This window comes from Cheilinus undulatus, linkage group 13 (genome assembly GCF_018320785.1).
Source record: "Cheilinus undulatus linkage group 13, ASM1832078v1, whole genome shotgun sequence".
Classification (NCBI taxonomy): Eukaryota; Metazoa; Chordata; class Actinopteri; order Labriformes; family Labridae; genus Cheilinus; species Cheilinus undulatus.
The window spans coordinates 34,572,956-34,645,044 of NC_054877.1; the positions used below are offsets into that span (position 1 = coordinate 34,572,956).

The 72,089-nt window shown below is 39.6% G+C and overlaps 1 protein-coding gene across 1 annotated transcript; it reads left to right on the forward strand.

Moving 5' to 3' along the window:
* The first annotated feature begins 4,923 nt into the window (after positions 1-4,923).
* Positions 4,924-58,581, forward strand: LOC121520341 (BMP/retinoic acid-inducible neural-specific protein 3-like). The gene is made up of 8 exons (XM_041803736.1): positions 4,924-4,996; positions 5,178-5,487; positions 22,869-23,071; positions 34,814-35,022; positions 41,324-41,429; positions 49,018-49,254; positions 53,281-53,503; positions 57,351-58,581. The coding sequence occupies exons 2-8, from the start codon at positions 5,210-5,212 to the stop codon at positions 58,483-58,485; spliced, it is 2,391 nt and encodes a 796-aa protein (XP_041659670.1). The 5' UTR covers positions 4,924-4,996; positions 5,178-5,209; the 3' UTR covers positions 58,486-58,581.
* The last annotated feature ends 13,508 nt before the right edge of the window (positions 58,582-72,089 follow it).

A 72,089-nucleotide genomic window follows, 5' to 3' on the forward strand; every position in this document is an offset into this window, starting at 1 on the left:
ATTCTGTAACTAGTTATTAATCTACTTCTTACTTTAGGTAGCCTGTGAAAACATCGCTCTGTGGTAGTTGGATGTGTTCGTGAAATTTTGGACTGCAGCCTATTTTAAAACGTGATCAGTGCACCACGGATTTCTGACTTAATAGCTTGATTTTAACACCAGCTGGACTTTTACTGGATTTTTAATGTGGCGAATTCTCACAGTACAGCTCTAAGCTTTCATATTTGTGGTATAAACTGTTATAGACTAGATATAGTCACTTATTAACGCACAGTTACGACTCAAACTGTCTCTGTACATGTATTCCATCAGCTGAGGATCTTTACTGACAGCAGTTAACATCATTCAAATGTAGTTGTTTTTTTAAAAAGCCCTTTCAGCTGAAATAAAGCTGTTTAATGGTTATTCCCGAATGATTTCTGTCACTCATGCTTTCTATAGCTCTGCGGCTAGACCAGCTGACTCGCACTGTGACTTCACATGCATAGCCTTTACAGCCCGCCCACCAAGTGAGGGCACGGGTGTCTGTGGAAACGTAAACTATTTGAGGGTTTACCGTACCAAACCGTACCAAACCGAACTGAATCAAACCGGACCCCCTAATGGAACCAAGACTTATTGAAACAATCAAAATTGATTTTGATTTTTTTGACAGCAATCTATCATGTTTTTTTAAGTTGTATGGGTTTTGGGGTTGCTTTTCTAGATACAAGTACAGGGGAGCTCCAGGGAAAAAAGGTTGAAAACCCCTGCCCGTGGGGATACTTCATCATGTACTGTCCCCTGAAGGGCACCCTGGAGGGCCTTACCACCTTTTGCCCTCTGTCATGTTTTGCTCTGGGGAAGCCCTTTCACATTTTGTTATCTGGAAAGGCACCCTAGAAAGCACTTAAAGGGCACACAGGTTATGTTATTATGTACTGTCCACTGGGAGGGTACTCTACCATGTTTTGCCCTACCTGTGAGGGTACTCTGTCACGTTTTATCCACTGGAAATCATCCCAGAGGGCAGTTTGTCATGCATGTTTTGTCATCTGGTAGGACGCCCTAGAGAATATTTGGCTGATACTGTCCAGTGGGAGGGTACCCTCGGGCATTTCATTCCATTTTGTTTTATCTACCATAGGGCCGTCCAAGAGGGAACTTTTGCTCCCTTTTGAATATTAGATCACCAGATGGGGCAATCATCCCCTCTGAGTCCACCAGTGGTTCCACAAAGATTTGCTACATTTTTGTATCATTAACTAGGGGTATCTCAAATCTCACACCACAAGATCATAAAAAAAAAAAAAAAAAAAAAAAAGTCGTACAATATCAGTACAGAGACACAGAGCAGCAGCTTTCGTGATGGAGTCTGTGCTCTATCATTTTTTTTTACTCATTTATGACGCAGTGTTACATGCGACCCTGCTCTCTCCCCGTCTCTCTCTGGTCACCCTCCTTCCTCTGCATGCTGAACACCTGAGTGCAGTCTGTGGAGAGGGGAGGGGGAATTCAGAGGGGGGGAGAGAGAGGCGCAGAAGGCTAGCACATGCTCTCCAGGACACAGGCCAGATGAGGAGGCCATTCTTTGGTCTCCTTTTATTTCTTTTTACCTTTTTTAGTCAAGAAGTTTTGTCTCTCTCCTTTACTTTCTTCTCCACACGGGTCCAGATTGGTTTGGGCTGTAGGTTGCAAGTGGTCTCATTTTTTATATTTTGATTTTTCACTATTTTTTTGTGGTAATGTTTTAGGGGAAGGTGGGGTGTCTTATAGCTCATTGCTGGAATGGCTTTTACTACTCTCTGTCCTTTATTCTGTCTGGCTGGTGGCAACAGCACCTTTCAGCTGCCTGGGTTGTTTAATTTAAACAGGCTGTGACAAGAGGCTAAAGAGTGGTCACAGCTGATCCATAATCCATTGTGATCATTAGTCCTACAACACCTCTGGGAGGCCAGACAGAGAGCTTTGGTGTCCCCTTCACGGCCATTATTTTGCATGTAACTGCAGGTAGTGACAATGCTGATACCCTAACACGTGGCTTCTCATTGCCCCCAAAAATAAAATGCAAATTTCACATGAAGCACTAAATTAAAAAGAGCAGCAAAGACAAAACCACAGAGTCTAAAGAGTTAAGAGTGAGGTGCCCTGTTGGGGCTAGCAATCAACCCTGCTGGATCAGGCCTTGCTCTACCTCCCCTGACTCCCTCATTTCCATGAGAAAAAGACAAAGGAGATGAGAAGCTTTTTGCTACCTTTACTTTTGCCCCCAGCTGGCATTATTTTTCCTCATCTAGATGCACTGACTAAAAATCCATAACAGAGGCCTGTGTTTACTCCAGAAACTGAAGGCACAGTTCCTAACAAATGCTCTCCCTGTTTGTTTTTGACTCATACAGGCTGCAGACGCACACACATCCACTAAATGAACGGGGGTTTGTGTTTTGTGTTCAAAACTTTTAAAACTTTAAAACTCAAATGAAAGGAAAAAAGCATAAAAGATTTCAGCAGATTAGAGCAAACTTGTTATTCACAGAAAGGCAACTTTTTGTCTTTTTAAAGCTGATGTCCCTGATGGAGAATAATAAATACTGTTATTGAAATGATGTCCCTTTTATATTACAGTCTGTTGATCTCAGACTTTAAAGAGATGGAAAATTAAAGAAAGAAAGAAAAAATTGAGTTTGGTATATCTAACAGCTTGTATTATTATTATTATTATTTCAACTGTAGCGATGAATATTTAGTAAAGAAAACTAAGGTAGGGCAGACATCAACTGGGTGAGCGCATGTGGATTCCTGCAGAGCTCCAGAATATCCTCTAGGTCCAGTCCCCAGTTAATCAGTATTCCTGGCTACCATTACACCATGAAAACCAAAGAACACTGACCAGTACTGGTCAGTCATACAGTTGGCTCATATCCGCAGTCACATAAAGCACACTAGAAAAGGATAGTATGTGAATTTGCCACAATGCTAGCTCACTGGTGAATATATGTAGTGTTGTCAAATGGACACATTAGCGTAGAACATTAACAGTAAGCCCATAAATCACAGAGTCCATAAAACATAAACTGGCAAAGCTTTACTGCTGTCCATCGACTGTATACACTACACCTGAGGGGGGCGCCCTCGAGCCATAAATAACAAGGTAGCTTATACCTCACAATATGCAGGTGGAATTACATGCATTATAAACTCTGTTACACTATGTCTGGCAGACATCAAACCCTTCGTGCCCACTGTGAAGCATGGCGGTGGCAGCATCATGCTGTGGGGATGCAAAGGCTTGTAAATGTGGAGGGTAAAATGAATCTGCCAAAATAGTGGAAGCATAGGCTAACTGTTAGATGAGACCTCGACCTGAACAAATATCAACTTTAATTATCGTGGTTAAAACAAAAGTACAAAGTCAAGTTCATAACCTGTTTTATCCTTTTTTTAAGAATCAGTGAAATTTATTTTCTGTACGTGGCTGCTAGAAATACACAGACAACAAAGAATGTTTGAAAGTTGATATTCAAAGCCTATGTACAAGTGTGAGAAACAAATTGTTTGACGTGAATTGCTCTAGATCATTTCTGAGGTCGAAGTTTCCCTTTTTTTAGATTTTCTCAGAGAAATATTTTCTTAGTAAGACTTAAAAGACAACAGCATGGCACATCCCTGTTAAAGTGAGTGCTTCTGATTTTCAATACCATTTAGCATGGACTTTGCAAATAACCTGGATGGTCATTTTTCTCTTTTTGCAGTTTGACCACTTTCGGCTCCACCTTCAAAAGCCCCTGGTTCTTTCCCCCTTTGTGTGCACTCTGGGCACCTACTTTACATATATGTATACATTTTTTCGGTTATTCAACTAATTTTTGATGTGTACCTCACATTTGATGCACACTTTTGTCTATGCCTTGAGGCCCCTTGGAGCACGAGGCCCCAGGCAATAGCCTTCGACCAATGTAATAACACTCACGCATTTGAATATGGAGTGTCTGTCTGCATCTATAGGTGCCTTTCACTCTGTTGGATTGTTATCAAAATGAGGGACACATTTCTTTATGTAAGAATAAAAAAGAATCTGGGGGTAGGGGTTCTTTAAACTCTCTGAAACCCCCTGGCTATGGGTCTGCAGTATAAGTGCACTCCATGCATCCAATAAGAAACCTGTTCCTTGATAAAGGCCTCTATTTACTCTGTGATAAATGCAATTAGCATGTCATCATAGAGGCTGATGTTTAAGTTCCAGCATATGCATTAAGATAATTAAAGGAATTCAAAAGAAACGCAATGATAAGTCCATTATAAACTCCTTTTAACACTTTTACATTTGCTCAGAAGAAAGAGGCACGTTGCGATAAGAAATAATGAGGATGAATTATGTGGAGGTAATGGTGAATGAAAGCAGCCAGTGACGCACCATCATCATCCTGCTCCTCCTGCTGTCTTCAAAACTAGAATGCACCCAGACTGTGTTTATTACCCTCATCAGGATGCACTTGCTCGCCCTCTTGCTATCTCACTCATGAGAAGAAAAAAAAAAACAGGGAAGAAAAGCTCTCTGTGTAGAAGCACGCGCTCATTCATCCACCAGCTCCCACTGCTGCGGAGGGAAATAACGTTCACACGCGACATTAATTAGGAAAAAACGAAGAGGAAGTGGGACTTTAAGGACCGTGCGGTGAAATAAAAGGATTCCGCTCGTGCTGCAGAAGTCTACATTTTGCTTTTCATCTCTGGAGATATCTCTGAGCGCGCGGACATCCTCAGTATGAACTCCTCTGCGCTCGTGCATCCGCTGCTGCTGCTACTTCCCGCCGTGAGGAGGAGCGGGCGGATGTTTGGAGGTTGCAGGAAGATGGAGCTCCGAAATAAAAGTTGTTAGAGAGCAAAAAATCAAGCTGAAGTGGCGCTTGACACCGAGGACTGATTGCGTTTTAATGAATTTAACCGGACCACTGAAGCGGGAAGGATTTACTCACAGCTCGTGCAAGATCGGAAGACTTCAATTTTGGAGAATCAGGTAGGCTAAACGTCTTTTTAAAGTCAAACATTTGTCGTGCTCCAAGACCATTTAACACCTAAAATTGTTAGCTAGGGAATTTGCGCAACTATTACTCCTTATTCCGCTCCACGCACTACTTTCTCAACCCCAAAAAATGTGAGAACAACCCTCAAACTGCTCCTTTTCTCCTCCCATGCAGTCCAGAGAGAATGAGGTGTCGCTGGGTGAAGCATGAGCTGTCAGAGGATCAGTCATAAGCGGCTGTCTCTGCTATGGGAGGGGGCGGCTCTCAGCCTCTGGATCTGCTGCTGCTGCTCCTTTTGGACCTCCGGGCCCACCGCCTCCGCGTCCGCCGCGGCCGGTGGAGCTGCAGCAGGACACGGCGACGGCACCTCCGGATCCCTGGGCTGGCTGCTCTCCGATAAAGGACCCTTCCAGCAGTCCTTGGAGTTCACGGAGGCTGCGGAGAGATACCAGCAGGGTTACAGCACCAGATACAAGATCTACAGGTGAGACACATGCAGAGCTGTGCTGCTGCTGTGTGTTTGTTTTTAATGTGTGCTAAGTTTCAATCAGAAGTTTCAGTGCATGCAGGGTTTTATTTCCCCTAACACGCTTCTGGATCATTTCATTGATGAGCACTTTAAATCAGAGAGGTAATCAGAGAAAGCATCTGCTGTGGTGTTTGCAGAGAGAAGCTGCTCACTCACTTCTGGATTGCTCTCACAGGTATCACACCTGCACTAGATTAGTTGCGAGCTGATGAGCAAATGTGAAGAATCACTGTAGCGATGCAGAGTGTGCCCTTTGCTCAGACTGCCAGCCTGAATACTGATCAGTCAGGTGAAAAGCAGCACATATTGCTTTCTTGGGTTTTTGGTTCCTGCTTTGAAATAATTGTATTATTATTGATTCTTAAAATGACCCTTGCAGCAGGTGTTAATCAGTGTGTGACAAGGCTCAGCCTTCCGGTGACTTCAGGAGTGTCCCTGAGCTGCACTTTCCTGTATTGTCTAAACGCCATCACAAAGATCACACAGGCATCAGTCTGTTTCCCTGCTTTGTTACACACGATATTGATCAATACATTCCAGTCCATCAGCGTTCAGTGACTCAGTATCTCTTATTTTAGTGGTTGATAGTTCTGAAAATGTACCAAACCTTGAAAACTACATTTTTTTCATATAATAAGAGCATTTGAGAGGAAGGAATCTGTCAACTATTGTGTCTTAATAGCACAAAAGCATTGGTACCTAAAGGTTGCCAGTGTTTTTTATCTTATAGGCAGGAGTTGACCTGCAATTTTTGATCACTGAAAACAAGAAGTGATCCTAATATAACAGTGATTGAATGATTATTGTGCCCGTTCAGTTTTGTCCAAAGGACTTGTGATGTGGTAAAAGTTTCAGCATTTGTTGTTACACTTTGGACATAAAAGATATTCTTTTTTTTTTTTAATAATTGCTATTTTTATCATTATTTTGATATATTTATTTTTTCCCGCATTCATCTTTTTTTTCCAAAGCATTCAGAGTGTTAAAGTTCAACTCACTAACAAAGCTAGCCAGATTAAATCTTTTAATAAAGAGATAATTGTAATGGTTGAGAAATGAAGGGATGAAGGGAATGAATGAATTTATTTATGAGGAACCAAGCAAATGGATGCAGAGATGATGTTGGGCTGTCATGAGCTGAGGATTTGAGACTTGAGTTGGTGGCGTTGCTCGCAGTCAAAGACAGATGATTGGCTGGTTTGAGCCGGAATGAGTGCAGCTAGAGGAAGTTGACTTGAGACCTGGATGGAGGGGTCCAATGACTGAATGGTGTCTGCGGATGTAGGTGTGACATGCGAGAACCAGAGCGGTAGAGACTCTGGGTTGGGAGATGTCTCCTTGTCGCTCTCAGTAAGTAGCCCCCTGTGATTCCTGTATGAAGACAAAGAGAAGTTAGAGAAAAGGGGATAACGGGGAGAGTTTTCTGGGGCCAGGCCAAACTGGAGGCTCATGGAGGTCAGCAAAATATGGTTCATTGTAAAGTTAAGCTGTGGTAACTAGGGGTGTGACGAGATCAAAACGCCACAAGATTTCTCGTTGCGGAAAAATCAACCTCGCGAGATCAATGTTGTGCAGACACTTGGAGCAGCAGCTCTCCTAACAGAAAACAATACCAAACTGGAAGTTATAAACGATCACAAAAATGCCCTGGACACTATAAAACTGTTGGTGAGAGAGCAAATGAGGAAATGGAGCTGATCAGTATCCATTAAGATAACCGCTCCAACCACCCCCTCGCGTGCGCTTCTTGGGCTGCACATGATCCCCCTATGCATCATCAAAACGGTGTGAACTGATGAAATGCTGCTGGTGAAAGCCTCTGCAGTCTCCATGAGGAGAATACAGCGTTTGTTTAGTTTGTTTATGCGCGCAGACTCGCTCGTAGTGCCACCAATTTTAACTTTGAGTCGCGGCTTTGTCATGTCTCCTTCTCGTCTCACCGTCTGTCAGTCACACATCCATCAGCTGTTGGCTGTGCGTATGATCAGTCAGAAGCTTTACATGTGTAGCGCAACGGGTCTGCATACTGCAGCGGTAAACTTAGCAAAACAAACTCTGTTTGAGCGCCATAGTGTCCACTGTTAGCTCCAAAAAGCGAAGTTAGAGCTTCAGTTAAACGCGCCCTGTTTGTTGTATGACAGCAGACAGAGACACACACTCACTCACCAATGCACACACATTAACACACACGCTCATCTGTGCGTCGTGTCCAACACTATTAAAGCTCATATGAGAAAAAAGACCACAAAACGATACAATAATCTATTTCTTTATATTACAACGTGTTATTGACTTAAAGATGTAGCCTATTTTGAGTGTTTAAAATATGGATGTCCTTAGAGAGGATGAAAAATAGTTTGATTTTACTGATGCAGCTCTTTATATTTCAGTCTGTTGTAAACAGTGCTAAAAGTACTTTTAAAATAATCTAAATGCTTTTATTATACATAATTAAGTATAATATTAGAAATAGTTATTGTAATTGTAGCGATGAGTGCATAGTGTAGAAAATTTAAGATTTTGTAGACTGTTAAAATGAAAAGTTTGATTTGAAGAGCATTAAAATGTACAGTTTGAGTCAAAGTTAGACAAAACATACTCTTTGGAAGCATTAATAGCCTATTCAGTACTTAGTTCAAACATTTTTGAATAGACCTGAATGCATTGTAATTATGACTTTCAGTTGTTTAAATGACATGTATTTTTTTTCCCAAAATAAAAAAAAAGTGTAAAATCTTGTCTCATCTCGTGGGCCCAAATCTGAACAGGATGTCGAAAAAATGGAAAATAAGTGTAAAAAAAAAGGAAAAAATGTCCGAAAGGGGCAAAAAATGGGAGAAATGGGAGAGATAGGTGACAGTTGGCAAAAAAGTGATAAAAATGGATGGAAAGTGGAAAACAACAACAACAACCAATCATAGGTTAAAATAGAAAAATGGGTGAAAATGACATAAAGTTGGCAAAAATTGGACAAGAAGTGGTAAATATGGGTGAAAAGAGGCAAACATGGTTAAACAAACATGGAAAAAAAAGTGGAGAATATAGGTGGAAAAATTGGGAAAAATTGGCAAAAAAGAAGTAGTAAATAGAAAAGCAGCAAAAAGTGGGTTGAAGTGTCAAACAGGGGCAAAAAGCTCAAACAATACATTGGAACAGTGTTAATTTTGACAGCTATTTTTAATTTTAGTCTTAGTTTTAGTCTTTAAATAAAATGCATTTTAGTTTTATTCACATTTTAGTCACTTCTATCCTTTTTAGTTTTAGTCTAGTTTTAGTCCATAAAAAGTCCTCATATTTTAGTCTTTACTTCTAGTCCAAGCATTTATTCTCTTGCATAAATCTGGTACCAAATCATGGTAGTGAGTTCTGTGCTGAGAGGCAGAATAGCTACAGTTGTATTGTGTTTTGACAGATTTACCCACAGTGGAGAAATATCACAGATTTTGAATGTCTGACGAAAACTACATTTTAGTCTAGTTTTAGTCATCTTGACGAAAACTAAACTTAGTTTTTGTAGGCATAGGCAGTAGAAATAGGATCTGGTAGACGTGTACCAAATTTCCCAGTCAGGCACAGAGAGGGCAGCCCACAGTGCACCTGGGTCCTTGAGGGGTCCTTAGCTGAGCATGCTATAGCATCTCCATTAGCAGTTGAGTCATGGTATGCGTGCGTCTTTCACACACACATACCATGCGCCCTCTTTGTTTATATTGGCTGTTTAAGGTATTATCAGCAGCATTATATTTACCCAGTGCGACACATAATAATGGCTTATTTATGTTTGATATTTATGACTTTGTAGATTGATACACTGTATTGCAAAAGGAATCCACAGGCCACAGGTGTATAAAATCAAGCACCTAGGCATGCAGACTGTTTCTACAAACATTTGTGAAAGAACGGGTCCTCACTCCTAAATATTCCACAGTCAACTGTCAGTGGTATTATAACAAAGTGGAAGCGATTGGGAACAACAGCAACTCAGCCACGATGTGGTGGGCCACATAAAATGATGAAGCTGGGTCAGCTGATGCTGAGGCGCACAGTGTACAGAGGTCACCAACTTTCTGCAGAGTCAATTACTTAAGACCTCCAAACTTCATGTGGCCTTCAGATTAGCTCAAGAACAGTGTGTAGAGGGCTTCATGAATGGGTTTCCATGGCCGAGCAGCTGCATCCAAGCCATACATCACCAAGTGCAATGCAAAGTGTAAGATGCAGTAGAGTAAAGCACGCCGCCACTGGACTCTAGAGCAGTGGAGACGAGTTCTCTGGAGTGACGAATCGCACTTCTCCATCTGGCAATCTGAAGGACGAGTCTGGGTTTGGCGGTTGCCAGGAGAATGGTACTTGTCTGACTGCATTGTGCCAAGTGTAAAGTTTGGTGGAGGGGGGGGATTATGGTGTGGGGTTGTTTTTCAGAAGCTGGGCTTGGCCCCTTAGTTCCAATGAAAGGAACTCTGAATGCTTCAGCATACCAACAGATTTTGGACAATTCCATGCTCCCAACTTCGTGGGAACAGTTTGGGGATGGCCCCTTCCTGTTCCAACATGACTGTGCACCAGTGCAAAAAGCAAGGTCCATAAAGACATAGATGAGAGAGTTTGGTGTGGATGAACTTGACTGGCCTGCACAGAGTCCTGACCTCAACCTGACCTCAACCTCAAGAACACCTTTGGGATGAATCAGAGCAGAGACTGAGAGCCAGGCCTTCTCATCCAACATCAGTGTGTGACCCCACAAATGCACTTCTGGAAGAATGGTCAAAAATTCCCATAAACACACTCCTAAACCCTGTGGAAAGCCTTCCCAGAAGAGTTGAAGCTGTTATAACTGCAAAGGGTGGACCAGCGTCATATTAAACCCTATGGATTAAGAATACGATGTCACTTAAGTTCATCTGTTCATAGTCACATGTGTTCCTGAAGTAGTATTTCTCATGTTAGCACAAAGATATTTGCTGCCTTATTTTCATGTGTATATTAACTGATGTGTTGCAGATGTTGTAATATGGAGGAGTTATTGTCTTTGACAACTGTTGTATTCACAACATTAAAAATAATCATGATAATGATTTTTGCCATAATTGCCCCACCTGGGACTTAAATTTATTGATGCTGGGTCATCAAAGCTGGTGTCGATTAAAATTATTTGTGTACTTCCTTTCATAATTCTTGTTCTGTGACAGCATTAGTGAACAGGGGTGTTTCATTATGAAGCTGCATTCTGAATTTCTGGGGCCTGGTTGGTCCAAATGGCGTAATGACTACTTAAGGGGTGGCATTTATTTACCATTTCAGTCCCTACAGATCCTATCTTTTTGACCTACGTACATTATATAGAGGTCTGGGCAAAAAATCCAGTTAGACAAATCTGTATATTTTCAAACGAGATATAGCGTAAGACTGTTGTCAATGTTGACATAGTTGATGACGATAGAAAATGCTCTGTATAAAGATAGTTTACTTTGATCTAGAAAGGAAATTATCATTTTATTTCAGTTAGAGGACTTAATATCATTCGAAATGCTGTCAAAATAACACATTAATATTGATAAATTAATCACAGAAGTAGCAAAATAAAAATGTTTTTATGCAAATTCATTACACTGACATCATGTCCCTCATTTCTATAACCGTCCACTGTAACATTTTAAACTTGATTTTATTTTGATTGATTTTATGGGCTTTTATTTTTATTTTTTGTTTTTATAAATCCAAAGATACACATCATCCAAGATTTATTAAAAGGCCAGCTTCTCTCTCTCCCCCCTCTGCCTGTGTTAGTGTGTGTCTCTCCAGAGCACACAGACTAACAAACAGATAAAGGCACTCTCAGCCGCGTGCAAAGACGTGCTGGAGAACAACGTCCGGATTCATCTACTGATGTGCAGGCTTCCCTGTTTGAAAGTTTACTCCTGTGTCTGGGTTATAAAGCTTGTTAAAAGCTCCAGTGCTGCTCAGAGCACTCTCTCTCATTACATTTAGTGACATCACTAGCAAGAAGCTTCCTGAACCCACTCAAGTGTATAAAAAAGTTGTTAATGAGGGATAACAATGTAAGAAAACACCAATGAAGAGGCAGTGAGACAAAAAGAAGAGGCAGACAACCCTGTGCAGAGCAGAGCTACAGACTGTAAGTGTTTTGGAGGATAGGGAGGATGAAAAGTGTCCAAAAAATAACAGGCCAGATACAGTTATTTGAAAATTCACTCCCAATGTGAAGACCAGAGTGAATACAGCAAATTATCATATATACGTCAATCAAATTCATCTTCTCCACAATACACAATTTCTTCTTATTATCATTATTATTGTTATCACTCCTGTAATTATCTGTAATCTTAAAGTGAATTTAAACACGGTTCAACTTGCATTGCTATTATTACATTTATTTATTTTGTACAATTTTCTCGTCACTGCCATTATTGTTATTATTACAAATGATAGTATTACAGTGATCATTGCTTCATCTTTAGGCATCATAATCATTACAAGAATTGATTGAGGAGGTGCCAGGCTGTTGTGGCTGTGTATGGTTCTTCCACACACTACTTACATCATGGGCGCAACCCACATACTCAGCTCTGCTGCTCATCCCACAAATGTATATTCGTTACAAATGTGGCACCATTTAAACAGACAGGCATAATTGCTTATTGAATATGTTGCAGTTTGGAGCATGATGGGATCAAAACACCTGATATAAAAAAGAGAAGGGATAAAACTGACAAATTTAAAACCCTCTTTCACCATCATTATGTGTCAAATTTTGCCATTTTCCCAGAGAACTTGTAAAATGACTTCATTATCATGGGAGAAGTAGCCATTTATTGCAAGAAACTGGAAATAAATTAGTTGAAATTTTGCTCAAACATGTAAATTTAACCAATTTCACAGTAAAACAGGGTAAAATAAAAGGTATCGATGCATGTCTGGGAAAGACTCCAGGACTTTTGCCACGATTTCTTTTTCAGACCCACTGAAAACTGCTCTGTGACCTACCTTTGGGTCCCGACCCACCGGTTGAGAACCACTGGTGTAATTGATTAGATTATTTTTTTTAATCATCTGATAGATGTAATTATTAGTAATATTAAAGTGAAATTCATCTTGTTTAAAACCATGTCCTGATGCAGAACACTGTATATATCCTAGTTTTTATCAGAATTTGTAGGTGAATTCTCACACACAATCTGAATTGTACAAATGTGTGAAATTTTCCAAATAATGCCAACATAGTTGTGCAATTTAGACAATGCTTCCTCTCCATGAAAAAGTAAAGATCATTAAGTTTTTTGGCTTGTGGCACCACCAATCATGAAATAATCCAGGTTTGATCATTTTGAAACGCATGGTATTCCTCAGCTGAGGAAAGTATTGATAACGTTCTTAAAAGGGACATATTTTAGCCTTTAAAGACAAGTTTGTATTGGTCTCAGAGGTCCCTAAAACATGCCTGTGAAGTTTGTTGCTGAGAGAACACTCCAGTATAGGATTTTTGCATGCCTAAAAACCCCTCTGTTTCAGCCCTGTTTAGAATGACCTGTTTCCGTGTCTGTGGCTTTAAATGTTACTGAGCTGTCTGACTCCGCCTCTGACCACGCCCCTTTCAGGACATGGATGTGGCTCTCCTGATCCTCCTCTCAGCTGCCAGCTGAGCATAATATGTCCCCTTTAAACAGTTTGATATATTTTTGATAACCAAAAAAAAGGCCAATATTGAGAGTCAAAGACTTCTTATTTTGTTGCTGTGGTATCAAACTAGTTTCAATGTGGTTTGATTTTTAGAAAAATAACAGATATCTAGATGTTTTTGGTCTGTGTTGCCCAGCCCTATTATGACATCATTGCTATCAAAAGCTTGTCGATAGTTTTTTAATTTAAAAAAAATCAACAGGGGGAAATCAACATACAAGTGTTAGAGCATGCTTCAAGCTCCTTAGAGGGGATGTTTATGAAACAGAAAGACACGAATATTGATGCCTCTTTATGAGCTACAGAAGCAGACGAAACAGCAAGAAGACTTTCTGTTTTACTCATCTATTTCAATCAGAAGGGACTCGTAAAAGCAATAAAGATGAATTTTTGATTTAAATGCTGCATTGAGTTATTGTCAGAAGATCTTTAGTGCTGGAACTCTACAGGGAGACAGGGTGATCTTATGATGTCTGCCCTGAGTGGCAGCGAGATCCATCCCCCCTTGAGTCTGGATGATGGTGGTGGATGTGTTTGCTGATGATGTCGTCTGAGGCTGATGGGATGACAGAGCTGAACAAACTGGAAAAGTCTGGGGTTGAAGTGTGATGGGATGCAGGCAGCGATGAAACTGCCGAGAACTGGTGGTGATTGGGAGGTGGAAGAGGAAGGCATATTTGATTAAGACAGCTGCAGTAAAATAGGCTAATAATGAGGGAGTGAAGCGGTGCTATTCAATAGATGTGACCAAGTGATGTGAGCTGATGATTGTAGAGAGGGACTGAGGATGTGAAGAGGTGGCAGGCAACAGAGTATGAGAATGAGCAATAAAAGGAAAAAACATCTTCCTCACTGACTTTCACAGAGCATCACTTTTAAAGTCTGTTATTTATGGGTGTAATGGTTTATAGAGGTCACAATTCAGTTCATACCTCAGCTTTAGGGTCATAGTGCAGTATGATTCCCTTCTTTGGGGTAAAAAAGCAAAAAAAAAATCTAGATTTCTGTTATATATTGTTCTAAAGTGCTAGTAGTGACATTTACAGTGTTTTACATTTTGTGTTGTTCAGAACTACCTGTGATAGTTGGCGGTATGTGTTGTATTGAGTATTTAACAAAGAAATACTAAACGAAAGGATGCAAAATAAAAGGCAACCCAGTAATGAATAACATCTCCTAATTTGAAATGACAAAATGGAAAAAAGACAAAGCAAAGTCATGCATCCTGGAACAAGTATTTTTTTATGATTTAAGAAGTGTTAAGTTATTTCTAGTAAATAAAAATGAGCCATGGGATTTTTCTTTGGTCAGGGGACACTACTTACACATGCATGTTGTCTTGGCTGTGTGCTTAGAGTCATTGTCATGTGATGTTTCTCCATTCAGCTTTCCCTCAACCGTGACCAATCTCCCAGTCCATGCTGGTGAAAAACACCCCCACAGCATGATGCTGCCACCACCGTTCTCCACTGTTGGGATGGTGTTGGACAGGTGATGAGCTGTGCCTGGTTTCCCACAGACACAACGTTTATAATTGAGCCCAAACGGTTCAATCTTGTTTCATCACACTGGAGAATCTTCTTTTTTTCACAGTCTGAGAGCCCTTCAGCTTTTATGCAGATTCTAAATTGGCTTTCATGTGTGAGAAGACGCTTTGATTGTAGCATCAGACTGCAATTGCAGCATGTTTAAACATAAAGACTATAACAGAGGGTGACCGTTTAAGGGTCGTGGCCAATCAGATTTCGGAGAGAGGGCCATGCCACAACAGGCAATCCTCTGAAATTGGCCCTGGTTTTGTCAAAGTGTCTGCTTTCCTTAAATTTTCCTTCTTTAAGTCTTGTGTGTGGTTGTTGTGATACATTTTTGATGCCACCATTAGAGTCACTGTCATTTGAATGATTGATAGTATGAAACAAATACAAAAACTTCAACAAACACAGCTATTTTGTAAGACAGGTGCAGAAGGAAAGAATGAATCCATCAAAAGTTGCAGGCAAACCCCTGCACACTGTCTAAATTGCACTAAACTTTGTCTTTTGGTACTTAAATGCTGCTGATGTTGTGCAATTTAGATTGGGAGTATGCCTATGGGTTTTGGAAAATTAAAACAGGAAATTCACCAGTACAGGGCGCCTCGAATTTGGATGTTTCCCCCAAACACAGGTATCCATTTCTGTTGATTTTCATATTGAGGTTTAAAATTCCTATTGAACAGGCATTTTTCATTATGCAGGTAGAATATCAATGCCTGAGGCCAAATACTGTTCCTCTCCCTGCTTTACTAGAGTCTCCAGAGTTGCATCCGTAGGTGTAAGAATCAATCGCTCCATTGTCTCCTCTCTGGAATCTCATTGGCTCTTCTCTTTATCTCATTGTCACACATGCAGTTTCTCAGTGCACCTGCTGTCCCTGAAGCCACCTGACTTCAGGCTCCTTGTTTCCCAGAGCTCTTCCACAATCAGGGAAAATCACTGAAAGTGACAGAGGAGAGGACAGCTTGGACTGCCTCGTGCACCTGCCTCCAGTATCGGCTAGCTGACATCTCACCACTCGAGGGCCTTTCACCCTGCAGCAGTCGATCCTGCAACCTGTAAGCTGCGTGCTCACACTTTTTCACCCAGAGGCAGTTTAAAGGATTATGGATCGAGGGTGGCTCCAGAATGGGATCCAACCCCTGTTTAAAAAAACGCTGTACTTAGATGATAACTGACAGAAAAGTCAATTAGAACTAATTCAGTATCTTTGCCTGTTTTGCTATCATTTAATGCAGAGATTATATCAGGAAAATAATTCATTTTTAAAAACTAAACCTTCATTCCTAGAAACATGTCATGAGTAGACTTTAAACAGCCTCCACAGAGCTGCAGAGATATTTTTCAATGAACTCTTAAATACTCTGGGGGCCTGAACTCTTCTTCTACCGCCTGACTTCTGTAATCGCTGTCAGTATCTGCCAGTCATTCAGCAACATGTGATGCAGCTGCTTTCAGTATATGTCTATCTGTAGTTTCCTTCCTTCTATGGAACTGTTGTGTCATTATTGATTTCTTACAGTGCAAACAGACACGTTTAGATTTTTATTTCTTGACAGTAACCTCGCCTCTGTTTGCCATGTGTGCATGCTGATGGGATAGCTTTAGGCTAAACCCCGGGCTGGATCCACACTGCCCCATCTGTCCATCGGGGATGGACTCACACTCTGTCCCCTCGTTATGATGATTGGCTTTAATGACACACTCCACACTGTCCCAGTCCCCCAATTATTTCTGTGCCGATCATTTTTCTCATGGCAGTGATTTGATTGCCTGTGAGACAGAGAGGGAAGTACACAGAGCAGCAGGCAGCACTGTGGGAGAGGTACACATTAACTGAAGCTGTGCAGAGAGAGAGTGGCAGCAATATCTCCCCGCTGCTTTGTGGAGAGCTCGAGCTCAGCGAGACATGTGTCCAAAAGGCAAAAAAAGATAACAAATGATGGCAGCTGAAGATGACGTGGGACTTAAATCTGCTTCCTCACCTTCCTGTGAAAACCTTTTGGGAGGAACAGCAATGCATTTCAATGACTTCTGTTTAAATTGTGCAGGAGTTATTTAAAGCTTTTACAGGCTTGATAAGACAGCAGCAACAGAGAGAAATAGAAATATTGCAGTGGTTAACAGCTGGTTATGGTATGTACCAACCTGTTGAATAAGAGAATAAAGACAATATTTAACATTGTGTCCATGCAGATCTTTACAGCATGGACAACCTCAGTAACCACTGACCTGCTTGCAAGAACGCCAAAATGTTTCTAACAAGAGCTGTGCAACAAACAAGTAAAAAACAAAGCATTGCAAAAGTTGTTTTCAAAAGTTAAATGGATTAATTCTTTAATTGTTGCATTCACTAGATTAAAACTACTTTCTTATTTTCCTTAAATTTCTGTTATTATACTGACCTCAATGCCAGTAGATGTCGCTGTTCGGCTCGTTGGTTGGCTCCAAGACCCTTAAGCTTCTGTGAGTGAGAGTGAGAGTGAGAGTAGCAGTGGTGTAAATAAATAAGTAGAAAAATGAAGTGAAAAGCTATTATAAGATGGTTTCCTAGCAGTTACACTCTAAATAAATAATTAAGATGATAGCTAGGTCCACACAAACTTGCAAGAAGAAGAGAGATGCAGCGACACAGCTCAAACATGCGGAGAGCCCTCTTAAAGTTCATGAAATCTTGTCAGTGTCTTGTTGAGAGGCATGATTTACACAAAGGGAATGCCTGTAGAGCTCAGAGACAGGGTTGTTGCAGGGCACAGATCTGGGGAAGGCTATAAAAAAGATTCTGCTGCACTGAAGATTCTCAAGAGCACAGTGGCCTCCATACTCAAATAAAAGAAGTTTGGCAAAACTCAGATTCTTCCAGGAATCTGGTCACACAGCCAAACAGAGCAATCTGGGGAGAAGGGCCTTAGTAAGGGAGGTGACCAAGAACTTGTTGGTCACTCAGTCTGAGCTCCACTCAGTCACTCAGTCTGCGTGGAGATGGAACAAAGTTCCGGAAGAGCAACCATCACTGCAACGCTCCACTCATCTGGGCTTTCTGGCCGAGTGGCTAGATGGAAGCCTTTCGGTGCAAAACACATGGAAGCCTGCTTTACATGTGCAAGAACATGGCACCACTCATCACCTGCCTAATACCATCTCAACAGGAAAGCATGGTGGTAGCAGCATCATGCTGTGGGGGTGCTTTTTAGCAGCAGGAACTGGGAGACTGGTCAGAGACTGAGGGAAAGCTGAACGAAGAAAATTACAGAGATACCCTCAATGAAAACCTGTTCTTTTATTTCGTCTTTTAGAATTCATAGGTGATTTCCAGTAGCGGTGGTTACAGTTGAGCTCATCAGCTTAGGGATAATAACATTGGGCAATCTTCAAGTCGTAAGCTTGAGATTTGAAATAATGTGTTTTAATGTGTCTAATGTAAGGAACTGACATTAGCATTTTGTTGAGAGGATTTGTTGGTATTTTCTTTAAAGGTTTTTTTTTTTGGCAATTGTAAACTGCTGAGTCATGGTATTAGCTTAACAGGCTTGTCATTTATGCATTCAACACTGGCAAATATGACACAACTGACTATGTCTGTGTAGGATATTGCAGATCACACTTTTCATAATGTTTGATTGTTCAAACTACATAGAAATGCAACAACTTTTCTCTGTCATTTCTAGAGCCAGTGGCCTGAATAGAGCATGATGGAAAGAAAGATAGCCTGTGATGATACCCACTGAGTCACTTATTTTTGTATTTGACAGTAAAACTCACAATAATCAGCAGGAAAAACATCACAGAGGGATCATTATTCTACTTATTTGTACTTATCTACTTATTTGTTGAGCCATTTTTACTGTAGGACTAAGATAATATGCCAGTTTTACTCAGCACAGTAGGTCCAGACAGTTTGCACTGGTATTTGATCAGTACTTTGTATCGGCTGATACCCAACACTCTGGAATCGGAATCATTATTGGGAAGGAAAAAATGGAATTGGAACATCTCTATTAACGTATGGCAGGAATTCTGAAGAACTGTCATATTGGCTGGGGACAAAAATGCCTAGCATAAACTCAGACTGGACGACACATGATGCTAACCAAGGTCAGTACTCAAACACTGAGCTGTTATTTCCATGTGCTTACATTCGTATTGCACAATAAAATAAAAATGTAATGTCCTATTAGGAAGGTTTTGTGCTACAGATATACATGTGCTCCTGTTAACCAACTTTCAAGCTTGAGAATTGGCCCAAGTTGTGTGAGCTTTTTTTCTTTAGGTTCAGAAATTGGTCTTGAAATCTGTGAGAAAATATTCCTTCAGATTTTTCTCTCTCTTGCTTTTCAGTTGCTCATCACTTCAAACCTCCAACCCAACATTATAACTGAAGCTTTTCGCTTCTTGTGTGATGTAGGAGAAAAATGGCCTATGTGTGAACATAGCAATTTTACTTCTTCTTGGGAACATCCTAGAAGTTATTTCTGTAATTTCAGATCATCTTTGAAAAAGGTCATTTTCTTTCTAATGGGGGTTTAAAAGCCTTTATTTTCAGCTACAACCTTTTCTGCAATTATAGTGTATCAAAACAAATTAAGTGAACATTCACAACGGAAAGGTAAAAGTGCTGAATAAATGGTTGAAATGTCGAGCTTCTGTGCTAAGGCAGTGGAAAAAAACAAGGTCAAATGCACCCATGGACAAAGATAGAGACTCAGCCTGCATGATGACTCCCATTACTGCAACTTTTAGACCATTTCATTTGAGATGTTTATTTCTAATGAACACATCACTGCTTTTATGAAGTCACGCTTTTGCCACAAAACACTTGAATATGTAAGACTGAAAAAATGACAAAGTGCTGCTATCTGTGTAAACTGTGGGGTTTGTCCGTGTAGCATATTTGATACAGTTTTAATGATATTTGTTTCTATACCACAGTTATAATAATCGAAGTCCTAGGCACCTAGTTTTAGGCAATTTCTTCTTTTTAATGATCAAAAATTACAGGTTAACTCCTGCATACTGTTAAAATTGGACAAATTCAGTTTGTATTACCATATACAGTGCTTAACAAATTCATTAGACCACCGCCATAATAATGAATTTATTATGTTGATGCATTTCAGACTCTCTCAGCAACTTTTAAAGGAGGTCTTTAGTCTTTTCAAGCTCCAGCAATTTGCATTACTTTTGATCATCAAATTAACTGAGGCTGTGTGATCAATACCCTATATATATATATGTGTATAGGTTTGCACTTTTCCAGTACCACTGGATAAAGAGACAATACATTTTAACAGAAGCTGAGTAAAGCTTGAGCTAAAAGGTTTAAAGCTAATTAAACCTATTTCATTTCATTTCACGGGGAAAAAAAAATTCCCCCCAAACAACTGAATCATCCAAGTTTAGAGTTTTCCTTTCCTTGTTGTTACATTTGAAAATATAACATTTAGTTTAAATTCACCAAATAGTCATTTTACAGAGCCATCTTCTAACACATCACTGTTCAACTAAGATGTGCTAGTGATTAAGTCCGTTAATTAGCCTCTTTTCTGCTGATTTCAATTTATTATTTTAATCACTGAGAATTCCTACAAAGCTTGAGGGTGCTCATGGCCAATCAGATGAGGAGGATAGCTGTGCTGCAGCAGCTGAAGTCAGTGCTGGGCCATAGTTATAGTTGCAGTTTCACCTTGCATTCATCTATGTGGTCAACTGGGTCATGAGCATTTTTTAGGAAATACGCTTGTCCTTTGTGACAGCTGTGTGTGATGTGCTGCTTTACAATCCATTTAAATGGGCTAATCGCTAGTAATGCTCAATAATGTTTTTGGGCCAGTAGCAAATTTTTTGTTGATGTGATAAGGAAGTTTATTTTATGAATTTATGCACATCTTATCTTAGAGTAAAATGGGTTAATATGAAGTGTATGCAAATAATAGATAGATGGATAGATGAAAATAAAATGCTGCGGATATACGACAAACATGAGGGCTCACCTCACTCTGTACCACCTAGAGGTAGCAATAGCTGACGAGGGCAAGGCTAATGCTAAATCAGCTAAACAGTAAAAAAAAATGGTAAAGATCGCAATAAGTTGCAATGTATGATATCGCAATACTTAATGTATCACAAGATATTTAAATCACAATAATTATAATTGAATAATTGAAATGTGACCTATGCTCGTGATAATATTGTATCGTGGGGCAACAAGTGATTCCCACCCCAAATAGATAGATAAATTAATATATAATCTGAATTAGAGCTGGGCATTCTGGCCTAAAATTGATATCCTGATATATTTTTGCTATATCCCGATACACGATATATATCGCAATATTTTGAAATGGCCTCTCAGCAGCTGTATAATGTTTAATTCAGCCCCAAATGACACTAGTTTGGTGATAAAAATAGACTTTTCTATTGGATATTTAATAAAATTGTATGCAGAAAGGGTAAAAATCAATATTAAGTCAAATTGAGCAGTTTAATTTTGAAAAGGACTTCAATCAATCATTTACTAATAGATCAAAAATACATAAATCATGAAATGCTCTGTCTTTTACAGTGTATGGAAATAATAATAATAATAATTAAAATAATTATTTTCCTCATTAAGGGTGAAGCAAACCTACACAAAACTCACCAATCCTGCATGCAGCCAGAGGCCAAAACCCTGCATTCTAGTCCACCATTCAGGCTCACAGCTGTGACTATATTAGTCCATTATCTGTGCTGATGGACGCTGGAGCAGTTTCTGACAAGTCCATAATACGGTAGCGTCTTAAGACCTTATTCAAGAAACTGTCTTGTGTGATCATGGGTGAATAAAAGCTTGTTTGGCGGCAGGAACATTTTAACTCTGTGTTGTCGATGTTTTAGGTTGATGTTAGGCTGAGGTAAGGCTCCGTAGTTGTGAAGAAGTGGATCACATTTGTCCGCTGCTGGGCCGTCTTCTTTGTAACTCTTGCAGGGAGTTTTCAGCAAAAGGTTCACACCCAGGCAAATCACATATTCTGGGTTAAATGTCTTTATGAGATTTTTAAATCCTTTTTAACAACACTGTGCTCATGTCTTTGTGTTACTACCACTGTTATCTAAGAGTCATCTTGCGGCGTATTTTAACGATTACCGCCTGAGTTCGACCTCTTCCGTTTCAAAGTTGAACAACTGCTCAACGCTGCAGATCCAGCGCTGTTTCTCGTCCGTATGTGAACAGAGCTCTCCGCTGACTCGCCACGCTGCTCTGATTACCTTCCTCTCCTTTCCTTCTCTCGCCACTGTTACAAAAACGTGCATGTGCGGAGGGGAGAGAGAGAGAGCGAGTGCTCTGCTGTGAGAGATGCGTTCAGGGACAATAGGAGAAGCGAAACTCTAGCGAGAAATTCACGTTGACGGCTCAAAACTTCCACATAATTTATACCAGACTTTCCAACAGGTTTAGCTAAAGCTAACACAGCTTTGCTAGCTACATAATTAATATTACTACATAAGCCAATGTACCTAAGTTAGTATGTTTGTAAGGTAGAAACATGCAAGATACAAATCCAAGATGGTGGAGTCTGTGGACGGGATCCACCCTATATATGAATTAAAGGCTTATTAAAAATTTATAACTCTAACACCACCAGGTTTTTCCCCAGATTTCTACTAGGTTAAATAAATTACACACAGTACCATGAAATACAAATATTACATTCAGTCAATTTTTTGGCTGGATGCATGGATGGATGGATGGATGGATGGATGGGTGGATGAACTAAGCTAAGGTTTTAGTCTTAGTGTGAAAAGTATTAAACATTTAGAAAGCCTTATTAAAGATTACTCTCGTCACATTTATGTACGTTGAGGTGGTTGCATGTGTTTTTTATACACCAGAGGCTCATTATTGAAGCCCTTGATGGGCCAGAACATTAAATCTTCATCATGTGTTTGTGATGTATGTTTTTGATGAGTGTAGTTAGCATGCTGTATGGAATTCCCACCTCAACATATGTAACTCACATTTGCTTTCAACACAGCTTGTTAAACAGCTGCCTAAGGGCCTTAAACACCAACAGCTAAACAAAGTCAGCAAAAATCTGCGTGTGTGTGTCGTTGTGTTTTCAGGGAGTTTGGTCGATGGAAGGTCAACAGCCTGGCGGTGGAGAAGCGGGACAGTCTCAGTGGCAGCGGAGGCCTCGCTCTTCCACTCGACCCGGACTTCATGCACACCATCCGGCAGCTGGGGAGGCGTCCAACCCTCCAGACAATCACAGAGAGTCTAATCAAGAAATATGGCACCCACTTCCTCCTCTCGGCCACTCTGGGAGGTACAGTACAGCATACAGAGCTTCAAAGCAAGCCTCATTCACGCAGCTTCTAATATGATTTTTTTTCTCCATAGCACATGGGGCACCGATTTTACCGTCTGTTGCTTTACAAACAACAAAGCATGTAATAATTTTTTCTGGATCAGTGTTCTTTGGCTTAAAAACACATCAATTGCTCTGGTTTAGTGTACAAAAACTAATTGGAGAAGGCAGCGAAAGGCAGATTTAATATCTTTGTTTGGCACAGTATAGCATGCTCCCCTAAATGGAGCTTTGTCTCTTTTGTACAACACTAAACTTTGAATGCAGTCGGCTTATTTCATCTGTTCCTTCTTTAAATAAATGGCACAAAGAATCTTTATGAGTGAAAGTGGCTGTCTGAAAAGTGTTTTCTGTAAGAAAATAGACGACTTGAAGAGATTTCCAATAGCTAATTCAGTTAAAAACACTATTGGCAATGTACCTTACAATTCAGGATTACTTTGAGGTTTTGTGTGCCAACAGAAGCAGTAACTGGCCAATAACTGACAGTAAACATATGGCATTATCATTTAGGCTGAGGAATTAAGCTTCTTAAACCATTTTGATTCAGTGTTCGGTAATCCACCATCATAAAGGCATGGATTCAGTCTTCTGCTCTGACAGCGGACTCTACAAACTCCTCAGATAACACAGATTTATTTTTTTTTAATACAAGGGTCTAACTCTTCTGTTTCACCTTGAACATCTTTTGATCTCTCGCTGTTAAAAGACATTCACACAGTGCTTAAGATGTAGGTATTAAAAGTTGATCCAACTGAAACAGATGTCTGTTGAAAGCAAATTTCTTAGTATGACCTTGGTTTATAATTTTATCTGACATGGACCTCAAGCAGCCAGGGACATATGGCAGCTATCTTTCAGTGATTTCGCCAAAAAGTCACAAAACATTATGTAGAGCAGGGGGAGGTGGAAAGATACAAAACAAAGCAAGATTTTTGACAGGTCTGTCAAACAGTAAAAGAAGGGATGAGCAGTATTGTCACAATATTATATCATCATTTTTCTAAAGGAAGGATGAGGGATGTGTGCATTTAGTCTGCACAACAGTCATCCTGAACTTCACCTGTCAGCACCAGAGGTGTTACTCACTTAATCAAATTACTATTATTTTTAGAGATGCACCAATCGATACAGATGTTAAACAAAAAAGCTTAGATGATGACACTGCTGATACCTGTGTTTTTTCATCACTTGTTTTGGTGTATGACTCCTACACTGCCATCATTTTCTCTCATGTGTAACCATGAAAACATGTCAGAGTTTGTCTAACTGGCCACTTCTTCTTCCCTGTATGAAGCCTCCTTTAGAAGTCATACAACTGACTGGACAAAAGGTAACTGATATCTGTTTATGCCTCATCATTTGGCAGATGACGTAGTTAGTAAACAGAGCTATCAGGCAACACTGATGTAAAACCGATAGATTATGCACAAGCTCTAACAGCGACCTGCCACATTCAAGGTAGACTGACTGTAGCTAAGGTTAATGAGGCGTCTTTGGCTTTACTGCCCTGGGGGGTCTACTGTGGATCAGCAGAGGTAGAGTTGTGGGTTTGATCCCCAGCTCCTACAGTCAGAATCAGAATCAGCTTTATTGGCCAGGTATGTGTGCACATACGAGGAACTTTGCTCTCTTAGTACAAAAGAATATACAGTACACTATGAACATTAAACATTCAACTTATATATACAAACAAAAGAATGAAAGGCGCAAAGGGTGCTAGATGATAGAGACTATTACTATATACATGAGTGAAGTTTTTGCAGCTGAGTGATGAACATGAGGTAGCTGAAGCTGTTGAGCATGGTTATAGTTATGCTATATTTACAAAAATACTGTGTGCATACATATGGATATGGGGGTGACATTTACCTGTGTGGTAAAAAATTAGTAATAGGTTATTGTAAATACAATAAATACATAATTATAGTACAGAGTCATCTACCATAAAGTGAGTTGTTGTTCAAGGTTATTGCACAGTTTTGTTTATGTTAATGTGTCCCCAAGACACTTAACTCCAAATTGCTCCGACTGGTGTGTCAGTTGCATGTAAATGTATATAGATTTGGTATGCTCAGTATGAGATTGAAGTCAATATCCTATATGCACCACCCATAAGGGAGGATAAAGGGGAGAGCTTTCTGGGGCCCAGCCAAATGGGGGACCCATGTAGGTCAGCAAAATCATGGTCCGTTATAAAGTCAGTCTGTGATTACCATATTTTATATTTAACCTGAATGATAACCACTCTTGCCAAAGAAACTAAAAGATTAACTTAATTTAACTTTGCTATAGTACAACGTGGTGTAATTCTAAATGTAAACCCCTTTTCTTAAACCCAAATTACTTTTTTTTAGTTCCAGGTAACAATGTAGATGGGCAAATTGACTAAAATATTTGGAAAGTGATGTCAGACTTCATAGCTAAGATATAATGTGCAAAAATGTCAGAATGCCAGAGATTAAAGGGGAAAAAAGGGAACTGAAATAACTTAAAGGGAAAAATAATGAAATAATTAGAAAAAGGAGAGCATAAATGGTAAATAGAAATAAAAAAAGGGGGGCAAAAAATGAGTGTAAAATGGTGGAAAGAGGTTATAAAGTGGCAAAAATGGGTTAAAAGAAGTAAATATGGGTTATGGAAGGCAATAATGGGCAAAATATGGGCAGGAAATTTTGAAAAGTGGTTAAAAAGTGGACAAAAATTGGAAAAATGGAGAGAAACAGTGATGGAAAAGGGGTTCAAGAGTGGCGTTGATACGCTATTTGAACATCAGAATCCAATCGTTGCTTGACACACTTTTCAAGACTAGCATCAATGCTACTAATCCAACACACATGCATTAATATGTCACTAAATCACAACTGGGGAAGACCCATTCACCTCCTTGGGCAGGCCTGCTATATGCCAGCATTTCCAATGAATTTTTGCCAATATATATTCAGATATATCAATTTAGTTTAGACGTAAAAATTCAGGATCATTTAAAGTGAACAAAGAAGCAGTTAAAGTTTAGGGAATGAGGATGAACAAAGAAAGATACTTCAGCTGACATAGTAAAATTCCACAAACTTATTTTTACATACAAATATTTACAGTAGATATAGGTCAACATTTTCAGCCTAACTAATATCTGCAGATACCAATATCACACTGATAATATTGTGCAATCCCACATATGAGCTGGATTAGGTTATACTGATGGCCACTCTACATATTAGTCTTTGCCATCAGTGTGTGAGTGTAGGGTGAATGGGTGTGAAAAGGTAAATAAGGCCAAAAAACTTGATCATGATTATAAAAGGTTGCAGAAAAAGTACATATTACTTTGGAGTTAACAGATTATATAAAAGGAAATTATGTTTGGGACACAAAATGTTTGCTGTTATAGAATCAACATGTTTGAACTCAAATACCCATTAAAATGGTACTGTAGTGGAACTCAGGTCTTAAATGTCTTTGAGATTTTTTTTATCAAATACACTTTTCAGAAATTGAACTGCCAAAACTATTTTGGTGCATGAAATAGTCTGATGTCGATCAGAGGCTCATATTTTGAATCAAAATCTTATGGTGACAGATTTTGAGATGTTGGAAGACATTGATTTACATCTCTAGCATCTAGTACCCTAGTGCTGCCTGGACACATTTTGCAGTAGTAAATGAGATAAGATTGCATAGGCTGTGTCAGGTTACAGTTGCATATCGATATGTATTACCACATTCAGCTCAAGCTTGTAGATGTTCACCAGCAGGGATGGCCAAAAGCTCGCCATGCTAAAACTGCTAACATTGGCCACACCTACCAAACCAATGTGACTTCACTCCCCTGTGATCCAGCGTTTGGCTGGGTTAACTTCAGACTGGTGTTGGGAAGTAAACCAGTATAGATGTTACCAGTCTCAGTGTTGTGCATGAGACGTTAAATGAGCATTTATCTTGAATGCACTCATGTTGTTGGTGAGCTATGAACTTATCAATTTATTTTCCAAAACAACCAAACAAAATATGAGCATAGTTCACGTTGAAGCTTAGCAGTTCATGCTCACATTTCATGATTTAAAATTCTGGAATGAACTCAGTTGATCTTAGTTCAGTGCTTTAAATCATGAACTGTGGATATGGACTGGTTCATTTTCAGCTGTGTGTAATAAACTGTCATTGAGTTTATTTTAAGTGTGAACTTTTACAACACTAACAGTATACTTCTGCTATAACACAGTGATTCCAAGACCTTCATACCCTGTTTAAATGTTTGATTGCAGCACACACAAGGCAGCATTTATGCCATAAATAACTTTCCCTTTCAGCCGCACCTACCTAGCAGCCACCAACAATGGTGGCACGTAATAAAAGATGTGCATTTAGCAGAGCATAAACAGTTTAGACTGAGCCCCATCTTCTGCATGTTTCACACTAGAGAGAGCAGAGCCAGGCTGACAGAAACCCTCACTGATCAAACAGTTCCACATCCTCCTTGTCTTACAGCCAGTGTCAGTGTTTGCTGTGAATATGAATTGCTTCACACCTGATCTTTCCACATGAAGTTTGATGCCTGTAATAACAGCAACATTCAATGAGTCAGGTCACAGGTTCAGAGCTTCTATGTTGTTCTGTATGGAGTTTGACACTGACTGCTGCAGAAATTGATTGTCTTGAGCCAAGAACTGCAGCAATTTGCATCTCCAGTATTTGCCACTGCGTTATTAGGCTTTTTCTTTTTAACCATTGTGTATCTGAGTTTTTTGTCTGAAAGAGCTTGATAAACATCAATCCTGTGGTTCACAGTCAAGCTATAAATCTCATTTTGTTCAGGACAGCCTGGGCTTTAAGAATATGTGGGCTGCAGTAATGTCACTTGAATTTTAAAACATTATGGGACTATAAAGGCTAAAAAATAATTATGAGTCTTTCAGGCCAAGGTTATTATAGTATAACTAAAACTAACTAAATAACTAAAACTGAAATTTGAAAATCATTGTAGTTGGCTGAAACTAAATATAAATTAAGTTTTACCAAAAAACTAAAACAAACCTAAACTGCATAGTGTGCTTACAACAAAGCTAACTAAAACAAAATACAAATAGAGACAAAATATCCTTAATTTGAGTCTTTGACACAACCATACTCACTGGCACCTACACCCAAGTCTGGAGAGTGTAAAACTACATGATTTGATTGGTTAAGACTTCACACAGTGGTAATTATGTCTGGAGTTGTATTCAAACATAATGTTTCAATAAATTAAATGATAAGTGAGGAGTAGCCTGTTTGAATATGTTTTTAAAAATGTATGATGTTCACTCAGCCCTGACATGTATCTTGGAAAAACTACACCTAATAAAAACTAAATTAAAGCGAAGCTTTTTTTGCAAAGTAAAAACTAAACTAACAAACCAGCAGTAAAAACTAATTGAAACTACACTGAAATTGAACTCAGAAAGTGAAAATGATACAGAAAAAAAAAAGAAAAATCCCAAACTATTCTAACCTTGGTTCAGCCTCTCTCCTCCAGTTTCAAAGTGTTTGCTCAGGCGTTGTCTGACAAAGCATAAGGTGTTGACAGAACAGCCTGCCATTGGTTGCCACACCCCATGTGACACCTGTTATGGGTACTTTAGATTGTGGCTAATGCTAAGCTAGCAGCAGAGGCGATTGAAAATGGATGAAATAATGGATAAAAGACATTCAATATGGAAGTCCTGGTATGGATTTAATCTTTAAAGACCTTTGGAAAGTCACCCAAGTTCCTGGCTAGCTAGAAATGCTTCTGTAAGACCTGCAAAGGTCATTTGAATGACACAACAGAGGACTTTCAGAGGGGAAAAAGTAAGTGGCTTCAAATTTATGGTTCAAGAGTTATTTAACTTGTCTTTTCTTGTCGTAACTAACAACGCCTGTCCCAGAGGGTTAAAATTTGGTGGCTGCCATGACAAAACTAGCAGCAAGTTGGCTAAATGGGCTTTAGAACTTCTGCCCTGTACAAAGAAAGTCCATCCATCCATTTTCTATACGGCTTATCCCTTTTTGGGGTCACACAGAGTGGCTGTGACATGTCCCTCTGTGGCACTGCAGACAGGAACTGCTTTGAATAATGACTAAAAAAAGCTGATTTCATGGGGGACCTTAATTCTGTAAATATTTTGATGAAATGAAATGATCAGTTTTCCACTTGTTGATCCCCAAGAGATGGGAGAACTGCTTATCCCTCTGGGGATCGTAAAGAAAGTGCCCTTTAAAAAATTACCTGACTGGGTACAGCCTCACACAAAGAACAGCTAAATGTTGGATTGAATATGGATATCAGGCCAGGATATGAGATTCAGATTAGCGCAATGTCCCGTTCTCTATTCACTCTCCGGCTGAAGCGGCACATGGACATAACAGCACACACTCATGCTGCCGTCAGTGAGAGCAGGAGAGATATTGACATAACTCTGTTTCTTCTGATGTTTCCAAAACAATAAGATGTTTATGCCTTAAGTAATTTCTAGGGATGCACAGATGCATCGCTTTTACATTGGTATCAGCCATTGTACAGTAAGCCCTTATCACAAAAATTGGCTCTTGGCCAAATAATGAGGCATGAACAGACATCAGTTATCAGTGTTTATCTGTAATGTGTGTAGGTATGCCGGCGCATCTGATATCTAGCTGCTCAATCACCTAAGAGATATTTTTTACAGGGCAAAGGAAGTGACTAGTTAGACAAACTTTGATCTGCTTCACTGTCAAACGTGAGAGAAAACGTTGAAGTCTTACTCCAAAAGAAGTCATGAAACCCACAAATCATCAGTGCATCTCTAGTGATCTCTCAAAAACAGACATCTAATAAGAGTATGTTTGTTTGTCTTTGTGTGATCACACAACCGCTTAATTAGCACACCATTATCGTGGGATCTTACACCGTGCTTTCATGCGCTCCATTCAGACAGATGGACATCTGCAGATGATAAACAGAGCAATAAAGAAGCAGTAGTGGTTAGATGATGAAAGAGAGAGAACAGGGGGAGAGAAGGATGGGAGATGGGTAAACATGCAGATATTGCTGAGGAATCTGGAGATAATCTGAGCATTGTGTGTAAAGTTGTAATGGTACAATAAATGCATTTAACGTGTTATTCACCAATCCGTCCCTGAAAGCCACAAAAAGTGTTCACATCCCAGCACAGTGTTGTCAGCTAGATTAAATATCAGACTAATAAACTGAACGAAGAGGGAAAGAGAGAAATGTGTGAACTATATGAATTGAAAGTGTGCATGGTGATGTCTTCAATAATAACACAATAAGTCACAGAGATACACAGAAATTAAAACTCTAAACAATATGTTTAAATCTTGTGAATCATGCTTTAAATGTTCATATAATCATTATTAATTATTTTTACTGTTGTATGTTATATTTATTCTATGATGCCTAATAACATCTGGCAAAGGGACTACCAATGAAAATTAGCCTCTTGGCTAACTCGGGTACATTTACATTTGTTTGATTAATAACACTGTCCCTTTCAAATGAATAAATTAAAAATTAATAAATAAAAGTTGATGCAATTATAAGGTACAGCTTTGAAATAATTGCCAGATGTCTGCCCAACTTACATTAGCAGCTCCAGGACGTTCTAATTGTTTATTCTTTTGGCAAATTTATGAGCTTTGGGTGGATAGATTTATGTCCTCTCAGATTTAAGTTTTGCAGATTTAACCATATAGTATCTTTAAGAAAAAAAGACCTAAAACTGTTCTTTTTTTTGCCTGATAGAGAAAAAAAGATGTCAGGTGCTGGTTCTTATTGCACTGAGAGCTGTGTAAGAGAAGACATTGCTGTTTGCTTGTGCATTTACTGTAAGTCCCTCTCCTCAGTACAGTATGGAGGGGCTGTCACAGCTACAGATGTCTCCTTATTTGAAGAGACAGCCACTAAGTGCTTGTGGCAAGAAGAAGTTTGGGATGAGAGCCAATGAGTTGTGTATTGACAAAATGGCCTTCACATGCTGTTAGAGTGAGGGATGATTAAATTTTGTGACGGTTCGCTAAAGAGAACCTACGGCGCAGTAAACACTCAGTACTTTAAGATGCACTTAAGTCAGCCTTTTCTATGAAAAATTATAATTTGGCTCTTTATGACCGGGTTTGTATCAGCCATACTGGGGACATTGAGCAAACTATTTTCTGCAAATTCAATAACCCATATCATAACGCTGCAATTTCACACAGTGTCTCTGGGGGTAACATTGAAAGGTTACAGCTGTTTAGTGTCTTATGTTTAAGGACAGGCTTTTATATCAACAATTCATCCTCTTATTGACTGTATTCGCACAGCAGCCATCTTTTCTCTGACATCATGGTCAGTGTGGGAGGCCCACATGGAGCTGTATCATACTGCTAAGTTTCATGTTGCAAATAGAATAATGAATATAACATCTGGTTAATACTTAAATTTTGATAATTACAATGACATCAAAGAAATCATACTGACAAATTGGGGGCATAATATCACATAAATATCACATATCACATATCACATAAATCATTGAAGCACCTATGAGGCTTTTCAGCTGATTATGATACAGACCAACGTTAACCCTTAGAGGTCCACTGGCTATTTTGTTAATTTTCTTTTGACAAAATAAACCACTAAGGAAATGTATACTATGCTCATGTTTGGTTTAATCTTTTTCGGCACTACTTCAACTTTACAAAATGAAAATTATATATTTTTTAAGTTTAATGTACCGTATTAGATATAGGGCCTCCAAAAACACAACACCCCTCAAAAATGGATTTTTAAAAATTGTTATTCAAAACAATATGTTGTCATTTTTAAAAAGAAATTACAATATGTTGAAATTAAGAAAAATGCCAGTTCTGTACAGCATGGTCCACTTTCCCCTATGTGTAACATTATTTTTCAAATCAAATTAAAATGATCATTTTTTCATTTTTTACTTGGCCTATTGACATCAAACAAAACCTGAAAGAAAGATTAAAGACCATGCTTTCTGCACGAAGTGATTGCAATGCAAAATGTGTCTTTGTTTCAATGCTGTCATGTGACAAAAGTAGTGCATGATGAAATCACACCGGCGTGATTGTGGACCCCTAAGAGCTACCACTGTGCCTGTCTGCATAAAGAAAAACTACGTCAACAAACAACAACAACAAAAGGATTAACAAGTGTTACATTTTACTGTTAAGAGTAAGCATTGTGAGGTCTGCTCAGAAAAAAAACTACTTACAGGACAGAATTAGCAAAAACTTAGAGAAATTTCTCTGCAACTGCCTCGCTAAGACTAGAAATAATGTGAAACTACAGATGTGACGCCCGTATGCTGGTATCATGCAACAAGTGGCACTCAATATAGTACACCCTGATAAAACAGTAGGTTAGCCTGAGATTTCCGCCGCCTTCTAGCTAACGGTGGCCAGTGCCGTTTGGCGCGTATCCAAATGATCACCCCCATTAATTTCTATGTACAGTCTGCCAGACACACCATGCCACTGCACTTTACGCCACTGCATAAACGAAAATGACACTGATGAAAACGGAAAAAATTGAACCTACAACAAAAATTACATAGATGAAAATGATGACAACAAAAATGACGGCGAAGAAATGACAACAAATTGACAATGCCAACAATGATGACGACAAAAAGGATGATGATGATGAAAATGACAGCGATCATGAAAATGATGACGTCAACAAAAAAAAACAACAAAATGTTGACGAAAATGAAACTGATGACAAAACATTACGATAACAAAGAAAAAGACGTCTATAAAAAAAGTGATGATGACAAAAATAACAATAACAAGCTGGCAGAGGGTTTTCCTCAGAGAAAAGCACATTTCAGCTGCTGTTTACCATCTCTGTTTGAAAGCACAGAAAAATAACTTTAAGTCTCAATCTTTGTTTGAAGTGTAGACTAAATGGGATTTTTAATCGAAATCCCAACAACCCCAATTCCAACTAGAAAAGCACTCGGAGAGTGCAGACCTCCAACATTAGCCCTATCTCCCAATAGTACAGAATCCTTCAAAATTCATGGATCCAGACAATGATCCAGATCACTCCCAAAATCTAATCAGTTCTTCCTTTTGCCATTTCTGACATTTCCTGAAAATTTCATCGAAATCCATCCATAACTTTTTGAGTTATGTTGCTAAAAAAAAAAAAAAACTAACTAATAAACAAACCCTGCTGATCTCATAACCTCCTTGGCAGAGGTAAAAATTGCTGTGTATGGTGTAAATAAAATCAGAATGTAAAGATTTACAAATCTCATAAACCCATATTTTACACAACAGAACATAAAAAACATATCAGATGTTGAATTGAGACATTTTACTATTTCATGAAAAAATTCTCCTTAAATTTGATGCAACACATCTCAAAAAAGTAAAGACAGGACTAATAGTTCAGCACCCAGACTCTTCTACTGTGAGGCCATGCTGTTGTGATGGATGCGGTGGTTTAGCTTTGACTTTCTAAAACATGCAAGGACTTCCCTTTAAGAGACATTGTCTGGGTGGGAGCATATGTTTCTCGAAAACGTCTTTATCCTTTATAGTGTCTTTCCAGATGTGTAAGCTGTCCACACCATAGGCAGTAATGTAACCCCATACCATCAGAGCGGCAGGTTTCTGAATTGTCTTCTGATAACAAGCTGGATGGTCCCTCTTCTTCTCAGTCTGCAGGACACAATGTCTGAATTTCACATTTGGATTTACTGTACCTGACCACAGAACAGTTTTCCATTTTGCCTCAGTCCATTTTAAATGAGCTTTGTCTCAGAGAAGATAGACATATTTCTGAGTTCTTCTTTGCACAATACAGCTTTAACATGCGAGTCCATGCAGTGATCACAAGCATTTAATATTGACCTTTAGGTCTTGTCCCTTGTGAAATCTTTTAATGATATGACATGATGAGGTATTAAAAGTTTGTAAAAAATTTTTCTGAAATTGCACCACAATTTGCACACGTAGATTTTCACCAGATTAGTGAACCCCTGTGCTTCTTTACGTCTGAGAGACTCTGCCTCTCTGGAATTCCCCTTTTTTTACAGTCATGGTACTGACCTGTTGCCAATGAATGTTATTAGTTGAAAAAGGTTCCCTCAGCTGTTTTTCAAAAGTATTTTCAGTGTTTTTTTGCTGCGTCCCTAGTTTTTTGAGATGTGTTTTTGTGTGTGTGTGTGTGTGTGTGTATTACTTTTGAACATATGCTAACACTTTGTTAGTTAACACTGGAAAAAGCTGATGGATTAAACAGATGTGAAAATGTTATTCTTTGCCTAACTGAACAGAAGTTGAAATATTATGAAAAAAACTGTTTTGAATTTGAGACTGTTATATAACAACTGTCAGACATTTGCTGGGGTAAAAAGTAAATTATTTGTCTCCGGAATTAGCAGTGCTGACCTGAGATATGCTGTATTTTTACTGTATTTTTTGGCAAATATAATGAAGATAATTAAAATAATGAAGGGGCTTTGATTGATGATCTTGAATGAGCTTTCTGAGGAGTTTAATAGACCTTGTCTGTGCCTTTTCCTCCAATCATCCAAGACATCAGTCCCCCCACAGCACTTAATCACTGCTGCGCTTTTCTCTTCCATCTGAAAAGATACTAATGAAAGGTGATTAGCTCGGCTCAGTCAGGGCTAATGAAGCTCTCTGCCTGTCTGTCACCAGGGGAGGAGGCTTTGACAATATTTGTGGACAAGAGGAAGCTCAGCCAAGAGTCATCGTCCTCTGGGGTCGAAGGCAGCAACAGGAGCTCAAACAGTACGGGAACGGTGACCCTGGAGGCCCTTCACCAGCTGGCTGCTTCCTATTTCACTGACAGAGAGAGCACCCTGCGACGGCTGCACCACCTCCAGATCGCATCCACTGCCATTCGGGTAAGGAAATGATGAAAAGACGTAAAGCAGCAGCTAAATCTGTTGTTCCCCTGGATTTTGGTTGTTAGCCTCCAGCACTGACTCATGGAGAGACAAAGACAACTTGACTGAAAGATTAATTCAGTATTATGAGGTGGGAAATGTTTCAGTCTTCATGCATAAAAACACATATATGAATCACCAGCTTAGAATAAGCCAAGTGTGAGTCAGTACTCCTCTATGTTGTCTAAGTATTTTATTACTTTTGGGTTAGTAGATGTAAACAACCCTATGTTTGGGTTCTAGCAAAGAAGCCTGGGAAAACAGAGCACATTGATCTGTTTTTGCTATTTTGGCCTTTATATTCATAAATCTTTATTTAGTTTCAGAGATATCTGATCTTTATTTATAGATTTCACCGAGACCCAGATCGGTGTTGGAGAGTGTACTGAAGCAGCTTTGGAGAACGCGATTCAGTGCTGTTTTTGGCTGCTCCTGTTTACAGAAGCCCTGGGGGTGGTTAAGGTCTTAAAACAGCCGTTCATTATGGTGGAAAGTAACAGGAAGATGTTCCTCCTTTCATGATATTATAGTATCATACACAGTGTCATCAGTGACAATGAGTCGTACCTTAAAATAAAGAATCTCAGATTGTGTGTCAAATTTTAATCTAGACACAAACTATAACGATAGCTTAAAAGTGAATGTAGTGAGGAGTACACACAGTATTTACTTGGAAATAGGAAAAATAGAAGAAATGTAAACAGGATTTACTACCATTACTGTTAAACATCATCAGGCTGCAACATAACAAAATTGACAAAAGTCAAGGGGTCTGAATAATTCCTGAATGCACTGTATGTTTGTAGTTTTGAATAACTCACTCAATATTTTGCAATATTTTCTCACAAAGCTCCTTTAAGATTACACCATTTTCAAAGTTTTCTTCTTCTTTGAGTTTTGTTGCGCCGGCCTGAACTGTTGGTTTCATTTCATAACAGCATTTGATGTGTATCTGTAAGCTTCTAGTGAACGGGCAAAATACAAACAAAATAAACACAGAGTACTGACACAAACCTCTGCCCATGTATGTATGCATTTAAAACAAAGACCACACACAAGCCTTGAGAAGTCATAACTGACAGAAGTGCAGCTTTCAGTGTGTTTTATCTAGTATAATCAGAACTGTGAGAGTTGGCAGAGCCTGTGGTGTATTAAACATTAGATGAAGTGGAAACCAAAACAACAAAGATGCACTCCTGATTTGAGATGATAAAATAAATACAACACAAGTAAAAGGCAAATTAAACCTTTTTCTTTCCATGCATTGTATCATATTCATGATTTATAAAGTGTGCTGTGACACAGATGGGGCTTTTCCACTATGGCTTTTGGCTGCGCCGAGATAAACCAAGCCGTGCTGATTTGCATTTCCATCACCAGTTTGGCTGCGCTGAGCCGCGCTCAAATAGGGCCAAAGCAGGCCAGCCCCACCTTCAAGCGCGCCGCACTGATGTTGAAGTGCTTCGCGAGGTCCGATTTACTGGGGGGTTTACCCCTCTACTACTGATAACCCCTCCATGATTGATTTTCACTCCATGGGGAGATGGGGAAGATACGTTTTATCCCTGCCTCTGCTCCAGCTGTCCATAACTCTGTTACAGAGGTGTCAGCATTCACTGTATGACCTAAATATTTATGACACAAGACCAAACCTTGAGATTTTTGTGCTCATATTACGGTCTGATAGTTGTGCACGGCTTCTCACACTGATGAGTGAGATCAGGAAGGACCAAGCACAGATCCAGGCATACACATTTTTCTGCACTTACTAAGAACAAAAGTTTGACCCTTTCCCCTTTTTATAGACAAATGAATTCTAAACTTTTAAAAAATAAAATGCTGAAGATGTTCAAAACATTTCGCCCATAACAGAGTCTGTCTTTAATTTATTCTGGCGCTAGTAAAGCATGCAGTTCTCATGATTGTGTTCATTTTATGCTCTTTAGAGACCCACAAAGCAATAATAAGACTATTCTTTAACTTATATGCAGGAAAATTCTCTCCTGTTGATGATAAGCATGAATTATTGTTTGTTTACTGATCGTGGAGAGAGGGAGAGAGAGACAGGAGAGAGGGAGAGACAGAATGTAAAAAGAGCAGCTCGCAGCGCTGTTGGTCTACAGTTTGATTTTTGCTTTAAGACGATTTAAAGTCATTCAAACCAGACGGTATAGAGAGATCGAGGAGGGCTTAAAGTGCTGTGTCACCAGCTCTAGACGTGCCCTCAAATGGGTAGCTCAGTTGTGGTGGAATCAAATCCCCTGCTGCGCTGGGCTGCCGTGCCAAGTCAAGCCGAGCCATGCCATGTAATGGAAAAGCCCCAATAGTTGCTTGTAAGTAGCGGATGCAGTGGTAACTTGCAGGAAATCACCATTCATGCAGTTTAATAAAAGACCCCTGACTAGCTCATGCAAACACAAGATGGGAAGTTGTAATAGAGCCTGAGCAGAATACTTAAACACACACTTGGAGCCGGTGTTCTGTACTTCTACATATCCATGTAGTGGATCTTGTTTTGTTGTGTCCACTTCTTCCTCTTCTTCTTTGTTTTTAGCCAGGAATAAAGCCCAGTTGATACCAAAGATTTGTAACGATACAGTTTTAGAACGTCACTAGTTAAAGTCCTAGCAGTCAGAACTGCTTGAAAGGTTGCAGACAGCTGGTTTTAGAACTTTGCAAGCAGATACAAAAAGGAAAAAGTAAATCTTGTTTTAAAAGGCCATAAACATCAGTTTTGTGAAAGTCATGCTATGAATAATGGAAATGATTACATTTACCTTTTCGTTCATCGATCGTTCATGATAATCACTCGTTATCACCAGCGTACAGTGGCAGCAAATTTCACAGTACATATAAACACAAAAATATGTTGCTAGCTCAGTCTTGTGATAACAGATACCCACTGAGAATGATTAATTTTGCATGGACAAATTTGGCTCCTACAGCTTTGAATTTCTCATGCATTATCTCATAAAGCACTGCGCATCCTGACAGACTTACCTGCCACTTTATTAGGTACACCTGTTTCATTGCTTGTTAACACAAATAGCTAATGAGTCAAACACATGGCAGCAACTCAGTGCATTTAGGCATGTCGACGTGGTCAGGACGACTTGCTGAAGTTCAAATGGAGCATCAGAGCAGGGTAGGAAGGGGATTTAAGTGACTTTGAACATGGCATGTTTGTTGGTGCCAGGCAGGCTGATCTGAGTACTTCAGAAACTGCTGATTTACTGAGGATGTAACAAACAATCATCTCTAGAGTTTACAGAGAATGAACCAAAAAAGGGAAAACATCCCGTGAACAGCAGATGTGTGGATGAAAATGCCTTGTTGATGTCAGAGGTCAGAGGAGAATGGGCGCACTGGTTTGAGATGACAGAGAGGCAACAGTAACTCAAATAACCACTTGTTACAACCAAGATATAATACCATCTCTGAATGCACAGCACGTCAAACCTTGAAGCAGACGGGCTACAGCAGCAGAAGACCACACCAGGTGCCACTCCTGTCAGCTAAGAACAGGGAACTGAGGCTACAATTTGCACAGGCTCACCAAAATTGGAAATTAGAGGATTAGAAAAAAAATTGCCTGGTCTGATGAGCCTCAATTTCAGCTGCAACATTCAGATGGTAGGGTCGGTATCAACTCGTCAGGCTGCTGGTGGAACAATCGTGTGGAGGATTTTTTCTTGACATGCTTTGGACCCCTTGGTACCAGGGGAGCTTCATTTAAAAGCCACAGCCTACCTGAGTATTGTTGCTGACCATGTCCATTCTTTGATGACCACAGTGTACCCATTCTTCTGATGGCTACTTCCAGCAGAATAATGCACCATGTCACAAAGCCCAGATCATCTCAAACTTGTTTATTGAACATGACAATGAGTTCACTGTACTTCAATGGCCTCCATGTTCACCAGATCTCAATCCAACAGAGCATCTTTGGGATGTGTTGGAACGGGAGATTCACATCATGGATGTACAGCGTTAAATCTGCAGCGACTGTGTGATGCTGTCATGCCAATATGGACCAACATTTCTGATTTTGAGACTATGCCACAAATAATTAAGGCAGTTCTGGAGGCACGAGGGAGTCCAACCCTGTACTAGCGAGGTGTACCTAATAAAGTGGCCATTGAGAATATGAGCCCAGCTGGGAAAAGGAAAAGCTTTTCAAAATGATATTTTATATTTCCCCTTTTCAAATGTATCTTATTCTTGGAAATGATTAGGCTTACATCTATCTTTTTAATGTTTTAACACGGAAACTTCAGGCTGTAAACACTCCTGTCTCCTCCATCAGCCGCACAGCTTGATAAGATAAATACATGAGAAATTCAAGGGTTTAAGAGACAAATTTGTCCTTAGAAATGTATTATTCTCAGCAGATATATTTTTAAAACAAGACTGAGCTAACAAAGCTTTTAGTATTTATATTTTGCTGCCACACTACAGTGGTGATGACAAAGAGGATTAAGTGATGAATTACTTGCATGCACCTGTGTAAGATATAAATGCATTATCATGGCGAGAGAAATGTGTGATAAAACAATAACTGTGTTGTACTGTCCCTATTATAGAGACAGATTTATTGTGTAGTACCTTAATGAATAAATCACTTTAAATTGAGCGACTGTGAGAGTTGTTGCCATGAAAACAATGCACCGTCTCCTTCAGTTGCAGCGGTGTGAACTGGAAGGTATTCAGAACAAGCAGTTTCAAATTGTCTTGAAACTTAGTCTAAACTGGGCTTTATTAGTATTATTACCATCTGCATTGGTGCATGAATGTGATCATTTATGATTAACTCTTTTCTCCTCAGGTGTTTTCGTTGTCTGACTACCTGCTCTGAACCTTGATGGCTCTGGATGAATATTAATGCTTTTATAGAGTGAAAATTCATGATGAGTGTCCTTAAATTCAACCCATGAGTTAGTTTTCTTAATGCATGTAGAGCAAAGTTTGACACTTTCCAGCTCAGCTTGGAGATAACATGCACCAATTCCTTGAAATCCGCCTGAGGGAATATTTTCCCTGACTTATTTAATCAGGTAGGATTAAGAACAAATGCTTATTTACAGCTTTGGCCTGACACTCCTCACCTGTTCACTGCAGGGTGCAGGATGACTGTCAAATCTGTCTCTTTACAGTTCCTGCACTTTTTAACCACAGAAAACTTATATACTCAAACAAACAGGGCTGATTTGAGATATAAATAAATGAGTCAGTTTACTCAGAGTTGGTCAAACATGTCCTTTATAGGCACCTTTAACAGACTGATTTACTGCAGTAGGAAACAGATCTGAGGTTTCTAAGAGACTACCTCTGTGGTAGTGAGCTTCAAAGAGGGGAGTAAAGAAGCAGAATGGGAAAGCAGTCGTGCATCCTGTACTATAAAACACCAATCATCCATTTTATCATCTGAAGTGGCTATTAGAGTGTGTGCATTAATCAGCCTGAGGGGCAAACGTGGATGCTAAAGTGAGTAGCCACTGATGAAGACAAGTGCCCCCCACCAAACTGAGGACGTGTTCCTCCGGTTATGAATCAGCCTGATGGATTGGATGGATCATTCCATTAATTTCCAGCCAGACTGACTTCCATTCATTCACCACTTTGCAGAGTGTGTGTATGTGTGTGAGAGAGCGGGGCTGATTGAAGATCAGAGCGGAGGACGGAGATAAATACTACATTTTAAAAAGGATGTTGAAGACCACCTGCGACACACGGCCCTCCATTAGAGTCGTGAGTCGTGTTTTTTAAGGTATTTAGAGGAAAATAGGAAACAATCCTAAAAGCAAATTTATGCTCAGAAGGAATCAGAGGTTTGTTTTTGTGCTTGTTTGCTTCAGAATTTCTTATGGTACCATCAGGAATAACTGCTGCTTTAAATGATGTAAGCAGAGAAGCAGTTCAAAGTTTTTATGCCGTAATTTCTTCCCTCAGATCCGAACGGATTATTCCATCTTTGGAGGAAACGTTTTATACAGAAAACCTTTTTCATGTGACTTCACTGTGACTCATTGCATTCAACATTCATCTGAGGCATAGAAAAAACCCTTTATATATTCTTCTGACCTTCACTTTTAAAGATACGGACGTAAAATGAGTAATGTTAAAACGATGTGACTGATAACTGTCTCCACTGACTTATCTGAGATTACCAGCTGTCCTTTTCTCTTCATTTAAAAAGAATGAAATGAAGGAAGACCTATTAATGAGGTAAAAGGATGACATTCTCCTCATGTTCTTACAGGTGACAGAAACCAGAACCGGGCCCCTCGGGTGCAGCAACTATGACAATTTGGACACAGTCAGCTCCGTCTTAGTCCACAGTCCAGAAAACAAAGTCCAGCTGCAAGGTAAATTACACAGGTGGCACTTATGCACTGTCTCTCTGGCTGCTTAAAGGGACAATACCTAGAATATCTGAATTTGCCTTGATGGAAAGAAAATGTGTATTGTTGCCATGGAAACCTTCAAGGTTATGTCAAAGACTGTTACATAAGGAAGTTTGCACTGCTACTTGTAGCTGTTGCTTTATCTTATTCATGTTTTGTGCTGCTCACTTGTAATGGACTATGATATTCTCTGCCACTGGCTGTCGGCATGCTGTCAGCCAAGCTCCCCCCGTAACATTACTCCATCCCCCACCCCTGACCCTTACAAAGTTGTTTAAAAAAATCAAGTAGATATGTGTTGCTCAGCTCTACCAACCTTCACGGCTCACTTGATTGTGGCCTTTTGATTTGAGCAGTAATCAATTCTTTTAGTAACTGAGTATTCTGTAGTTTAGTCAAGAAATCTAAAAAGAAGTATTTCATGCTCTGTATTTTTTAAATTAATCCCTTTTGCAGTGGTACTAGACAAATGAGAAAGAAGATGGGTCTCTAACTTGTTTATTTCAAATATCCATTATTGCAACAGGACACAGGTTTTCTACCTAGAGTATATTTTAAAATTTGCATTCTTGTCCTAATGATTTAAATTTAATATGAAGTTGCAAAAGATAAAGGGAACACATAATCATCCCAATGTAATGTGAAGTCAGTCACACTTCCAGGATATCAACCTGTCCAGTGAGGAAGCAGCACTGATTGTGAATCAGTTTCACCTGCTGCAATTTCACCAGAAATTTGGCCCGGTGGTTAATTAGACAGCTGCCTGCCAGACAACAATACATATTTTTTTATCACTTCACAGAGACTTCTGCTTATAACACTGGTTTTAATCATATTTCTCAAGATCTTGAGAAATCAACCTAATTCTTGGGAAAAAAAACAGCATTGCTTTCCTGATATATTGACAAGAATAGGCCAAGATTTTTAGAAAGAACCAAAGATTAATGGTATTGTGTAACAATTTAGTAAAATCTTTAATTAAAGATCCTGTAAAGTGAAATCCATTTGTGTCTTAACACACTATATGTGTTGGAATATTGTTGCTGTAAATGTGTGAAACTCTGAGATCTATATGTGACTGAATTCTGGATTTGGACCGTTGGACCAGCTTGGTTTAAATTTGGCAGGGCTAATATGTGGGCCTGTGATGTCACAAGCCCACAGTGGGGAATGACCCCGCCCCTCTAACACTACAATATAAATCACAGAGCAGTTCATCTCAGTACAGTCTGTTGTTAGCTGATGTCACTGCCTTTATTCAAAGTTAACAGCCAGTTGGATGCTGTTTCTTTGTTCACTTAGAGGTATATTTGCCAAATCTATCAGCTACAGTGGCCTGTGGATCATTGAAAGTATCATAACAGAGATTTGAGCCAGAAAACGGATGTTATCTCTTCTCTGGCACAGAGTCAGGCAGCTGGGATCTGATCATAAGGTCAACATTCAGATTGTAATTTTTTTTTTTTAAACCTGACAGGATCATATTCCTCCTGAGCGGGTGTGACACGCCCACACCATCCTGTAGCAGATTTTACTGCCTCATTGGTCATGATTTTAAGGCTTGATTTTATAAACTCAGAGATGTTTTATTTGACTGGAATTTGATTAAGGAGTTCATAACACAGTGACCTATCATGCAACAAACCTAAATACAGATTCCCTTCTAATTTACAGGGTCTTTAAAGTAAATAATAAGAGACTTTCTTCTAACTTATGATTTGCTCAGTTCTATTCCCTTTAATGAATTATACACAGTTATGTTTGTGAGGATTACATGAGTCTTATTTGGGAAGGTCATGAAATTTTAGTTCTTACTAAATCTTAAGAGGGGCCTATTTATACGGCCAGAGTCATTCATGAATCCTGAAGTTCCTGAATGATTTGATTTTGAGGCTTCTTTGTATTTAATGAGTTTGGAGAACATATTGTCTGAGATTCTTACATAAACAGCATTGCATCTGATTAGACATAATATGGTTTTTCTCTTGACAGTCTTTAGTACATTGAGAAAGAACCAGCAAGTGTATCAGAGTTTATTTCTCTCTTCTTTCTTTACTAGTCTTAATTAAGCTCCATTGTTTTCCAATACAGTCCCTGTAGTTTCCTTCCTTTCATCCGATGTGTTCAACATGAAGCTGTGGGACTAGTGAATTTTCCTTTTTTGTTTACTGTAAAAACATTGATGACTGAACTGGTGTGAGTTTGGTCTCTTTGGTGTGTTTTTGCTGCTTCATTGTGAAGTGTTAAGAGATTAATTCAGTTACTTCTGAAGTAATCATTACCTTGAGCCTACCTAATGAGTCCTTAAGTATCTCCCAGCCCGTTTTTATAATTATCTTGATATTTTTCTCCATTTTAGAGTACTCCCCCTAACTCCCTTGGCAACTCCTTACCTTCATGTGTGCTAAATGGTGACAGTGTTAGGTATCAATGGAACTTTGGTGCAAAGGATGAGGTAAGAAAGATGTTGCCTACAAAGGCAACATTTCTGAGAAACAGAACGGAGAACAAATAATAGAAATAAACCTTTTTGTACTGCACTTACTGTTCCCTGTAATTTTTTTAACATTAAATGGGTGTCTATTTGTATGTAAATATGGTGCTTTTAAGAATGAATCTGGCCAAAATGATCTACAATGAGACCAGGAAAGAGTTGGATCTCCTGTAATGGACCTATAACAAAAGGATTTAAGCCCTGATGTTTATAACAGTGTGATTTCTCTGTAATGTGCTGTTTAATTTCTGTAGGCAGAAGTCCTTTAGGAGACCTGACTGTGATAAAGTTGATAAAGAATGAGAACAGAGCATGCATTTTGTCTTATCCCAGATGTTCAAGCTTTCTGCCTTTTTTATATAAAACTGCAAATTTTGTTAATGTGTCTTTTCACCTGAGGACAAAAGCTGCCCAGGAGTTTAAAATTTTTAAATTAGAGGGAACATTGATTGCACTCCTTGAAAAGTTCACAAGTGCTTTCTAAATAGCAGTGTAACAACATAAGTACCAAAGTACTTACCCCTTTCATGATAGTACCAAACTTTTAACACCACCACAGTGTGTAAAAATTCTGCATAGGGTTGGGGCATGCTGATTTGAAAATGAAGTCGGAAATATGCAGGAAAATGAACCATGAGCAGGTGGGAGAGGGTCGGGATGCTTTGTGTCCTGTGACTGTTTGCAACAGTAGACTGCAAGAGTAAATAACCAGTGCAATCTCTATGAAGGTAAATCTGTTTTATTCCATCCTCTGGTATGTCATTCTCTGCTCTGTACTGTGCAGTTTTCTTACTCTCTGTGGAAAGCTTAAAAAAAGGTGTATCACTGTTAAGTCAGTATAATGCTGTAATTACCATAATGCCACAGAGAGTCAAGGCAAGAGTACGTTTCAACACCACTGAATTATCTTTCTCCTTCATGATTTTATGCCTCACATCATTTTTGCTGCATGTGACATTATGCCAACAGTTGAAGTTAAGTGCATTGTGCCACATTTATGTTCCGTGCCACACACAGAACGCCGTGCAACACAGCGCAATGTCCATGCTTAAAAAAGTCGCACTGGCACTGTCTAATTTAAGCTAGGCCTTGAGGCAGATATTTTCCTTGAGGAACTTTTGTAATCAAATGGCTCTGATTACTCGAAGAATGGTTTCAGCCTTAAAGGGCAGCAATGCAAATCAAAATGTGTACTGGAGCTGTGTAGGTAAACTGTCCTATTGGCCAGAGCAATACTTCATCACTTTCAACAAAGACATGGGTGTTAACCTGCAAGGAGGTCAGACTTTTGGTGGTGCTAGCCCTGCTAACATTAGCCACACTCTGCAAACCAAAATGAATCAATTATAAATATATCAAAGATGGTTTTTAAGTATATATTTCTCAATTTCAACTGTTTTCTGAATATTTTCTCCACCTTTACACTAGCCTGTTTTAAATGGATATAAATATACAACTTTGAAATTAGTTGCCTTTGATGTCGTTAATGTCAATGCTTCATGGGACTAGATTTTAAAGAACATGTTCATAATGGGGAACAACTTAGGTACCTAAACAGAGTTCATATCAGTTCATCTTGGGTATAAAACGTAATCATTCACACATTTAACGTCATGTTTGATGTCAAGCAGAGATTTTTTCCTGGGGGCAGATATAAAATATTCTTATTAAAGCTGAAGTGAAAAATTCATAGCTTATGTTCACACATGTAGCTTAGAAATTCATGAAATTCCCATTCGTTTTGTTCACATGAAAACAACTTTAAAACAAGTGCATCCTCCTTGAATCCTGAGCCTCGCTAGAGGATTTCCATTCACAGTCAGTAAAAAAGTAATTGATGCTACAGCATAGACTGTATTTAGTATAATAGAGGGTGAAATATTTGGCACTCCCCCCTGCTAACAGGCTGCAGTATGGGTTATTAACCCGACCTCCTCCATGATAACAGATGAGACAAGGTTCAAAACCATAACGTTGAAATGCACATCAAATCATCACTTTTTCAAACCCAAGTCTGTTAGTTGTTATGATGATTTATGTCTAAGTGCTCATTTTCGGAGTAAGTTTTGTTTTAATCGATGCAAAAACAAGACGGCTTCTAACTTCATGATAAACAGTCCTGGTGACAAATGCACTTCCAGCAGAATCCTCTACTTAAGAGAAACACAAATGTTTCATCTGTATGTTTAATTTTTCCATCAATTAAGAAAGGGGCTTGGCTTCACTTCAGTCCGACCAATCACCTTCTTTTTATGTCACCAGCTAGATATGACAATGCCCATCTGGGTACCCCAGTCTCAATTCAGTACATAGGAGGCGTGCTATCTACTGTTGTACACAGTCTATATACTGGTGGTGCTGAGAATAGTCATTTCCATAGTGCATCATGATGCAGGTGTTGACGAGTTTACATCAATGCAGAGACATAATCACTGTACACAAATGCTTGTGAGTATTTCCCTTGCAGCTGGACCTGCCATAAATACTTAAATAATAACCTGCCCCCCTCCAACAGGGATGCTTTCAATGCATTTCAACTGCAGTCTATTTTAAATGGTGCAGCTTTTCATGTCTTTACAGTTGCACTAGTCACATATGACGCTACTCATGACAAGGCTGGTGTTATAACTTGCTCAGAAGTCTGCAGAGTACAGTCTACTGACAGAAATACAGAGTGAGTCAGTCAGAGAGAATTAGAGAGGAAGACATTGAAAAGGATGTTTTAATCAAGGATGGACATACTCTGACATGTTTGTTTTTTTCATTGTCCTCAATGACAGTTTTAAAACCAGAATGCCTCATATGTTTCAGTACCATTGCAATCTTTAGCACACATATGTGATTTGGACGTACCATAAAATGGCACAGAAAATACATGAACTAAGAGGCAAATATGATCTATTTACCACAATCTTGACACATTTAAACACACCCTACCAACGTGCCAAGTTAGGATAGTTTTGTGTCTTTAAAAAAAATCCTCTTGTCACATGAGGCTACATGTCACATTTTCAGCTCACATTTAAATCCTAACAAGATGATCTGAAAGTCATTTCTCTTATTAGATGAGAAATGTCTATGACCAAGGGAGAGAAAGCAAGAAGGGGGTGATAAAGCTGTTCAGTTTCCAAATGTAGCATTGTTAACTGACAGTGCAATTAGTGAATTAAGAAAAAGGGAAAAAGCCCAAATAAACCTTGAATTATACTTTTAAATTTTATCCTATTTTGATATGCCTTTTCCTACGCCATTTTTAATGCATTTTTATACTTGAAATAAGACAATAATATTATACTGTTCATTTTACTGTTAATATTACTTGATATCACATAGTTAAATGACATAATATTAAAATTGTTTTTTTTTTGTAAAGAAATTCCCACTGACATTAGGAGTTTGTTTAAAAGAATGCTTGCCTCCTGATAAAAGAAGTCATGTGCAGATATATAGAAAATGGAGGAATTGAATGAATAATGATGCATGGAGATATATCATCACATTAAATCAGAAAGCGTCATTAGCATGATAATTGTAAACTAATCGAATCCTGATCAGTCAAGATGCATAGCTCTACCATACACAAGGCCGTCCATAAGGGGGGATCAAAGGGAGAGCTTTATGGGGCCCAGTCAGATTGGGGGGCCAATGGGGGTCAGCAAAATCATGATCTACTGTTCAGCTGTGATAACAGTATTTTATTTTTATCCCAAATAATAACTATTCTTAACAGAGCAACAAAAATGTTATTATGTTTCACAAAATCTTTTACAATGTTAATAACATGGATGGGCAAATTGAACTAAACCACATGGAAACTAAAATCAGACTAAATAACAGCCAAAATGTGCACAAACATCAGGATGCTAGAAAATAAAGTGGAAGGCGCTGAGAGAAAAGTAATTAAATAATTACTACAAGGTGAAAAAATGGGAGAATAGTGGCTAAAATGGGTAAAAAGTCACACATAAGAGGCAAAAATAGACAACATTGGTTGAGAGTGGTGGCAAAAAAAGTGATGAAAATGGGTCACAGAGAGGCACGATTAGATGATTTCAGCATCAGAATCCAAAAATAGCTCTACTTAACTGATAGCTAGGATAATAGCATCAATGCTACTGGTCCAGCACACATGCACTGACATTGTCATCGAATCACAAGTGGGCAGGGCCCGTTAACTGTTTGTTAGCGGGGGCTCAGCCAATGATGGATTCATGCCATGCCCCAGCAGGATTGTCCCCCATTCCAACCCCCTACTAGTCTGCTCTCATATTTGTTATATTGTCCTGTGCCCAAGCACACTTGGGAATGTATGCACTCCCATATGGTAGTTGGCAGTGTGTGGCCAGTTGGTTTGCAAATCTGCCAAGAAGAAGAATGATTGTTAATGCCCCATTAGGACAAACTTCCATTCTGCCACAATGGAGATTTGTTTATTATTTTAAAGATGCTAACAGGGACTTTCTCCTGACTGCCACATCTAACATGCAGCTCAGAGGATGAAATGGGCCTGTGCTGCATGGATAGTGTGGTTTTTGAAGAGACAGTAGATGTTAGAAACTGCCTTTACAGCTAAAGTACCCATATTTGAGCAACGTGAGCACGGTTTCATTTACGTTTCCAGGAGACTGTGCTTAGTGTTCATAAATTGAACCCAAGACCACCTCTTCAAGGAGACTCAGACATATGCCTGAGTTCAATCTGCTCGTGCTTTGAATGATTAAAAGGACTAGGCTTTGGGGTCAAGTGTACTCAGATAGGGGCCTGAGGCCTGCAAAATCACCCTTAAAATCAATCCTGAAGTTTACTTGGTGCGAGTGTGCTGAAACTGCTGCTGCATTTTAGACAAGCTGGAGATATGATTTAAAAAAGAGAGTTACTCGCATCTTATTATCTTCTCCATTCATCATTGGATTTGTTTATTTCAAAGCCTTTGCTGGCAAGGAGTAAATAAAGATTATTCTTATCCTTGTGTTTGTGAGAGACAATATAATACTCTGATTTATTTTTTTCATGTTACTTCGGCTCCACATTCACACAGTCTTTCACTCTCTTCAGGGCTGCAGGTGATCCTGCCCAGCTACCTGCAGAGCCGCTTCATTCAGGCAGCTCTCAATTACATCGGCTGTAAATCTGAGGGTCAGTTTGTGTGTCAGAACAGCGACTGCTGGTGTGAGTGCAGTGTGGACTTCCCTCAGTGTAACTGTCCTCACGCTGATCTGGACACTCTGGAAAATAACCTGCTGCGCCTCGCAGACGCCTGGAGGCGGACCAACCAGGAGTTTGAGGAATCAGGTGAGTCAGGGGGCTTGTATTCACTGTAACCCTCGAAAAAGTGGACTTGAAAATGTCAGCTTGAACAGCACCTTTAAAAAAAACCCACAGGTGAAACACTGTCCTTTAAAAATGTCTCAGAATTCTGGCCGCAAGGAATGAACTTGCTATAAAAAAAAAAAAGTAATAACGCTGGATATGAGGGTGAGCATGAACACATGTCTTTGTTCTAAATGCATTCCTGGCTGCCAAACCCTGCACAGCTGCCAGACGAGGAATCAGGAGAGCTGTCAATCAAAGTGTCAGATCAAATGATGGTTCAGATGTTCTTGTGTGCTCAGGGCTGCAGTGGGAGAAGAAACAGACTCTTTAAGAAGTACATCTGTTGTCAGCAAAGACCTTTGAAGAATCGCATACCGGAGGTGGAATGAAAGTTTGACGTCTTATAAATAAAAGTGCACATGGATTTCTTCCAAATGTGAGAAGAGTAAATTGATAGGATTTATATGTGAATAAATATTGAACATGATGTTTTGTTTGTTTAATTCTTTTAAGAGCTGCAGTGCAAATATCTTTCAAACATTTTACTCCATTTGAACCCAGAAAAACAGAATCATGAGCACAAAAACTGTAATGCAATCCGCATATTAACTCAGCAGTACGTCTTCTTCCTGACCTCTGTGATGCAAATATTGAATCCCTGGTACGAAAAGTAGGATTTTAATGTTAAAAAAAGGCACTCTTAACTTGACATTTTAACCTATCGTATCGCCATCACATGACTCCTCACAGTGGCATCTATGACATGAATGTGGGTACTGTGACTACTGGCCTGTATAAAAGATAAAAACGACAGCCAGATAATGTCAGACGCCTGTGAAAAGAGGTTAAAAGATGTAGTGTGATGACAGGTTAAAGGCTAAATTTTAGTGGAAAAATACTGTACATTTATCCCATAGTTCCTCTACTGATAACCAATGTTTGGTTGCTTTGCCTTTGCCATTTGGTTTGCTGGCAGGTGTTTGGTAATGTACTTGCAGCTTCATTATCTCTATGCTTATGGCGCTCCTGTCTTTTGTCTTGAAGAGGAGCAAATGTGCACAAGCAGTGAGAGACAGTGCAGTGCCAGAGCCATGAACATGTGACCAGGAAGTAACTTTAAACTTGTTTGACATTTTTACCCACGCCGATGAAATCGGCAGGGGGTTATGTAAAGGGTTCTGTATCTTTGTTCGTTTGTTTGTTTGTATGTGTACAAGATAACTCAAGAACAGAAAGTCGGATCTTTACCAAACTTTCAGGGTATATTGGGATAGTGACAGGGAAGAGTCAGTTAGATTTTGGTGATGATCCGCGCACCGGTTCTGTTTTTCTCGCACTTCGAATTTTGAACACCATAGTAATCAATGGGAGTGTGAGTTCTTTGGTGGCGCAGCTTAGGCGTGGGTCTGCCGCCTCAGATGGCCATTCTAGTTATGTTTTTTTTTTTTTTTACAGTATGTACTAAATACACCATATTCACAATTATATATAAATTTCTAACATTTTTTTAGAAAACATTTTTTACATTCTTGCACAGGGAAAACACGCAAAAACAACAACAAACAGAAGAACAAAACAAAAAAAACATGACATTCACACTTATCCCGGTAGTTCATAACACATTGTCTTCATATTACAATATTAAATTTAATGTCCAGTCATGAGGCATTCATAAATATCACAGTCAAATGACAAGCACATTTCATTCCAATATCTAGAGAAGGCGACTAAAGTAAAGAGTGTCAAATATCTCTTTACAATATCTCTCTGCAATAACTCACTCTCTGCACAGTATATGTCCAGATAAGGCCCCCTAAATAGATCTGATTTCCTTTACATTATTATTAATTGTGTAAATTAGCTGTCCGAATAAAGCAACCCTTGCCATATCCTCCCTCCATTCCCCAAAACTGGTTTTGTCTCTTCTCTTCGCTGTAAAGACATCTAGAACACATAATGCTGGACACTGAGTGAGTTCTGTTTTCCTAAAGTCCTCTACATTTCACACTCATACAACATATGAATCAACGAACCCCGCTCTTTATTGCATCTCCAGCATCTATCATCATCCCTGAGCCCTAACCTTGACATTTTTGAAGGAGTCCAATAATTCCTATTAATCATTTTAAATAAAGTGTCTGCATGCCACGGGCAATGGAGTACAATAGAGTCACTCCAGTGTTGGATTTTTGTATGTCTGAAAAACTTCCCTGTTTCAACCCTGCTCAGAACGAGCTTTTTCTGTGTGTGTGGCTTTAAATATCATAGAGCTGTCTGACACTGCCCCTCTCAGAAAATGGATGTAGCTGAGAGGAGGGTGGAACTCTCTTCCAAGCAGGGGGGGGTCAACCAGACCTGGAGGCAGTGCTAACTCCCCACACGACATCATGAGGAGAAAATCTGAGAATGGCTTGTTTTTAGCAAACATTTTCTGAAAGGTGGAGAAAGGGGGGGGGGGGGGGGGGGGTGGATTTTTCTAGTCCTTTAGGGAATTGTGGACAAGCCAGGGGCATATATTTTTGTTAGAAAAGCCTGAAAAAATATTTTTTGCATAATATGTCCCCTTTAACATTACTCCTGCACTCACCCAGTTTTTCCACATGATAAGCTTTCTACTGATTTTCAATTATTTATTCTGCCATATCAAAGACCCTTTGGTAAGATGAGGATTTAGCTTTTTTTGACATTTTTAATCCACAGGTACACTTGTCATAACAAATTTTAAGATTATTCATACTTCCAGCAAATGTTAAATTAACTGAAATGATGACTGTCCTCTCTTTGTGAAGATCAGCGAGGCGGCACTTATCACTCTGGCATCCTCTATCAAAAAGCCGCCACTGCTCTTCATACACACATAAAACAAATGTACAAAAGAGAGAAAAAATAATGATACAGGATTAAAATCTTGAACTATTCATTCAGTGTGTCGACATAGCCACTACATCCAGACTAGAGCACCACTTATCTTATTATCATATTAGTTAATGTTTGCTATGTGACACTGTGTGAGAGAGAGCACACTGTATTTACCTCAAGTATTAGTTATTTCCCTCAGCTCTGAGCTCCTGAAAAAGGCCTTTACACAAATAAATGACCAGCAATTAGAGCAAAGCCTGGCTGGCGGCCAGTGCCCTAATAATGTATCATTGCATTAATTGTGAGACAGTGCTATGCAGTAATTACCGTAAACACATCAAACTGTTGCAGGGACAATTAGTAGCATCAACATTTTGTGGCAATTTACACCAGTGTTTAAGACGGATTGTGTCATGTAACAAAGATGTTGACAGCCTGGCTTTTTGGGAAATACATTCAATGTTAAACTCAGCTGTTATTAAAGCACAACAGCAGATTGAAATGACTTTTTAAAATCATAAAGGAGTATGCCTTTGACACAAACCCCTGTGGTGTTTCAGAGTTTGTCTATTTTTGGATTTCAAATCAAGCCTGTTACCACCTTTGAAGCACCATATGAAAGGAGTGCATTGCTGTCATGTCTGCACCTATATGTGCAAGTAACTTTTACTTCTGACACGTGACATGTGAGCAAATGCATCAGAAAGTGTTTGAGAACTTTCCAGAAACTAGTCACTTTTTGTTTTGTTTGACACAAGCGATTAGAGGTAGAGCTAGCTAAACACCTCACTTTCACATTGTTGAAGGCAGGAACAGCAATTTAGCTTTCAGTGTCACTCTAGCTAATTGCTGCTTTGAAGGCGTACAGAACTGTACGCTGGGAAAAAGACAGTGATTATCATAAAGCAGAGAAACAGAATATGACAAGCAGGTGAGAGAAGCGATCCTGACTCCAAAAGGAAGAATCAAAATAACAAAACCTGCTCTCCTGGCATGTTGCAGCTGTTATCCCTCCTCTTGAGTTGCTTGCTTTTCTGGGACAAACAATGAGGAGCAGACTGTTGTTTTTTATATATATATTGTAACCCTGAGGCTCATAGCCACAGGCAGAGTTTACTTATTGTTTTTTCTTTTTCCTCCCACCAGAAGAGTTTCAGAGCTTTGTTGGGAAACTGCCAAGCCATTACGCCGTAAACACATCTGTCGTGGAACACTTGTGGAGGACGGACGCCAGCTTGTCCCAACGCTACAGGCAGCTGGAGACAAGCAGCGACCAGCTTCTCACCAAAGCCCGCCGCACCGCTAACAAGCTCTTCAGCCTCAGCAAGAGGTGCCGAAAACAGCCCAAAGTCGTCCTACAGAGGCCGAGGTAAGAGGCAAGGCGGAGACGGAGAGGGGAGGAATATTTATACCGCAGCCTGTTAACCCAAGGTGCTCCCAAAAAACTTATAATTATGAAAAAGATTTATGTGCCAGGCGCTGGGAGGAAAGCAGCCGGGCGAGGCGGCGGTTATTAGAAGGCACTTGAGGAGGAGGAGTTGTGGAGTGAGGTGAAAAGTGCTGACAGGAGCAGAGCTGCTCTTCTGTTCGAGACAAACGGGATCATGTTCGGCCAAACAGACTTGTTTCACTGTCTGCAGATTTAAACTGCATTACAATCAATCCGGCATCTTAACCGCCTCATATAACAATCTATTTATTTTAACACAATTACATCCAGGAGTTTAAGCTGCCTGGGCCTCTAATACAGGACTGGTTTTTTTTATCCTTCCAGCTGCTGCTTCAGCATCACTCCCACCTGCGTGCTAGATCTCAGCAGCCTCTAAGAGACCTCTCTGTGGTCATAACTTCCCTCAGATTTATGCGTCTCTCATGCACTCTCCATGTTGATAGCTATTTCTGGCAGGGAAATTAACTAAATGACACGATCCATCAGCTCACAAGTCAAAGGCAGGCACAGCCTCCTCAGTCCACAATCCAATTACACGTCTTTATCACACCCTCTCTGCTAGTAAAAAAGGATTCAATAGCACTGCAGGGTCACAGAATAATGCAGATTTTTGTGCACTCTTAAAGAAGGATGTCTGTTTCTTTTATTGTCTCCCTTTTTATAGTGTAATTGAATTTTAAAAGCATTGTCGTTGTGCAAAATCTGCTGTACAGTACTTCAAACTTAGAAGTCAAGGCTGTAAGAGAATGTAATTACGGGTGCGTTTATCTGTTTACTTGTTTGTGTTTGTCGTAGGGGTCCATCTGCTCCACAGTGAAGGGATTTCAACAGATTAAAATGTTCAATTTGATCAGATTTTCCTTCTCAATCTCCAGCTGAGTCAGAGTTTGGCTAAAATTGTTTTCTCATATCAAAACAACACTTTCTATTTATGAAAGATGGGATTAATCTTCTTGGGCAAAACACTTCCATCCCTGCGTAATCACAACAACATAACAAAGACTCAAAATGAGAAATCAGATTAGATATCCTGTAATAACAAGAGATGCTGCCAAGCAGCTTCTACCTTCCTGAAACCTGTACCTTTCTTAGTGACTCACAGAGCACTCTCTGATCCAGTGAGATAAAGTAATACTCATTATTAAAGGAAAAATGTTGAGTATGTGAAAGGATGGGGTGGGAAATTAGCACCCACCGCCAGCCAAATGAGGGTATTTTTTTTTAGCAGCATCAAGTGAATTTACTCAACCTACCAACCACTGGGGCAGGTGAATAGAAGTAACAGAGTGGTTATGTGACAGTAAACGGCATGGACTGAATCCCAGCTTTCTGTTTATTCTTACTGACTTTCTGAGCAGAGCCAAGCAGACCTACATGCTCACTGACCAGAAAACCCTGCTTATACAAACCAAGCACAAAAAAGTTGTACGGCATTTTATTTCTTTCTAATGTTTCTTGTCAATCAATTGTACACCATTAGAAAGCCTGTTTATTCCCTTTTAAATGGTGCCACATTAACAAGGAACATACATTTGTGGTATCAGCAGCAGAGATGAGTATGTGGGTTGTGCCCGTGAAAGAATTTCCAAAGTTTTTTCACCAATGCCAAACAGTTTTTTCTGTTATTGACTCTTCTTTGGTGTTTGGAGGATTGGATGACCGAAGAAACAAGACATATAAGCAATATAACAATTCAATCATTTTACAAACAGGAGCCTCAGTAGCGTATGGAGGAACCATACACAGTCACAACAGCCTGGCACCTCCTCCTCATGCTGGTCACCAGCCTGGTCACATCCCATGGATGGCATCCCATTCTTCGACCAGCATTTGTTCCAAGTCAGCTAATGTGGTTGTGTTGGTCACTCTGGCACTTACAGCACGCCCAAGCTGATCCCACAAGTGTTCAATGGAGTTGAGGTCAGGACTGCTGGCAGACCATTCCATCATCTCCACTCCCAAATTCTGGAGGTAGTCTCTGATAAACCCCGCTCTGTAGGGGCGAGCATTCTGATCTTAAAGGATAGAGACTGTGGAGATATGGGATTGACATATTGTCCTGTAAACCTTGACAGCAAATCTGCAGAAGTCAGCCTATGGTTCCGAAGTGCTGACAGAGGGGGGAAACTGTCATCTTAGAGTGTGGTGCTGTCGCTCTCTGACATCCCCCCTTATATGAAACTTGGTCTTCAGTTTGGAGATGGTAGTTGGGCTCACTCAAAATAATGCTGCAACTTGGTTTTGCAGAACATCCTCTTGAAGTTGCCTTATCCAGATCAGCTAAACTTGGCATGCTGATTCTTGGAGCAGACTTCTACTGAACGCTGTAGCAGAGCTCATGCCCACAGATGCTGACAATCAGGTGCCAATCAGACACCTGAAACAAGGGTCAATAGCAACAACAGAATAAGCTGTTTGGCATTGGCAGGGAAAACAAATGTGGCACCATTGGCACCACCAGTAAACAGGCTTTTCAGCTGTTTAAGATTCACTGCCAAGAAGCATACAGCAAAGACATAATCTACCAACCACAAATTTCCTTCCTTTTTGTGTAAAGTTTATTTAACATTACTGTGAGAAATGTGTTGTTAATTTTGGTAAGCCTGTAAAGAAAATGATGCATCTATTATCTCTTTTATCTTGTCTTAGTGGTTCCAAAACATCCTGCTGTCTTTAGACGTGGGACGTGAAAATAGAATTATCATATTTGACAACAAAATAGCACTCACTTTTTTCAGTATAACCTTTATGACTGTGATAACTCACCTAATATAGTAACTTTATTTATATAGCACTTGACACAGGGTTTACAAAGTGCTTTGACATGCGCAGAAGCAAACAGAAGAACAAAATTTAAGCTTATAACAATAAATTAGTTATCTTGCCTTTCATTTGAGGTTTAGTTGCAGTTAAATCTGCATTTGATTACCTGACAGAAATGCAAACTCTAAAGTCTAAATCATTTTTATTTTTTATTATTATTATTAAACAGCCTAGATTTTTAATACTTTAAGTATTGGCTATTTTGCTGTACCTCATTATCTTATACTGCCTGTTCAAATAAAGTGGCTGTTCAAAAAAAGTCAGGGGCTGGTTTATATTTGAATCCACCAGCCTCTGTGGCAAGTAGGAAAAAAAAGCGAATTCCCAATCCTGACTGGGAATTATCCATTGATGACAAAAGAAACTTATACGGCACCAAAGCTGAGTCCACATGAGGGCGACTGGACTGGATTGAGGTTCTTTGAGATGTTTTTCCTCTCCCTAAAAAGGTAATTTCATTACAACTAAAGAGTCCTGTTAGAGGAGAGGCAAAACATCTTAAGAACCTCAATCAAGTCCAGTTGCCCCTTTTTGGACCAAGCTTTGGATAACCATGGCCTGGATGAATAAAAACCTACTTGCATGATCTGTTTACATGCATATTAGTAATATGGTATGGGGAAGAAGACTTGCTTGCAAGATTATTTCAACAGTTGGATTTCTTTCCAAAAGTACAGGATATAATTTCAATATCATATGGAAGCCTTTCACCTTATTACTGTGCTAACACATGCCAGTTTTATTCAGGTGCACAAGTCTGAGATATTTATGGGTATTATAAGTTTGGTTATTAAATTTAAAGTTTGTTTTGTTTGGTGTGGACTTAGATATTGTTACACTATATGGTGCTAGTATTAAAATTAGAACATCTCAAGTGAAATAAACAAGTCTTATTGTACCTCTGAAACAAAAAAGTTTTACACCTTTGTCCTTTCCTCCTCAGGCCTCTGCACTACTGGCTGACCTACGCCCTCTCCGTGCTATACTGCAGCGAGAACAGCCAGGTGGGCGTGTTCAGCGATGAGAGCCGCAGCTGCTCCTGCCCCTACACCCACCCGCCCTGCCAGGCCCTCATGCCCTGCTCAGTTGGCGATGGTCCCCACTGCGCCTCCTGCTCCATGGAGAACCGCACACGATGCTCCAGCTGCAACCCCGGTTTCACCCTGACCCAAGGAGCCTGCCGTCCCGCCGTGCCCGACCCAACAGACCCGTACCTGGGCATGGAGAGTGACAGAGACCTGCAGGATTTGGAGCTGCGCTACCTTCTGCAGCGGCAAGACCCTCGCATCGCTCTGCATGCCGTGTTTGTGAGCAACGACGTGCGTGTGAACACTTGGTTTGACCCGTCCTGGAGGAAAAGAATGCTGCTCACACTCAAGAGCAACCGGGTGAAGTCTAACCGTGTTCACATGCTGCTGGGACTCACCCTGCAGTTCTGCCTCACCAGAAACAGCACGCTCGAGCCAGCAATGTCTCTGTTTGTGAATCCCTTCGGGGGCAGCCACTCAGAAAGCTGGACCATGCCTATAGGTCAGCACGGATACCCAGACTGGGAGCGGACCAGGCTGGATATCCCTTTGGACTGCTATAACTGGACGTTGACTCTGGGAAACAGATGGAAGAGCTTTTTTGAGACTGTTCATTTTTACCTGAGGAGTCGTATGAGAGACTCTGTGGGAGTGACAGGAGGAAACAAGAACACAACAGTGTACTACGAGCCTCTGGAGGCTACAGAACCATCGAACAACATCGGCTACATGAAAGTGAACAGCATGCAGCTGTTTGGATACAGCGTGCACTTTGACCCCGAGGCCATCCAGGACTTGATTCTGCAGATAGACTATCCATACACTCAGGGATCACAGGACTCAGCCCTGCGGCAGCTGGTAGAGCTACGCTACAGGGTTAACCGCCTCTCGCCTCCAGGGGCTCAGCACGTGGATCTGTTCTCCTGTCTGCTCCGGCACAGACTCAAACTGTCGAGTGCAGACGTGAGCAGGATACTCACCGCCCTGCAGGCTTTTAGTGCCAGACAACCAAACCATGTAGAGTACGAGGCAAATAAACTGTGCAGCTAATGGACACTATTTGATGTTTTCTACAATTTCCTCGCCACAGACAGGCTGTTGTCCTTTGTCAGCTGGATCTGTTTGTGTAAAGTGTGTGGTATGTTGTTCAAGGCTTTGTTGTACATGCAATATGTGCAATTAAATTTGATGTTTTTATCATTTCTGTGTTTTGTCAATGAATTAAAGCCCCTACTTTATAAGATGCTAAAGTTTAGAAAACAAAACACCCACTGTTTAAATGCTCTCTCAGGCTTCAAGCTCAGGGTGAGGGGTTAAAATGATTCTATAATGTACACTTCTGTGTTGAATGCAGTTATTTATAGAGAGAAATTCTGACAAATGCTATTCAGAAGTTATCATTTACCTCTTTCTGATTTATAAGCAAGAAAATATGACCAAGTTGTGTCAAATATTGAGCTATAAAACCTATTTCTGTAAAATAAATTATACAGGTGCATGCCAAAAAGATGGAATATTAAGTAAAGTTCATTTTTTTCCAGAAGTTAAATTTCCTTAAATTCTAGATTCATCTCATACATTGTGAAACATTTCAAGACTTTTTTGTTTTAATCTTAATGATTACATCTTACAGCTCATGAAAATCGTGAAAATCTGATATTTTTAGAATATTGAGGGAAACGTCAAATTTGTAAAGGTTTCCTGAGCCTTCATTTTCTCACTCTGGTTCAGTACACACAACCACAATCATGGAGAAGACTGCTGACTTGACTTTTGTCCAGGAGACACCCTTCACAGAGAGGGTAAGCCACAGATGGTCACTGCTGAAAGGGCAGACTGTTCTCAGGGGCCATATCAAGGAAGGATTGTCAAACAAAGCAGATTCAAGAACTTGAGGAGAGCTTCACAAAGAGCGGACTGAGCTTGGATCTGCGTATCAAGAGCCACCACACACAGACGGGTCCAGGAAATGGGCTACATGTGTTGGGTTCTTAGTGTGGAGCCACTCCTGAACCACAGACAGGGATAAGGAGAAAAAGAAGTGGACCGTTGCTCAGGGGTCCAAAGTCCTGTTTTCAAATTCAAAGTTATCTTTTAATTAAATTTGTAAATCAAGGTCCCAGAGTCTGGAGGAGTATTAGAGAGGCCCAGAATCCAAGGAGCTTGAAGTCCAGTGTTTTCAGTTTCCACAGTCAGTGATGGTTTGAGGTGTCATGTCATCTGCTACTGTTGTTCCACTGTGCTTTATCGAGTCCAGAGTCAATGCTGTCAGCCACCTATTAGGAGATTTTAGAGCACTTCATGCTTCCATCTGCTGAGCAGCTTTACAGAGATGCTGATTTCCTTTCCCAGCAGAACTTGGTCCCTGCCCACAGTGAAACCAAAACTACCAGAAACTGGTTTGCCAATCATGGTATTACTGGCCTGACCTTAAGCCCATAGAGAATCTCTCGGGAAATGTCAAGAAGAAGATGAGAGACACCAGACTCGACAATACAGGCAATCTGAAGGCTGCTGTTGAAGCAACCTGGGCTTCATAACACCCCAGCAGTGCCACGGACTGATTAGCCATTTGTGTAAAAGGAGCCCCGACCAATTACTGAGTGCATAAACAAGCATTCATTTTCCAGAGGGTCAACATTTCTTGAGACTGGTGTTTTGAGATATTCTGATATTTTGAGATAGTGGATTTTTCCTTTTTTTTTTTTTTTTTTTTTTTTTTTTTTGCTGTAGGCCATTATCATCAAGATTGAAACAGAAAAAGGCCTGAATTATTTTACTTTGTATGAGATGATTCACAGGAAAAACATGAACTATTTCATGATATTTTGATTTTTTCAATGCACCTGTATATAATCAAAATTAAATAAATAGAAACTTTGAATTTGATCAATAGTTCAAAATGAGATGCAACATACAGCACACACATCCCTAAAATCTTAATATTACAATAAATACAAAATTGCTTTCCAGTAAAATCCTGAGTGAACTGGAGAGAAGGCATGCTTTAACATCATTTTGATTGAATCAGATGAAGCTTATCGGATAAGCTCACGTTAACTGGTGTCAAGTTAGTGAAAGGGTAAATGTACCATATCTTAAGCTTCTCCAAGGAGTTTCACAATATTTTTTGGCGATTAAATCCAGAAAATTACCCTTTATTTTGTTTGAAAATATGATTATATTCATCTTAAAAACCTAATATATCACCCTGCCCTATACATATGGTTATAACTTAAGACCTCTTGGAGCATGAGGCCCCTGGAGAATGCCAACTTTTGTCTAGTAAACCAGTGTTGCCATTATTTTACATTATTCAGAAAACTTGCAGAAATTTCTCTGCAATTTTTTTAATCTTTAAAGGTCACATATTATGCAAAAACACTTTTTCAGGCTTTTCTAGCAAAATTGTGTGCCCCTGGCCTGTCCACAATCACCCCCAAGAATGAGAACCCCCCCCCTTCTCCACCTCTCAGAAAATGTGTGCTGAAACAAGCCTTCCTCAGGTTTTCCCCTCATGATGTCATGTGGGGAGTTAGCACCACCCCCAGGTCTGGTTGGCCCACCCCACTTGGAGGACAGTTCCATCCTCCTCTCCTGAGAGGAGGACCAGGAGAGCCATATCCATTAAGTCACATCCATTTCCTGAGAGGGGTGTAGTCAGGGGGCGGAGTCAGACAGCTCAGTAACATTTACAGCCACAGACACAGAAACAACTTGTTCTGATCAGGGCTGAAACAGAGGGTTTTGAGACATGAAAAAATCCAATACTGGAGTGTTTTTTCAGCAACAAACTTCACAGGCATGTTTTGGGGACTTCTGAGACCAATATAAACTTGTCTTAAAAGGATAAAATATGTGGCCTTTTAAAATGAGAAACTGACCAATATTGGATGTCAAGGACTTTCTTTTTAGATGCCATGGCATGAAACAAGTTTGAATATGATTTGATATTTTTGAGAATCATATCAACATTTATAATTCTGGAGATGATGTAGCTATTCATCATTTCTTAACCAGAAAAAAAAATACGAGGTAAATATAAAACATGCACCTTAATTCAGATTAAAAAAAACTATCAAGATATGGTTTTGGACTGTATCATCCATCCCTAGATTTTTGGTACATCCTGTGGTTCTCTGGTTTCTTCAAAGTCTAATGGAAAAGGCCTCCTGTTAGTCTTTGCCTGGGGCCTCCACATTTCTGCTGACAACATTGATCCTCATATTAGAAGTCACATTTAATCACACGAGTTTCTGTGGGATCTGTGGAAGCTCCACTGTCATGACTCTAAATCAGCAGATTTGCGTTCTCAGGGTTAGAATTAGAGTCCACCATAAATGATGTTTCAATGCTCTCACAGGGGCAGTGAGGCTGACAGCAGGATAGGAGTCTAGACACTGGTGGTGGAGGAGAAGACTTCGGAGCCCCACCCTGATACTGATGAGATGGCTTGAAGTGATGGAGAAGAGGGTCTCAACCTAAAAAAAAACAGCAAATATATGCCATTATCAAGGCATTCCTTGTAATATTGTGGCAATTCTCTGGTAGTTTAGTGGTATTTTACCCTAACCCTAATTCTTACCTCCCTAACCCTGTAACTTGAACCCTACCTGAAGGGTTCAAACCTGAAATCTTTTGCTTCTGCCCTAACCTAACCCTAATAGCACCTCGATGACCAGCTCTTTTAGCTCTTTTATATAAAAATATTATGATTTTAACTGGCTTTCAAACAAGGTATTACTTCATTCGCTTTTAGTTAGATGGTTAGGGTAAAATACCACCTAATTACCAGAGATTCACCACAATATTGTGAGGCATTACATAACAATTAATACATTGTAACTAGGTAAATACTTCCTTGATACCAACAAGTTCTAGTTTAGAAAAATGGCATTTATTATGATGTAATTACCACCTTATTCTTTAAAAAATCACCTGATAATTACACATACTATTAGAAAATGATTAGGTAATTTGAAAAATTGAAAATAAAGTGCTACCAAAACTCAGCTTGAAATTGATTCAATTCTGTGTTTACCTCATTAAATAACCAATTTTATTTGCACTTTAGTTCAGAACCATAAATGATGGTATTACCAGTGAGAATAAATTCGACATATTCCTTTTATTAGTAATCACAGTGATTTAATGTAGATTATCTAACAATTTATGACTATTTGGCTCTTGTGCATTGACAATAAAATAAATGCAGTCCTCTTGGTAACTAAAGAGTCCCATCACTGGTGTTGATGTTGCAAGTTAGCTCCCTGAGGGGCCCAGGTTGTCTGGATGTCATTGTATATTACCAGAGACATGAGACCGTAATCTGTTCTTAAAATAAAGTATACATCTTTATTGTGAGGTAAGTGGTGGATGTGGCGAGTAACCAAAGCCTAGGGTACCATCCAGGCAGGTAGTTAGGGTTGTCATGAGCGCCTGGTCATGCTGTGGATGTCCCAAGGGCCAGCCCCAGGTTGTCACACATTGAGCCTGTGATGAATCCTAAGCATCCAACATGCCTAAAACATCTAGACATTACTGTAAATGTTACACTTTTTTTGATGCTTTTGCTTTCATCTTGCTGAAAATTTGCAAGGCATTCTGGGATATTTCCCACAACACCCTGCAAGAATAGTGCCTCTTTAAAATGTACATTTGCAGTAAGGGTCAGGACACGGTGGTAGGGTGGGGCTGAGTAAAGGGGGCAAAGGCTGTATAGAGCCTTTTTGTGTTTTATTTTTCTTACAGTCTAGGAGAATAACCCAAAAACAGTTGTGTTCTGCTGTTTTGAATGCTGCTTAACAGAGTTGAACTAAAGAAAAAATCTACGACATCACCTTTGACAGATGTTGCTTTGCAAACTTATACTAGCGAGAAAAAAGCAAAGACAAAAATGCCAATAAAATATCACTCTGAAAGGCTAAATCTGCTCAGTCCACTGCAGAAAACCTTGCTTTCATTCTCAATCCCATCACTCATTGTATGGAAACAAGATTTAACTTGTCAGGGCCTTTACTATGACATTCATGTCACATTTTAATCATTCTAACACAAAACACAAGCATGCATCACAAAACCCTCACAGCCTTTCTCTTTATGTGGCTGGAGAGAGAGCGTGTTTGTGTGTGCCGTGATGTTTTTGCCCATCTGGAGCTCCTGAACACAAGGTCTCCTTTCTCTATTGAGGGTGCAGCCTTGGCACAGATTACTAAGTATATAGTGAGTGGGGGGGGGTCGTAGCGGCCTCCCTCTGTTCCTCCAACGTCCCCGCCCGCCATTCACACTTACTGTGATAGATGAGCTGGGCTGCAGCGGGGACATGCCTGGCATCAAACAAAAGTAAGCTAGGTATCAGTGACAAGGATAAGACTCTCGACCCGCGCTGGACCCTCACAAGAGTGACTCGGACCAAACGGGAAATCAGCTTTAATCCGCCAAGAGCTGTCAACAGAGGAGCCGCGGGCTAGCAGAATGCTGCGGCTTTCATTAGGCTAGCATCTAAAGAGCATGTATCGCAAAGTCGTTGCTTCATCAAGATTCACCGGACATGTTTCTCCTGAGATTAAAGCCAGACACAATTGGCTCTGATGCTATCGTTCAAGATGAATGTAAGGAGGGGGAAATCTGTTTAATCTGTTTTTGTTGCTCAGGATTGATGGGCAGAGCTAAAAAAATATGCTTGAGGCAAGTCCTAGCATCTTCCATCTTCAACTTTAAACATTGACTTTTACATTATTGGCACATTTTAAGACCCAGCTGTGTGACTCCAGGCTAACACAACTCTTACTGAGCTATCAGACATCACAGCTCTCTGCTATTGGCGAGTTTAGTCATATCATGTTTAAATCCCCCTTTAAAATTCCCCTTTACACCCCTATGATTTCCTTTTTCTTTGCTCTCTTTTTTAAAACAACTTTATAGTTTAATGCACTGGAGGAAGCAGTGATATTAAACTCTGAAGTTTCAAAGTTTGTTAATTGACTGCAGGGAGACGATGGTGTGTGGGGAAGATACAGAACCTGGACCGTGTCCCGGTAAAGGGTTAATGCCTGCGGTTAAACAGGGAGCATCTGGTGTGTTTTTAAACTCTTTTAACAAGCTCATATTCTGCATCTGGGTTTGAAATGTGGTGCAGCAGTGTTGGAAGCCGTCCAGTGATCCTCTCAGGTGAGTCTGACAGAGTTTGCTGTCAAGAGCAGATTTAGAGGTCAGACTGCAGTTTGAGGATATTCAACTTCTTCTGTAGTTTCTAAAGTTTTGGTTCCATATGATGAAGAGAGCATCTGAAAGTAGGTTTCTGTTAGAGATAAATATTTAATTGGAAGTTAATGGAAAAACACTCTAAATTAACAAAAGTTTTATTTCATAAAAAAATCCATTTCCCAATAATCATAACTTCTGAGAGATTAACAAGGCCAGCAGGATTAAGGGCCTGCTTCCATTATTGGATGTCTTTTTCTCTTCACACAGCTTTTCACTGGTGCCCACTATTTAACGGTGCTTTCACATTAGGCTTGATTGATTCATACCACACCGTGGTGCACCTCCTCCCTCTCCCCTCTCACCCCCTGGTGTGCTTTCACACCAGCAACATCAATACGGGCCCACTTGCCCACTTAGGCTCATGCTTCGCAGATACAGTGGTTTTTGATTTGACGGGAGACTTTTATTGCCTTTGCATCTCATCTCACTGACTCCAGCATGTTTTCATCCATAAGGTGAGTCATTACAGACCATTTGTTGACTCAATTCTGACGATTTCCACCTTTTATTGAGGAAAAATATAAACAAGCTGCCATGCTGGGGAAAGAATTTTAGTTTTTATGATGACGTCATAAATCTGACGCTATTCACCACCCCGTATCCGAGCACGATTGCATTCACGTCTCATCTGAACCGTGCCAGAGTTCACTTGAATCGCACCCGAGACTTCTTCCCTGAGTGGGCTCGGTGACCCACATTCACACTGACCATAGCGAACTGGACTTTGGGCTCAAGTGTACTTGGATCCAGGACCGTAACCCTAGTTACCAAGGCTGTCTCACAGCACTTCCCCCTTCTGTGGTGATCATGTCATCTGTTTTAAGCTGCCCTTTAGTCTAAGGATTTGTTAAGAGTTTCTTCAAACATGGAAATTGTTAAACTGACATGCCAGATAGACAGTTTGCATGGGTATATTTCCTCCCATAAAAAGTGTTTGGGAGGGGCAGAACTTTTCAAAAATCAGCCAATCAGCAGGATAAGACAAAATGAGGACAGCTCCATAAGTAACCTGAGCTCGATAGACAGGTGCTGTCCAAGTTTACGAATTCTGGAGCTTGTTGGTGGATAAAACTTACGCTGTGGCCAGTTGGGAAGAGTGCAAAAACATCCTTTCTCTTCTCTTAATGAAGAAATGTGGTCCATTTCTGATACGACTGCCACTATACAGCTTCCAGTATAACAAAAACCCAGACACAGCTACCACCTTGTTCTCTGATGCTGATTGGTCAGGTCAGTTGTCAGGCCTGGCACAATCATTTCAGATTGGAGCTTTGCAAGATGGATTTGCCTGACGACAGACATGGAATTTGGCCTATCCTTCTGCTTTGTAAGGTTAGGAAACTGAATCCTTGAGACGCCGTCTGTCAGAACGGAAGAGTTTAATTTGCTAGTGTAGCAGAGAGAATCTGGGTGCAGAGGCTGTGAGCTGTGCAGCCTCTCAAAAGTAGGTCAACTCCTCCCCCTCCAGATTGGCAGAACCTACTTAAGCCACCTGTGGCAGGTTAGCTGCCTCTTTCTCCTTTGTCTTTGCCTGGTGGCTGCCACATGGTCAGACCTGAGGTATGTAATGTGGCCTTGGTAATTTTAGTTGGTAGTTTACTTTGAGTTTAAACCTTTTAATCATTAGTCAAGTTGTTTGTTTTAGTTTCCTTTCTGGTTGTGCACTTTACCTGGTCATCTTGGTGTCCATTGAATCAAGGTTTGCTAACTTCTAGAACATTGTTGAACATATTTGAATTGTTTCAATGGAAGTTAACATTTGTATCTGTCTTTTGTAGTGGTGTAAGCGGGATCATCGGACAGCTGGGTAAATGTAGCTACCTGGGCAGGTGCATATTGTCAACAGGAAGTGTCTGAAATAATTACATCTTTTATGACAGCGTAATGATTTTGGTTTTTTTATTTCAGACACGATCAGCTGCTGTTTTGTCCTTAGTTTTGTCCTTAGTTTTGTCCTTAGTTTTGTCCTTAGTTTTGTCTTGTTTTGTCCTTAGTTTTGTCCTTAGTTTTGTCCTTAGTTTTGTCCTTAGTTTTGTCTTGTGTTGTCCTTAGTTTTGTCCTTAGTTTTGTCCTTAGTTTTGTCCTTTGTTTTGTCTTGTTTTGTCCTTAGTTTTGTCTTGTTTTGTCCTTTGTTTTGTCTTGTTTTGCCCACTGTTTAGCCTTTAGTTTTGCCTCAGTTTTGCTGTAGTTTGCTTGTTCTGTTTTGGCAGCATTTTATCAAATTGTCATTAAAATAGGCCTTTTTAGCTGGGCCAACTGGTTTTATATAGGTTTTAACTATTTTTTTTTTGTGTAACCTTTTTCTGTTTTGTCCCTTACAGTGCAGTGGTTGCTGGCTAGCGGTGGAGGCTAGGCACTCTGGGTGGTTCCCTGCACCTTTTTGTTGTAGTGATAGGCGCACTGGGACACAGTAGTCTGCACCTGTTTGCCGTGTTTTGCAGTGAGTTCACGTGTGGTGGGTAAGTGCACTCCTGGGACACTTCCTGTGGTCGACTGCCTCCCTCTTGCTAGCTCCCACTCACTCCCCCTTCCCTTTTTGTTGGTTTTAGCCACTTCACCTGGAAGTGTTTTATTAAAGACCAATTGTTAAAAAGAATAAATTGTAATAAAATTTTGATACATCCTTTCCATAAATTTGACTTAAATTTCATTGCCAATTACTAACTCCTCTTTTCTTCCCACAGCCACTTCCAGTCCCATTAATATATTTTTGCATTTAAACTTATAAATAAATTTTTGAGTTGCTTTTTGAACCACGTCTGTCTTCCTTGTAGAGTGAACCTGTGTTTGCCTCTTATCTTTAGAACTGGGTAAAACTCCTAGGGTGAAAGTCCCTAGGTGGCGTTGTCTGGCTCGTATTGGTGCAAATTTATCATAGCCCTTATTCCTACTTTGCCACACTAGTACGAGTGAAATAACCACATTGCAGATATTACAGACTAAACAACATTTCATAAATAAAAGAAAAAAATCAGAGGTCTCACCTGGGAATATGTATTTATTTGTACAGGGACCATGTACAATAATAAACATAAATGTTGCCATGATGCATTGCACCAGAGTAAGCTTAAAGCTAATTTACATTTAATTTTCATTTTTTTTCTCTTGGTAGGTCACAATTAAAACATCAGTTCTGAAATATCCTAAAGAAAGCTATGCAACAAACAAACAAAACAGATTAAATCATGTAAAGATGTGTTTTAGAAGTAGTTACACAAACTGTCTTTAACTTAAGCTTATAATGCTGCACAAGCTATGTAATTAAAGTTGCTACACAAGCCAGTGTAGCTCAGTTAGCTTTAGTAATGTATGTAGCTTACGTAGCTGCATTGTGAGCTTAGTTTTAGCAACATTATCTACGTAGTCTACAAGCTAACAGAGCTACATACGCTACGTTTGCTGTGTTCAAATGTTTTCACAGAGGTTGAGTTTTTTTCCTGTACGCAGCCTGTTTTCTTGGCTTTATTTATTCGGTTTTGCAGGTCAGGTTTTTAACTTTTAATTTTGGTATCCCAGCTGTTACCTTAGCCCTTTCCCTAACCCTGAACCATTTCAGTTTGAAACTTTTAGCGTGTATTTCCATTCTGACAGGGCTGCATCTCACATGAGCGGTCCGCAGGGGGAGTCCTGGCCCTTTTTGCTTTTGATTGGTCAGGGAGAACTGTCATTGATGAACATGAGGGCGTTCCAAAAGTCAAATAACTACTGTATTTGGAACCTAGCTAGCAGTAGCTTAGGTACTGATTTAGCCAAAATGAAGTGTGCATGTAACTTGTTTTATGAAGATAGTTCTAAACACAGTTCAAATAAAACATCAACAAAATTAAAATGTTGTCTTTCTGTTCATACTACTTTCAACAGCTCTCTCCTCCCACTCCCTCTTACTGGACTGCAACTATCTAATCTGGATCATAACAGATCAGGGGTAAAACTGCTATGAAAAAGCAGGTAAGACTGTACACACGTGTAAGAGGACTGAACTGAAATGATGTGTCTGATCTGTCCTTCAGGTGCTGCAGCACACAGGCCGACACAAACAACCTGATGGAATAATCTGGAGAAAGAAAATGGGTGAGTGTTTTTAAAAGCAGCCTTTCTGAAAATAAACTTTAAACACCATTTTGAAACTCTTTCACAACAAAAACTAAACTATAGACTAACCAAAAAATCTGCTGTGCCAATGATGAAATGATTGATGATAAAAAACAAAATGTCTGTGACAAGAAAAATTCACATCAGCATCCAACATACTAAACCTTAAAAAAACAAGCCAGCAAAGTAAATACTCTCTGACCTCTCAGAGAAGCTGAAGCCTCCTTTTATGTGTGTTAAATAAGCGCTCCCTCCTGTCTTCTTCCCTTATTAGTATCGGTAACTCATGTTTAATGTCTGCATGCTAAAGTTTGGCCATGACATATCTATCTGAGCTTTGGCACATCAGCACATCAGATCAGACAGAGCTTTCTAAGACGGAGTGTGATGTTTGACCATGTTTGAGCCTGTTTGTGAGAAAAGCAGACCTGATCACAAATTTTGCTTATTTTATGAGGGGAATATAAGAGTACGTGCCCCCATGTGGCATCAGACCGAGGTAAATATGCATCTTTACCCCCTAATTCCACCAGATACGTGTTCAGTTTATCTCTGCTCCATCACAGCAACAGAAGCCTGGAGCCCTTGGCAGCAGATACGCAGGACTTCTATTTCTTGCCAGATGCCGTAACACTGCACATCAATTTAGCATGGAGAAGCTCAAGCAAGTGAGGAAGTTTCGCCAAAACCAGATCAAAATATCTAGTTTTATTTCAGAATAAAACCCCAGTGTTGACACCAGACATATTCCAGATTATGTTTCTTTTACCACATTGTTGGACAAAACTTGGTGTGAGCAGAAAAATCCAAGTGATAGGACAATAAAAGAAATAAATCCAAGCAGTTCCACCCTTCTCCAGCTCCTGCAATTTGGAACTATAGCTTCATTTTTGTTTTTATAACACTTCAGTAGTATCTTCTTGCATTGCTGGGTGTAATTCTGTAATAAACATGAACTCCTTTGTGCAGCAGTCCTGCTCCACACTGATGGGCAGCCTTTTTCAGTGGGTACCATTAGCTGGGCTATTGCTAACGTCTATTGCTCTTTCACCCATCATAGTTCCAGCAGACAGCTGTTCAACATTAATCTGTTTGAGGTTTTTGCTGGGAAAAATTCTAATTCATTCATATATTTTGGGCACAGTAAATTTGTTGAACAGTGCTGTACTCACTGTGGGTTAATGTTGGGTCTTTCTAAATTACATTACAGAGTACAGTCTAGAGATGCCGCTTTTGAGAAGTGTCTTCCAATAACATTAGCTATTAATTTGTGCTATACAAGCATAGATTCAGTGATTGATTAAATATTGATTTTCCAAAACTTAACTAATTTCCTAGTTGTCATGTAAAAGCTGGTTTTTAGGTCACTGAGCGTTTGAAACACTCAAGTATTCTGGTTTTGTCCATTTAACACAAAAATTAGCTTTAGAGGACACAGGCCCTAAAAGTACCACTATATAATTAAAGTTACAAGTAATTGTAGGCCTGTTTTTATCCAAACTTACCACAAAAGACACTTAAGAAATGTGCTTTCTTGTTTTCTTAATTTAATGAGAGGATATATACCAGGAAAAAACCTGAGTTTAGCCAAACATCAAAGTCACGCTAGCTTTGTGACATGCTGCACCAAGCTAACGTGACTTTTTATGTTAGAAGGAATCAGGAGGATATTCTGTCAGTACGTAAGCTTTAGAGTTGTTGTCAGCAGATTTTGTTACATTTGTCAAGTTAAACTTAGCTAACACTGCTTCCCAGAACGTAAGTGCTTTACCTACACATTTAATTTTCATAAAATTTACCGACAAAGAATGCTGACTTCCAAGAGCTTCACTAAGACTACAGGATTAAAAGGAGTGATGTTAAAACTGCTAGAGAATTGCTTGTTTGCTGTCTGGCAGGTAGCTAGCACACTACTGCACTAAGCTAACACCTTTTTTTATATTTTGGTAATAGAAGGAATGAGAAAGCACGTTACTTGGCGGGCTGTAGAGTTTCTGGTGGGAATATTTGGAACCATTTTAATATTCAGTCAGGTATGTTGTGCCAAACTTGGCTAATGCTAATACTAGCTTCAGCTTAGTGTTAAGGAAAGATAGCTGATATCACTCTTATGCTCTTTCAATCTAAGATTAGTCTTGCATGTTATGAATGAATGTAAACCAATAGAAATACAAGTAGAGTTAATAAAAACACTACTATTGGCCTGTCTGTCTGTGTCGATTTGCACACGGTTGCTCTAATTGTCATTGATACCTCTCAGAAGATGTCTTGGGTGTACTGATTCAAAAATTGTGCCATAAAAAATCACTGATATGCACAGATTTTCAATAAAATCTTAAAATGTTATAATAAAGGGACTCCCCTTGTGTTATGAAGTGACGGTGGAATGTTTTTGTGCATCTTAGTGCCAACAGAGGGCACCAGAGCAAAGCGTGGATTATTCTGTGGTAGAACGGAGAAAGCTGGCACAGGACTGTAACTTTGGTTATTCATGGACAACAATGTTGAGAGATTGTTTGATCCATGGCATAAATGAAGACAGGATACAGCGGAGGCTGCTGTTGGAAGATGGACTGACTATTGCAAGGCACTCAAGTTTGCATTTACAGTGGAGGCCATTTACAGGCTCTTTCTACATGAAAAACCCTGGTAAATGGAACAGAGCAGCGGGGTCGGTGAACAAGGTCAGCAACACACAACCAAAACCACAGCCGGACATTAGAAAATGCGACAGATGTGGTGGAGAAAATCACCTGGCTAAAGACTACAGGTTTACCAATGTAAAATGTCAGAACTGTGGAAAAAATGGGACACAAAAGAAGAGCCTGCAGAAACAAAACAGGTGGTAAAGAAAATATGATAGTGAGGAGGAGGAATTCTTCACTACGTATTACATTACATTACATTGCAAGATCTTCACATACTGGGTCTGTTATCTTCGGATACGTTTTTATTTCAGACCTATTATCTATAAAAAAAAAAAGGTCATGCATTCGAACCTTGCATAGGTTTTTTTTTCCTTTTTTTTTTTTTTACCAATTCATAGAATAGGATAGGAGCCACTGAGGCTGCTCCATTTTTTGTTTTCTTGAACCTTCTTGCAGTGTTTCGTTGAAGTTTTTCATATGCTTTTCATTTTTTGACAAGCATGCATAACCTTTTGCACGACACATTTCATAAACTTTTTTGAGTGCAAAAGTTGCAAATGCATGCAATTTTTTGTCAAATTCATAAAGCTTTAATTAAAACATACCCAGAGGACAATACCTAAATAGAGCTGTGAAAAGGTTCCAACC

Bases quoted from the DNA above. Each gene is read 5' to 3' on its own strand.
- LOC121520341 (XM_041803736.1), top strand. From the start codon at position 5,210: ATGAGCTGTCAGAGGATCAGTCATAAGCGGCTGTCTCTGCTATGGGAG. The intron at 23,072-34,813 runs GTACAGTACAGC...GTCTGTCACCAG, and splicing joins CCTCTCGGCCACTCTGGGAG to GGGAGGAGGCTTTGACAATA. The intron at 41,430-49,017 runs GTAAATTACACA...CACTCTCTTCAG, and splicing joins AAACAAAGTCCAGCTGCAAG to GGCTGCAGGTGATCCTGCCC.